The sequence below is a fragment of the Bidens hawaiensis genome, unplaced genomic scaffold (assembly GCF_021521415.1).
Source record: "Bidens hawaiensis isolate Kalapana, Puna unplaced genomic scaffold, B.hawaiensis_p1.1 tig00026587_1, whole genome shotgun sequence".
NCBI classification, from domain to species: Eukaryota; Viridiplantae; Streptophyta; class Magnoliopsida; order Asterales; family Asteraceae; genus Bidens; species Bidens hawaiensis.
The window spans coordinates 5,500-77,588 of NW_027494266.1; the positions used below are offsets into that span (position 1 = coordinate 5,500).

General features: G+C 37.2%; 2 protein-coding genes and 3 pseudogenes across 3 annotated transcripts; 1 reads left to right on the top strand and 4 right to left on the bottom strand.

Annotated features, from left to right (window-relative positions):
- Positions 1-5,119: 5,119 nt before the first annotated feature.
- LOC143573573 (delta-1-pyrroline-5-carboxylate synthase-like) lies at positions 5,120-10,261 on the top strand. The gene is made up of 19 exons (XM_077058415.1): positions 5,120-5,227; positions 5,773-5,844; positions 5,946-6,049; positions 6,135-6,237; positions 6,326-6,487; positions 6,578-6,855; positions 6,947-7,097; positions 7,174-7,338; positions 7,416-7,493; positions 7,568-7,657; positions 7,759-7,845; positions 7,914-8,000; positions 8,084-8,180; positions 8,264-8,367; positions 8,446-8,672; positions 8,770-8,838; positions 8,919-8,985; positions 9,793-9,863; positions 9,962-10,261. The coding sequence occupies exons 1-19, from the start codon at positions 5,168-5,170 to the stop codon at positions 10,041-10,043; spliced, it is 2,154 nt and encodes a 717-aa protein (XP_076914530.1). The 5' UTR covers positions 5,120-5,167; the 3' UTR covers positions 10,044-10,261.
- A 6,281-nt stretch (positions 10,262-16,542) lies between these two features.
- On the bottom strand, positions 16,543-17,875 carry LOC143573559 (leucine-rich repeat extensin-like protein 6 pseudogene; annotated as a pseudogene).
- Positions 17,876-24,683: 6,808 nt separating this feature from the next.
- LOC143573572 (wall-associated receptor kinase-like 20 pseudogene) lies at positions 24,684-27,036 on the bottom strand (annotated as a pseudogene).
- Positions 27,037-27,521: 485 nt separating this feature from the next.
- LOC143573574 (ultraviolet-B receptor UVR8-like) lies at positions 27,522-33,176 on the bottom strand. Its single transcript, XM_077058416.1, has 11 exons — positions 32,585-33,176; positions 31,699-31,772; positions 31,522-31,606; positions 31,285-31,438; positions 31,015-31,232; positions 30,720-30,947; positions 30,604-30,647; positions 28,974-29,156; positions 28,086-28,176; positions 27,943-27,983; positions 27,522-27,868 (listed from the first exon to the last, which is right to left on the bottom strand). Exons 1-11 carry the CDS (start codon positions 32,793-32,795, stop codon positions 27,746-27,748), a joined length of 1,452 nt encoding a protein of 483 aa, XP_076914531.1. The 5' UTR covers positions 32,796-33,176; the 3' UTR covers positions 27,522-27,745.
- A 12,708-nt stretch (positions 33,177-45,884) lies between these two features.
- On the bottom strand, positions 45,885-47,382 carry LOC143573560 (protein phosphatase 2C 37-like; annotated as a pseudogene). The gene is made up of 3 exons (XR_013142450.1): positions 47,077-47,382; positions 46,880-46,985; positions 45,885-46,247 (listed from the first exon to the last, which is right to left on the bottom strand). The product of XR_013142450.1 is annotated as a protein phosphatase 2C 37-like (transcript).
- Between the last annotated feature and the right edge of the window lie 24,707 nt (positions 47,383-72,089).

Below are 72,089 nucleotides of genomic sequence, written 5' to 3' on the forward strand. Positions count from 1 at the left end.
CCAAGTACCAGTAGAAGATCGAAGAGGAAGACTCCCTTTATGATCCAAAGATGAATCACAAACCCACTTGGCTTCTTCTCCAGTTTCACTCATATCTGTCATTGTCACTTCAAAATAAAACAAAGGATGCTAAAGTAGGGTGAGAGTGGTGGTGTTTTATAAGGAAATCAATGAAGGAGAGATGATTCCTGATTTTGATGTGGGGTTAGAAAATTGAAGGGCTTTAGTTAACATTCCTAAAGGGGTTATTTCTTGACACGTACATTATGTATATGTTATACGTCGCGTATTGAGAGGTGTTTTCTTATAATGGTCAGTTTTTTTTTGTCTTTTTATGTTTATTTTATTGTCATTTTCTTTGTTTTTTTTGTTTTTGTATTAATAATTAGTTTTTTACAAAAAGTATTTTTTATATTGCTTTTTTTTATTATTAATATATTTTAAACAATTCATTTTTTAAGTAAAAATGTCATTATCAACAATCGGCTCGATTTCAAAGTTCAACCAAATAATATAAATAAAACGATATTTATACAACCATTACAACAAAAGTTCGTACATTTAAAACAAAATATACAAATTTATCTAAACGGCAGCATCACCAGCGTCGTCGCGATCGCTTCTGGGATCAACATCATAGGTTCGTATAATATATTTTTATTATTATAGTATATTATAATATTATATTGTATTATATTATAATATATTGTATTGTACAATATCATGTTATGTTATGTTATATTATATTATATTATATTTGAACTAATAAAATATTGTGTGCGGACCCGTACAACAGGTTCCTGATGGTTGTGGCCTTCCCGCTGCTATGCCTAACCTCAAAAACAACATTGCCAAACGCGGTCTACCAACGCCGCAACTCGTCACCTGGGGTATCGTGTATGCCTGCAGTGTAAATCGGCTAGCATACTTCCTCCTCCGTGTACAGTGTCACACTCCGACCAAAAGCGGCGGAACATGCTGAGGCGCGACGTGATTTCACGTGAACACATAATGCTATTAAAGTGACAATAATTAAACATTTCATCTCATTAATTCAAACCCCAAATACTACTTGTCCAAAACACGTTGCAATCAAACAAAGATATCAATACAATAAAAGTAAATTGTCCAGTTTAAATATCCTAACGGTCTAACTAGATGATAAAGTCTTCATTCTTCATTCAACCTAACATCAAACTTGTAGTATGCATAAAAATAGATTTGATCAACACGAATGTTGATGAGCAATACACTAGTTTTGTTTTGTTTATATAATGAGGCAAATGTCACAATTCACATGTGTGAACAGAACATCGTAACAACTATTGCATATGTAATGTAAATAACTGAGACTCATTTCTAATATGTAACAACCATATTACAAGGAGGATGTAACTGAGGCCCTATTCTATATAATTGACATAAAGCCGCAATAATTAGGGGATGTATGATCATACTTACTGAGGATGAGGCCAAACCATAAATGAATAAACACTTAAGCATGTAATCAAATGAGGCATATAACAAGTGATCGAGTAATCGTTCGTATAAACACGCATTGTGGAATCATATAGTTCGTGTGATGTCATAATTGTTATCTTTACGAATACAGAAAATCCATAAAATGAAGTATATATATATAGATATTGTGTGGCTGCTCACAAGCATCTTACAGAAGTTTATTTCAACGAAGAATCAAGGAAATGTTACATACGCCTAGAAAATTATTTCTGTGAACTATGGATGTCATGAAAAGACTATATCTTTTAAGGGTATAACCATATAAGTGGATTGTTAAATCTACCTATTTTTGTCAATTTATAATCCTTCTTTTCTAATTTGTTCTACTTATTTTGCATATGGGTTGGTTTTCTTTTTTACACTTGGGCTCAACTATCATTCTCTCCAAATGCTGCTCATTCTCCGTGTCAGAGGATTCTACAGCTCTTAGTTAACATCATGTATCAATCAATTCAAGGCTTGATTTGGTTTAGTACAAGTTGCTCCCCCATAAATTGACTCTACAGCTCTTAGCTAACATCATGTATTAATCAATTCAAGGCTTGATTTGATTTAGCACAAGTTGCTCCCCTATAAATCGATGTCTCTAGTTCAAGCTCAATAAAAACTCGAAGATTCATCTTCCCATATATATCGGTCTAAGTTTTCAATTATGGTTATTATCACGTATTGTTTATGATTTCTCTCTTCTCAGTTCAAGTGTTTGTATTTGTTAAGATTGAGATAGTGTTAGTGTCTAATCTTATTTTAACATTTGAGTTTATCTACATTTTTATTTGAATAAAATTGATACCACATTTGTGACATAGATGCTAGAGGTGAAGGGTCATTCACCACGTTGCAGAAGTGTATATCCACAATGTGTCATCTAACTTGCGAGGTTGTTCTTGACGCGTGAGATGAGAACTCAATGATGTCTTCAAGAGTTTCAAGCGAGCCACTTGATCTCTTTTGTGTCGCTAATATTCAAATGTACTCACGTGAATATTTGCTTACACCAACAATGACCGATTTACAAATCTTATACGCGACACATGAATTAATGCATGGATTTCTGCGAATGCGCAGTGTTATCGGTTGTACACACGTTGCTTGGTGAAATCATTCAATAAGACTGGAGTGTCACTTTAATGAGAGGTGATCACCTACACTCTACGAATGTATATGCTTGAGGGATAGGCTTGCTAGATTTATGGTTTTTAACTTTTTGGCATGTATTTTTTTGTATGTCGTGGGTTCCAGTAACAACATCAACATTTCCAGTCAGTTGTCATTAAACAACAATATATTCAATGGAATCATGTCTGATAGTTCATTTCAAGTAATTTGATCATATTACAGATATGGATATTTTCGCTTCCAAAAAAGAGTCAAGAGAGAAAAAGAAGCGGAATTGTGCAAAATTAGAAGTATCATGAATGCTTGCATCATATTATGCAATATGATCTTTAATCACACTATTGTTGTAATTTACACATGTTGTCTGTTGTTACCTATTCGCTCGTGCCACATCTGAAAGCCTGAAACCACCTCTCTTTCTTTTGAAAATGCCAATCATAATAAGAAGGTGAGAAGGGATGGTACTGATAGGTTTAAGTGAGGATACATTGAGTTAGTTTTTCATCCAATACCAATATCTATAGGGATATAATCCTACTCTACCAAGTACCAACCCACCTCTGTATCCAATTTAAAAGTTAGTCCCCCTTACACCTATTTCGATTTAAATCGCATATAAACTATTGAACTCTTATTGTTATGATATTATCCCATACTTTGTGTTACATCTAAACCTCACATCTTAAATAAATAAGTCTACTTTTCATCAATCAAAAATCCGATGATACGTAGCGGATTGATGGAAGAAAAATACCAAAGAAAAGCATAATGAGCTAAACGAATAAAAAAAATACAAGAAAAATTATAGGATGCTTTTATCTTTTTTAACTTACATGATTTGAACCGTCAAACTTTTTAGGTGACAAACCTTTCTAGAGTTTTTTCCCGAAAGAATATAGATGAAAGAATTATTTACCAACATGAAAAGTATCCTTATATATAAAATAAGGATTTAGTTATTAACTTTTTATAATTAAGTTTAGGTGTGTTTGCTATTAAAGTTAATTAATATAAACGAATAAATGTTGTTATATCAGTAAGTTGAAAGTAATGTCCAAAACATATATTGCATAATTTGTTTAATTAACTTGTTTTTTTTACTAATAACTCACGTTCACCATATATATTTTTTAAACTGAATACTTAACTGTGTTTATTAATATTTTTCTCGACCTTCCGGTATAAATTTCGTTGAAAATAGAGTTATGTTCACAATAGAGTATACTTTTTGTATTTTAAGTTATAGCGAGTGTAGTTATCGTATTGGAACCATGATGAACCAAATTGATACTTTATGAACATCTTTACCGGTATTGATATTACCGTAACCGGCCTTGTATTCGTGTTTTATGGTTTCGATGATTTTAACATGCTTCGATGTCATTTTGAGTGTTTCACGACCTTTATTTTTGGTTTTTTTAGTTGATATATCGAGTGTCACTGTTGTAATAAACCGAACTGATACCGAGACTTTATATTTTTTGTTTCTTTCTTTAGTTGCTAAACCGAGTGATGATATTGTACATGTATTGTAACGAATGGATCGACACCGATGCAATACCCATTGCGTAACGCGGGGAGTCCCCTAGTTATCATTAATATTGGATATATTTGTTTTTATAATTTATTTGATTATTTAATAAATTAAATCAACAATAAAACTGTAAAAAGATATTTACTTCTCGTTTCATTACTAAAGTAATTACTTAAACAAAAAAAAATATTTTAGATTACTGTTTTATATATATTGAATTTATTAGTGTTACACATTTTAATTTATAAAGTTTTCTTGTTTCATATATATATATAGCCTTAAGTAGTATTCTACTACTTCATTATTTAATAATATATAAACTTTATATAAGTTTGATATCAACTAGTAAATAACATTTAATGTTCTTTTATTTAGTATTTAATAAATTCGATTTAATCAAATAAAATTAGGAGAGAGAGATCGACCAACATAATTTCCAACTGCATCAAATTAGTAAATACTTTTCAAAATACACTAAATTAAAAAATAATTTTTCTATCTACACTTATTTGGCTAAAAAACTCAACCTTTCTGTATCCTTATATACCATTAGACTAAAAAGGTCTTTAAACAGATAACAACACACACTATTTGAGTAAATATTTTTTAAACAAAAAAAATATCTTAGTAAAAACCACTGGTTTTCATAAAAATTAGAGAAAAAAACTCACAAAAAGGCTAGTAGTTTCGAATAATAATGATATGATTATATGATATAATAACGGACGTGTCACAAGGTGGTACTAAAACAGCAGCAATCGTGACCATTGTGTCAAATCACACACACCCCTGCCCCTATCTCACATAGTTTAGTTTTAGTCAAAATCTCTCTCTTATTACTAGTTAGCAAAACATGTGTGCCGCTTGATATATATATATATATATATATATATACTCTCTCACACACACACACATAAATAACAATTTGCAGACACTGAAACTGAAACTGAAACCCTACGGTCACGTGTAGCCTCATCTCCCTCTGCTTTCACAATGGCTGCGATTGATCCAACTCGTCGGTTTCTCAAAGATGTCAAGCGTATTGTAATCAAGGTAATTAACTCTTAATTTCACCTTTTCAATTGACACTTGTGTCTGATTAATTCATTTCTCAAATTCATATGATTAATAATTTTAATCCCCGATTTGTCTGATGTGTCAATTTGATATTGCATTTATCGATTTGTGGTTTTTGATAATTGAGTAATTAATCATGCAAGGGTTTTTGTTAATTGAGTAATTCATCTGTATATTAATCGGTGCACTATTCTATCTAAACTTTGGGAATTTATATAGTTTGCTTGTGGGTTTTTATAATTTTGATGATTTATGTTACATAGTGAAATTTAACATAAAATGTTATAATATCATATTATACCAAGTGCTTTTGTAGCTTTTTTGATGATGATGATGATTGAAAAATAATATTACTTTTTATGCAATTCTTAATCTTTTATGGCAGAATCAATGAATTTCTTTTTCTTGTGGTTTCTGGTTGTCCGAATATCTTGATGAATTAGGAAATTATTATTTATGAATAATTTACTTGTTATCCAAATTTGATTGATTTATGAACTGATAAAATCTTTTATTTAAAGGTAGGGACAGCTGTCGTCACCCGGGAGGATGGAAGACTCGCGCTTGGACGACTAGGAGCTCTCTGTGAGCAGGTATATTTTAGCAGAACGCGTTCTAAAAAAAGATTTTTGTAGAATGTTTTGAATTTCTGTTATTATTAAGTTATGTACTTTATGTTATATTCTAAATGCAGCTTCAAACGCTAAATTCTCAAGGATTCGAAGTTATCTTGGTTTCATCAGGTGCTGTTGGTGCTGGTCGACAGCGACTTAGATACCGAAAATTAGTCCACAGCAGGTTTATTCATTATTTACATGATGTAACTTCAACATAAACTATATTATCTGGTTTAAAATATAAATAAATGTTTATTGTCTTGAAGCTTTGCGGATCTTCAAAAACCGCAAGTTGAGCTTGATGGTAAGGCGTGTGCAGCGGTTGGACAAAACGGTCTTATGGCACTTTACGACACATTGTTCAGTCAGGTTCGATTTATTTCTTTATTTTGATTTAATTCACGTCACGACATCTTTAACTTTTGTTTTAATGAGACGCTTAATATTGTGTTTGCAGCTGGATGTGACATCAGCTCAGCTTCTCGTGACTGATAACGACTTCAGAAGTCCAGAGTTTAGACAACAGCTCACCGAAACTGTGGATTCGTTATTGTCTTATAAGGTTATTCCCGTATTTAATGAGAACGATGCGGTTAGTACTCGTCGCGCTCCATATGAGGTATGTTTTCATTAATAAACATTTCCATATAAAAGTTTCATTATAATTAATGTGTACTTATGTTTTATTGTAACGACACGTATATTGTAGGATTCTTCCGGAATCTTCTGGGATAACGACAGTTTGGCGGCTCTCTTAGCATTGGAGTTAAAAGCCGACCTTCTTGTTTTATTAAGTGACGTGGACGGTCTCTACAGTGGCCCTCCCAGTGATCCACAATCAAAGTTGATCAATACATACATTAAGGAAAAACTCGAGAACACAATTACTTTTGGTGATAAGTCAAGGCTTGGACGAGGTGGAATGACAGCTAAAGTCAAAGCTGCGGTTTATGCTTCACAAGCGGGTATTCCAGTAATTATAACCAGGTATGCATATGATATGACATGACATTATTATGATATTATGATCCTATTTTTTTGTTTTCATAACTAAATTTTTTATTAAAATGTTTGGAAGCGGGTTTGCGGGGGATAATATTGTGAAAGTGCTACAAGGCCAGCGTATTGGTACGTTGTTTCATCAGGATGCGCACACGTGGATCTCGAATGGAGAGTTGAATTCGCGTGACATGGCGGTTGATGCTCGAGAAAGTTCTAGAAGGCTTCAGGTATTATTATAAATTGGTTTGTGCGCGTGTTTATGATATGTGTTGATTAGTTATTGACGTGTTTTGATTAATGCAGGCGATGTCTGGTAAAGAAAGAAGTAAGATTTTACTTGATGTAGCGGATGCGTTAGAAGCAAATGTGAAAGTGATTGTGCATGAGAATGAAGCTGACTTGGCAGCTGCTAGAGATGCGGGATATGAAATGTCATTAATTTCTCGGTTGGCTCTCAAGCCCACGAAGGTAAAAGTCATTTTGGCCTTGTATTATCTTCCTTTTTTTAATTTATTTTGCATAACGCGCACAGCATATTTTTATAGGTATCTAATCTTGCAAAAGCCATGCGTGTGCTTGCAAATATGGAGGAACCAATTGGACAAGTATTAAAGAAAACGGAGGTTAGGAATTGACATTTCGTGCTTTCCTTTTTTTATTTCGTTTATTTTGTTCTAATAACTACTGTTTAATACAGCTGGCAGATGGATTGATATTAGATAAGACATCATCTCCTTTAGGCGTCCTTCTTGTTATCTTTGAGTCTCGGCCAGATGCGCTAGTTCAGGTATATATGTATAATAATATCTTAATATTCATTTCACTTGCAAATTGCAACTATATATTTCAATTATATGCAAGTGTTAAATTTTGTTACAATGTGAACAGATAGCGTCACTGGCAATACGATCAGGGAACGGGCTCTTACTGAAAGGCGGAAAAGAAGCAAGACGGTCCAATGCAGTCTTGCATAAGGTCTCCTTTTTTAAATTATTTAATCAATATATTTCCTTTTATTTTGCTAATTTTTTCCGACACTATAGATTATTACATCCGCCATACCAGAAACAGTTGGTGGAGGATTAATTGGACTTGTGACATCTAGAGATGAGATTCCCGAATTGCTTAAGGTAAGTTGTATTATAAATTTATAATAGCACTCCTCTACGTTAAGTATTGGTAATAATAATATGCAATTGTATATCTTCATCAGCTTGATGATGTCATTGATCTCGTGATTCCAAGAGGCAGCAATAAACTCGTCTCGCAAATCAAATCTTCAACAAAAATTCCCGTTCTAGGTCACGCTGGTAAGACGAAAAAATGTTATAAACTTCTTTTTATAGGAATATAAAATATAGTAAGATGTGGTAAATCTTTTGTAACATTATAGATGGAGTTTGTCATGTTTATGTTGACAAATCTGCTGACATGGAAATGGCAAAGAAAATCGTGTCAGATGCAAAAACCGATTATCCCGCCGCGTGTAACGCAATGGTATCTTTCTTTTTGGAAAATTGTACACACTCCTATTAATGATATTTGTTTTTTAGCTATTTTTCTCTTTAAAACCAGGAAACGCTTCTTGTCCATAAGGATCTGTTGGATAATGGTGGTGTTAATGAGCTTCTTATTGAGCTTCAAACTAAAGGTGTTAGCATAAACGGTGGTCCGCGCGCTAGCTCGTTGCTTAAACTTCCAACCGCACCTTCGTTTCATCATGAGTACAGTTCACTGGCGTGCACCATTGAAATTGTGGATGATGTGCATGCTGCAATTGATCATATACACAAGCATGGAAGGTAATATATCTTTTTTATTCAAAACTATTTATTTATATGTTATAGTAATTATTATTCTATTATTGTTGTGATGTGTAATGACTAATTTTACTTGCAGTGCGCACACTGATTGTATTGTAACACAAGATCGGGAAGTTGCAGACGTCTTTCTTCGTCAAGTTGACAGGTTCTTGTTTTCTGGATAATAATATTGACCAAACTTTTAATAATGCATAATTTAATCATCTGCTTGGTTTTATTTTGTAGTGCTGCTGTACTTCACAATGCAAGCACAAGATTTAGTGACGGGTTTCGCTTTGGTCTTGGTGCAGAGGTAAGTAATTACATTTCTTCTGGTATCACACCCTATCAGTCTAGGGGTTAAAATTAGCCAATCTGAGCTCAAGCTTGACTAGGCTCGAGCTCATCTCGATTGACTTACAAGAGCTCTAGTTCTTTCTCTAAAGACTGAGCTTGGTTAGTGAGTAGTTTTCAAAGCTCGAGCTCAGCTCGTTTGCTGTTTACATATTAATTAATTTATAAACATTTTTAATTATTATAAATATATATAATAGTTTTTATACAAACACATATATAATATATTAAATAAAATCATATAAATAATAGGCTTGTATTGGCTCGTGAGCTAGTTTTAGCTCGATACGTGAAGCCAGGGCTTTTTATTAAACAAATTTTTTTAAGCTTGAGCTCGGGCTTGGCTTGTTTATTATTACTATCTAATTTATATACATTTTTATTCCTTTTATATTTATATATTTATATCATAATTTTTATATACAACATAATATATATTATATATTTGTCATAGTTTTATATAATAATAATAATAATTATTATTATTATTATTATCATTCAAACATATATTTAATATATTAAATAAAAATTGTATAAGTAATAGGCTTGTTTAGGCTCGCGAGCCAGCTTGAGCTGGATAAGTGAAGCCTGGGCTCGTTTAGTAAGCATGCTTATTTTTAAGATCGAGCTGGTTTAAGCTCGGCTCAGTTCAAGCTTTTAGTGAGCTAATCTCGAGTAGTCACGAGCGGCTTGGCTCGTTTACACCCCTATTAGTTAATAATACATACATACATACATACATACTAATGTTTGGTTGACTCAACAGGTTGGTATAAGTACTAGCAGGATCCATGCTCGTGGGCCGGTAGGTGTTGAAGGATTGCTTACAACGCGCTGGTATATTATTGTTCATATTTTAACCTTTTGTCTATTTGCTAGAATTAAATACAATAACTGAAGTGATGTAAATATGTAACGTTATATTTTAATTTTAGGATTGCTAGAGGAAGTGGACAAGTGGTGGATAATGATAAAGGCATTGTGTATACTCATCGTGACCTGACTCACGAAGCTTAAGTAATGAGTGGTGGTCTTGTTGTTGCGTTATCGAATGTTGTATTGGTATATTAAATGTGTCCGTGACTTAAACGGACCGGATGGGTGGGTGATTTGTTATGATTGGGGAGGGAAGAAGGTGGTGTTTAGTATCGGTCTAATTGCTTTTTAGCTATTCGTGTTAGAACTTAATTAGAAGCAGTAATACCATATTCTGTCCTGGTACCATTCTTGTTCTTAGTTTTGACTTCTAGGATTCAAACTTGCAAGTAAAATAGTGATCATGTTAGTTAAGAAAAATGTATCTAGTAAATTGTGGGCCAACCAAGTAGGGTCGTTCACGGGTCAAGCCAAGGCGAGCCAACTTAAGCTTGCCTTAAATTTCATTTCGACTCAACTTTGCTCGGCTCAGGTTTTAAACTGGGTTGAAAACTTGAGCTAGAGACCGACTCAGTTTTTAATCAAGCTAACTCAGTTTCACTTGTTTAGACGAAATCGCTTTGTTTGATTTCAGCTTGGCTAGACTGTTACGAAAAGGTCTTGATCCGGGGCGTAGGCAGCTTTAGGGGAACGGGTCCGGCCGAACCCGTACAATTTTTTGTTTTAGTGTTATATATTAGTGTATTTTGACATCTCACCTATAAAAATTTCAACATCGAACCTATAGAAACCCAAATATAAATGATAACAATCTGTCGTCCGTTTTTGTTTTAGTGTTATATATTAGTGTATTTTGACGTCACACCCGTAGAAATTTCAACATCGAACCCGTAGAAAACCCAAATATAAATGATAACAATCGGTCGTTCGTTTTTGTTTTAGTGTTATATATTAGTGTATTTTGACATCACACCTGTAGAAATTTCAACATTGAACCCGTAGAAAACCTAAATCTAAGTGATAAACAATTGGTCGTCTGTCCCTCAAAATTTTCCGAACCCGTAGGAAAAAATTTAAAGCTACGCCACTGGTCTTGATGCAAAGTAAACTAGATAATTAGAAGATGAGTTGGCTTTAAAAGATTAAATGCAATTTATTTGAGCTGTAAAATGTTAAAAGTTTTGACTTAAATAAAGTGAGTAGACGAGTGAGTCAACAAACGAGCTAACGAGTAAACCTTGGTTCGAGCTCAGCTTGGCTCAGGTTGTTTACAAACCAAACCAATTCCGAGCAAGCTTTTTTTGATCGAGCTTCGAAACCCGAGTTATTTGGACAGACCTATGAAAAACTGCGTCTTAAATTATCGGTACGGTTTTTAAAAACTTGAGTAACAAGTTACAGGTCTCTGTCTGTTTTTAAAAGGCGCAGGAGTTTTTAGAAAAGGTCAAACTAACCTAAACCACAAACCAATGGTCACAAAATTGAATGTTTTGCAAGAGACTGCTAAAAAGTCAAAAGTTTATGTAAAGTTGGTGATGGTCCAAACCTGTTGTCTCTAAACTCTTAAAAAATTAATAAAACGTCATGTTTTTAGTTTAGTCATCTTCCACTTTGATTAATCAAACAGGAACAATTGTTTTTGCATGTTCTTTGGAATGTTGTAACAAATACCAATCAATCATACATAACATGTAGCAACATCCAACTTTCATTCTTCAAGTAGTCAATTATCCAAACATATAGATAGAGATGAAATCGTTGTTTGGTAGTCCGCGGAAGGTCAGTGGGCTCGTGTTGAGGACCGGTCAGTGTTTATTTGCTGCTGCTTCACTTGCTGTCATGTCTTCTGCTTCTGGCTTCTCCACTGCTACTTCCTTCTGGTTTATCTCTCTCTTTTTCTGTTATTATTTTGAGTATGATTGTGTTCTTGTTTTGTGTAATTGCTTTTGCTTAAAACATCAAGATATTAATATCAGTTATAGGATTTTGTAATAATAATATGAAGTAATTTTGGTTGGTTTTAGCTTTTTGATTGCAGCAATGGGACTTCAAGTATTGTGAAGTTTTGGGCTAGCTTGTCTTGATATTCATGCTCTAAGGTTAAAGAAAGACCTACATAATCACATCGTCTTAAGCCTCCTTTTGATCGGTGACTGGGTTAGTACTTTGATATAAACTGTTGCTAGAAAATGAATTTCAAAATCTGGAATTTGATATTGATGTAATATGTAAACAGGTGACCGCAATTCTATCAAAATAGGGTGGAGGTAAAATTTATTTACCAAAATAGATTAAATGAAACATATTTACCAAAATAGGGTTTTTATTTATTTTTCATTTATTTTGTTATGGCCCCACAGTCATTACTAACTCCTCCCCTACCAGAGTGGTCGCCGGCCATCACCATCTTTTAATTTGGTTCTAACCACATATGTAAGCAATTGAATTAATTTATGATGAATCTTTCAATTGAATGTAGCTTAAACTCAGTGGAACAAACCAAGGACAAAACACAATTATAATTTCATGTTAGAAGCGAATAAATTTAAATAGTTTGAATAAAATATGAAATTTTAAAATATTACCGGCGCGGCGGTTGATGGTGATGGCCGGCGACCACTATGGTAGGGGAGGAGTTAGCAGTGACGTGGGGCCATAACAAAATAAATGAAAAATAAATAAAAACCCTATTTTGATAAATATGTTTCATTTAACCTATTTTGGTAAATAAATTTTCCCAGCACCCCATTTTGATAAAAAAAAACTCCAGTTTTTGCATAGCGAAAGCCATGTTCCACGTGTGACAGCTTGCAATATTGTCTTTATTTTCCACTATTATAATGCATTTCTCCCAATATTTATAGTTTATTTATATAATAAAAGAGGAATAGCCCCGTCCTTCGAATCGATACAACATAGCCAGGTTTCTGTGCCAAACGCCCAAACTGCCACTTCATGATTTTAAAAGCAGCCAAACCGAGTTCAAGCACGTTTAATTCAAATAATCAAGCTCGACTTGTTTAACTAGAATCAAAGCTCGTGCTTGAGCCAAACTCATTTAAACTTTATTTTTAAAACTTGAGATCCTCCCGTAAAACAACTTTTACGTTTGATTTAGGTCCAACTTGTTTGTTATATATAATTCATTTGTGTTTATAATTAACTTTATATAGATTTATAATTTTATAGAAACGTAATATATATCATTTAAAAAAATTCGTAACTATATATAATATTAATTATTTTGTAATCCATACTTAATATATTAAACAAAAAAGAAATATAAAAATGGTAGGCTCATTTAATCTTCAAGCCTAGTTTTCTGAAGTTCTAATATGAACTCAAGCGTGAACTCGAGCTCATTTAAATTCGTTTTATTCTGAGTTTTTGACGACTCAATGTCGAGTAGTAAGTAGTGTATAATGGACTCAACTCCTCAATATCCTCAATTCACTTCATGATGTCTAGTTTCCACTTACATATTTTATTTAATGTTAGAAATAAATATATTTTATTGTATAATATCATTCTTACAATTTGTTTATTAGAAGTGGTGGAGATGGTTGGAATCGGCCAAGCTTTGAACATTGAATTCAAGTAAAGAAAACATAATGTCAAAACGGGATAAGTGTTGACTTTACTTTCTTTTGACGATGAACCTTATCCAAGTAACCAAATCGGTTAGTTTCTCACTTCTTACATAAAGAGTGATAAAGGAATAAACTCAAATTTGAAATGAAAGCAAACATAAAATGGTCAAGTCAAGATGGGTACAAATCGTATTACCAACATAAAGGAAGATCGTACTAATTTAATTGTATATTTCTGAAACTTGAATATTTGTTTTCTTTACTTTTAAACTTAAATAAACGAATGGATGTTTATTATTACTTATTTTTATCTAATGGTATTGGTATTGTTAGATATTAAGTGGCGCATCGGAAAACCAACACACAATGCACAAACGAATTCAACATGCAGAAACGAGAAAATAAATGACACGCCAATTAACATGGTTCGGTCAATTTGACCTACATGCACGACTGAAACTAGGGTTAATTACTAACTCGGGCAAAGGTTTAGAAATTTAGTCAACAACGAAACAAAAAAATAATAAGCCTACTTTAACTAAAAAAAACCTACCCGAGTGCCCGCTCATCACTCCATCTTGTCGACCCGAAACTTTAATTCTGAAACCAAAGCCTTCATCAATCTTGATAATATCTAGAGTGATCAATATTCATTTCAACTGATTATATAGATAACTAAACAAAAACCGGTTAAATTTGAACCAAGATAATATATTCAGTTTTAAATCGAACCGATTTAGGTAATGGTTTTTCGGTTCTAGAAACTCAATTTGGTTAAAACCGAGGAACATGATTAACGCAAAATCCCAACTGAACACTTGTTTTATTAAAATTCAAGTTTTTGGGTTTTCCCAATCTTTAATTTGGTTTAACTATGTTTAAGCTAAAAAAATATTCAAACCGAGAAAACCAAAACCGGCGAACACCCAGAGCCTATCCGGGTTTTCTTCTCACAGTGTGTTACGTTGGAGAGTTCTGATTTTGTGGTGGCACAACGACTGTCAAGTGGCAGTCGACTATATGGTTTCCCGTGGAAACGCCCAAACCAAACTCTAAAGCCAGCGTGGGCCCGGTTAAGATAACGCAGTCTGGCCAGAGTGGGGCGTAGGAGCTCTCCAAGTTTAAAGAGTGCAGTAGCCTAATTACAATAAAGTCGTTCTAAAAAAAACCGGTGAACACCCTATGTCAAAGTCTAAACGAAGACATTAGAGGTGCACAAAAAACCCGAACCCGGAACCGGACCCGAAATAAATACCCGGAACCGGTTTTTCTAATACCCGGGTTTTTAATACCCAAACCCGAACCCGACCCTACCCGTAGGGTACGGATAGGGTATGCATTTTGACACTAAAACCCGAACCCGAACCGGACCCGATTTGTACCCGGTAATACTCGAAAACCCGATTTGTACCCGGTAATACCTGAACCCGGAACCAAGGTTTTCCAATACCCGAAACTGGGTATTTCAAATACCCGATGTATACCCGAAAAATACCTTAAAAATACCCGAATAATACCCCTAAAAAGTGTAAACTTTTAAAAAATCCAATCTATATAAAAAAAATAACGGAAAAAAACCCCAAAATACCCGTAAATAGAGTTTTTTCAATACCCGATAATAGGGTATTCAAATACCCGGTTTTAGAATACCCGGTTCTATACCCGACCCGAACCCGATGCATAGGGTATGATTTTTTGAGACAATACCCGACCCGAACCCTGCCCGATTATTACCAATACCCGGTCATACCGGTACTCGGTCATACCCGAACCCGGTTCTATACCCGAACCCGGATATTTAGAAAACCCGATTTGTGCACCTCTAGAAGACATGACGGATCCAATGGGCCCTTGTATCTGAATCCAGCAAACGAACAAGTAAAATGGGCCTCCCATTAGCATTTAGCTGCGTTAGTGTTACTGTGTTAGCCCCTTAGACAAAAACAACATTGTTAATTGAATAATTGGATTAGAAATATTTGTTCGGCTCTTACACATTTTTCTAGTCCAGAATCCAGACCACTTCCATAAGGACCATAACCCAATTGAGCCGGCACTTTGCAATTCCAAAATTGTGTTTATCTACTTCGACTTCAATATGAACGTTAAGAAGTTTATTTGTAAACTACTTTTGTATTTTTAAATTAATTATCAGATTTTGTATTTTTAAATAGATGTAGTAGTTAAAACTAGTTTAGTATTGGATAATACTCTTTCTAAGATAATATTTTTTTAGTTGAATAAATAAATTTATATTGAGTACTCAGAAACAGTCCATTACTTGTCAGTTTTCCAATCCATGAATATTTTGTTACACTAGCCTTTTATTTTGAAATTCCAAATGATATCACATTTTATTTTGTTTAGATTGCAAAACCGATCACAATGGTATTAACCGCTAAGATATTTGCATAATTTTTTTTGTCAAACGAAACGAAAAGACAAAGAAAATTACAATAATAATTAATTTTACTATTTTAAATTTGTATTAAATTATTGCCATGCATTATCATCTAACAATCTTTATATACAAAAAAATAAAAATAATAATATTAAAATTATTATTATTATTATTATTATTATTATTATTATTATTCAGTGTAGAAAAAAATAGCTGATTATGATTCATTAAACAAGTTAAGTTAATTGATGTTGATTAATTAACAAAGAGTCAACTAGACTCTAGCTACCAATTTTAAAAGCAATATTTTTTTAATGACATTTTAACCTATTTTCCAACTTTCCTTGTTCAATTAGCGGCCAGCCTATAATATCAATTGAAAGTATGAAACTACAATATTCAGGTGAATATATTAAACCATAAATTGACCAATAAACAACACCACTATTATACCAAAATATTTAATATACACAATAAACTAAAATAATCGCCGTCAATATTACAAAACAGACTTTAAACAAAAGTCTATAACAATTAAGAAAAGTAACACGTTAACATCAACATATCTCACACGAAATTAATTCCAAATTTCTTATTCATCTATACGTATTTAAATCAATATTCAAAAGTCATATGATACACTTTTTATTTAATGTTTCAATGGTGGCGATGTGAAGTAGCCATAAGGTGGAAACCAATGCTCCTTAGGTGGTGGTGGAGGTGGCGGCGGAGGATCACCGCAGCCACGACAGTTCACTGGACGTGTATAAAACGCTTTGCACTCCTTTTCTTCACGTTGTTTCGGTCTATCCGGAATACAATTCTTTTTGTCATCTTTGTCCTTTAATTTCAAACAAATCTTGGGCTCACCCTCAAAGTAATTATACGAGTATGTGAAGTTTTGTAACCGTGGTAACGAGCAAATGCTATCCGGAATATCGCCTGAAAACTTGTTGTGTGCGATATTTAACTGCTCCAAGCTCTTCATTTCTTCTATGCTTTCGGGTAATAACCCGACAAGTGAGTTGAAACTCACATCAAAGACTGTTAGGTTTTTTAATGATCCTATGTCGGATGTTAAACAACCACTTAAACTCACATTTTGTAGAATGATCTCATTTAATGTTTTAGCCATTTTCTTGATGCTTGAAGGTAAACAACCATTGATTTTGTTGTTAGCAAAAACAATAACCGAAACCGGAGAGTTTCCTAGGTTTTTGGGAAAAGTGACTTGGAATAAGTTATTGTTGACGAAAATGGCGTCGAGTTTAAGGTCGTACAGCTTCGAAGGAATGCTTCCATTAAATTGGTTGAAACGAATGTCGAGAAATTTGAGAGAAGGAAGTGAAAGCACGACTGACGGGAAATCACCAGAAAAGCGATTGTTACTTATGTCAAGCTCATAAAGAAGACGCAGTTTCTCAAAAGACTTTGGTACTGTTCCACAGAACTTGTTGGTGTTTATGTGGAACAGTGCCAAGTCAGTGAGTAATCCCATGTCTTCTGGGAGGGATCCCGAGATATTTCCATGGTTGAGATCGATACCAGCGACTGTGGTGACATCTGGATCGTCTAAAGCAGGTGCACAAAACACCCCGGTGTAGTTACAAACATCATAACCGTACCAATTTGAAGTGAAGCCTCGAGGGTCCTCGGTTATTGAATGTTTCCATGCTAGGAGCGCAAAATAGGCGTTTTTGAGTCTTGGGTTTGGGGGAGGCGTTGCTTGATGAGAGAGGGTTGCGAAGAAAGATAGAAGAACAAGAATGGCGAATTTGCGGTGTGAGAGTAGAGTGGTCATTTTAAGATTTTGATTTGGTGTGATTAATGAAGAGGAATGAAAGTATTTAAATGGAGTTTAGGGTTGTGTTGTTGATATAAAACCTAAGGTGGTTGAACATCGATAATGACATTAATACACACAACTACACCCACGAGCCTTATTTTAACAGTCAAAAATGTTCTTAATACATATATAAGACGGTTTATATTATAAGATGTCCGAATTGTAATATTTTTAATTATTTTATAATCATTTGAAATAGTCATTGAAATATGATAAGAATACTTCCTAATTATAAATAGAAGAGTATAAAACTAGTTACAAACGTTTGAACATCTATACAAACTATTTGATGTAGGAAAGCGTCTAGGACTAAGTCATAACAAATATTATAAAGTCTTTTTCTCACTTGTCATTGGTAGAAAATGGAAATTGGAAATATTACTAAATTAACTAGTGGTTAGAAATACCGAGTGGACAGAAATTAAATAATTTGGTCAATATTTAAAAAGAAAAGTCTGCATAATACAGTCGTTTAATGATGCATTTTTATAATCAACAAACATTTTTAAAACATGGAGCTTAATTCATGAAAGATCAATTCATACATTTCTGAAGGAGAATGAAACCTTAACAATCTTAAACTTATCCTTAAAGTGGTTTTAAAATAGAAAAATAAATTACTAATTGTAGATGCATGAATATATATATTGAAGAGGTAGGTCCCAGCAGAGCCCAGTTAGACCCGCAAGACTCACCTTGAAGAGGGACGTCTGCGCAGAAACCAACTGGATCAGCAGGACCAACCATGCTCAGAGACGTGACGTCCTTACGCGCAGTACGCAAGCTGTTCCCGCAGGAAATGCCTCCCAATGGTGAAGGACTTCGCCTGTTCCCGCAGCTTCGGATACAAGCCATCAGGGAAGGCCACCCGCGCAGCAAGGCTACACGCACAAGGCACTTAGCTCTCAATCACTCAGTGTCACCTGAGGGAATGAGCAACGCCGGGGACAATCCCGCACAAGGGCGGGAGGGGGAATACTCCCGCCCAAATAAGCCAGTCCGTACGATACGGGAAGATCTTCTGTACTGTACCTGACGAGGTATGGGCAAAAGATCTGACTAAAGATACGACAGCTTATTGACAACAGTATGGCGAGCAGCATGCTCCCGTACTGTATGTCACTATTAGCCGCTGCCTACTCACCAACTACTGCCATACCACGTGCATAGCCGGCAGTTGGTGGAAAGGGAATAGTACACAGCAGGCCTGGTCACTATCAGCCGCTGCCTACCCACCAACTACCAGCAGAGCACGTGCGTAGGCCACAGTTGGTAGAACATGAATACTATTCAGCAGGCCACACCTCCTTGGAAACCTACCTTCGGCTATAAATACCACAAATGGTATGACCATCTCATCTTATCATATCTTATCATATTATCATCATATTATACCTGATATCTGCTCTAGCAATCTCTTAATATACTTTTATATTTAAAGAGCAATCTAGTCTGATTCTCACGCCGGAGGGTGGTCACAAGGAGGAACCCCCCCTTCTCAGTGACAAGCTCACGGTGTCTGTTTTGCAGGTTATCAGAAGAACCATCTTTGCCGGGTCTAATCCCTCGTGGGAAACATCTATCTAACCCCCAGGTTACCCGTAATCTGTCCGGGGTCCGGTTAGTGTTTCTTCATATATGGTTAATAATTATGATCAGGTTGGTCATGTGAGATGACACGGCCAAATAAAGTGGTTTTAAATAGAAAAAATAAAGTAACAAAAAAGGAGAAGGTTTGCGCGTCCCTTTGGCCGTGTAATAAAGTGGTTTTAAATAGAAAAAAAAAAAGATAAAGTCATGGCTTTTTTTAGGTAAAGATCAGGTTGGTCATGTGAGATGACACGGCCAAAGGGACGCGCAAACCTTCTCCTTTATTGTTACTTTATTTTTTTAGAATGTCGAATGTGTATTAATATCTCATGATATGTTTATATTGGTAAATTATATCGATACATGCTATAAATTGAGATAAAGTGTTTAAAGATTTTTTTGGTTTTTACTAACTGACCGAAAACAAATTACATAAGAAAGATATTAGATACTAACAGCTAAACTAACTATAAAACAACTAACATGAACCATTCAATTCGTATCATATAAGACTTCATTATCAGACTGGTTTAGGACCTTCATTTATTTCATCTGGGCCACTCAATAAGCTTCACCACATATTGGTCTAAAATGATTTCTCGAATATTTGTAAGTAGGTTGAGTCATGAATTCTTGACTTCGGTCCCACTAGACATATGACATCTGATGCATTTATTGTATATTTACATGATGTTGCTCCATATATTAGGTTTGGAGAAAGTCATTATTGTTAACAACATAACACTATATTGGTCACGATTTCGTTTATCACATCGTACTCTTTTGCTTAAAACTGTTTTATTGTCAATTACTCAATTTGTCATAAATCATTATGTTGTTATTAGTTTCTCACATTATCTATTTAACCGTACTTAGCACGACAGGTCCTCCACCATATGCTTCGATTCATTGTTGTCTTATCTTTACTTTTTAAACATGTACAATCAGTTTTTGAATATAAGTTTCAAATCATGTAGTATACCGAAATCCACTAGATTGTTATTTCCTTACTTTGTCGCTTGATCTACTAAACCATTGGGTATTGTGTATTATTATATTATGATACATGGAAATTATCACCCACTATCTCTCGATATGTCAATCGTTACTTTATATTCTCGTTGGTGTTGGTAATTTCGGATCGTGTTCACAAGTTGGTGAATATGAAAGAACATAAGTTGATAAGTTGGTCAAGCTGGTTTAGTCTCCTAATTGGAGTATGGTTATTACAGTAATGTCTTGGTCACCAAGTTAAAGTTAAATTATAAATATAAGGTTTGGTTAAAGGATTTAGAATTTGATCAATAGATAATTATTGTAACGGAATTTTAAGTCAGTTTTCTCTACAATAATAACGTGTTTGATCGATCCTGTGTAATGAAGTGGTATCAGACATTGGTGTAATCGTGGCCCAAGCTCGATGTTCCCAGGATTGATATCAAGACCTAGTCATCGTATGGAAGTCTGTCGCCGTCGTGAAGAGATTTAGGGTTGATCGTGTTTGCCAAGGAGAGATCTACAACATGAGATCTAGGGTCAACAAATCAGAGACGCCAAGAAAGATCTAAGGGCTGCCGACCGATTACTTGAGAAAGCCACGCCAGATCTTGTTTTATTAATTCCGGAAACCGCATAACCAAAGTTGAGCCATATTTGTTGCCCAATTTAGTGACAAGAAGACCGTTGTTTTTATTTTCGGTTAATTGATCAAATTTTGATTTCAAATTAGTGTTCCAGAGACCTGGATCAAGAACCGGAGAAGGTCAATACCTAAAGAACAAGAAAAATCAAGTTACAGTTACGGTATTAAAATTACAGGGGTAATTGTTGGTAATTTCGGACCGTGTTCACAAGTTTGTGAATATGGAAAGAGCTAAGTTGACAAGTTGGTCAAGCTGGTTTAGTTTTCTAGTTGTAATATAATGATTATGGTAATTTCTTGGTCACCAAGTCAAGGTAAGAGGTAAGATTATAAATATAGGACTTTCAAAGAGAAGTGTACAATTTTTAACTACAATAAGATTGGAGAAGAAGATCAAGGTTCATATTATGTTGATTCATCTACTTGGTTAGTTGGTTAGGTTTATTTATATAAGTTCGTGAGATAAATATAAATTATGTGTAAATGATCAACATCTAAGGTAATTGGCATGAATCTAGTGCATGATCTGATATGATTGGCTAGAAATCAGCTATGGTGATTTGTGTCAACTTTTGAATGCTTAGAAAGTTGGATACCCCCGGACGAGAGATTCAACCTAGCTAGATATAAATGTCAAATCAAGCATATTGTGGTGGTTTGTGAAAAGACCTTCGTTTAGCCTTCTAATAGTTTTAGTTTAGATACCTAATGAGAAGTTTATTGTACCTTTGTGGCACTCGTCGCTAATCGTATATGTTGTCATTAGCAATGGAACCGCTAAAGGCATAGATGATCAAGTTAACAAATTCACCATCTTGAACATCTTCTACCCAAAGTTACTATATTTTAACTTATAACAAGTAATTTCAAATAGTTTGGACTTTAAATAGAGCTACTCTTTCTTTTCACTAGGTTGCATATTAACAACACTTTTGTTTGAAATGCTCGGTTGTTCACTCTCGAATTGTACATGTCCTAGTCGGCTAATCCTTAACTCCCTATATAGCATTTAGAAGTTTAAGACTAGATAATACAAATCAAGTTTTTGACGCTTCTAACGGAGAACAATTTTAGTTATAGAAAATCATTCTTATTATCACATTGGCCCTTTTTCAAAAATCTTCATATGTATATGTATTCTTGGGTTTTCGATACGGCCCTTTGTAGAGGCATGTAAGGACAATTGTCGACTATGCGAGTATGACATTGATATACCAAGCTTGAGTCATGCATGACCCTATAACCCAATTCATTTCTGGTTAAGTTCTACTTGCTTTTGGTTTACATGTTAGGTAATGAAAGAAAATTAAATGACAAAAGTCTAAATTGGGTTTTGATTAATTGTGTATGGTAATAAATTTTTATTGTGGATTTAATGAAGATTTAATGTAACTAATATATTGAAGCATCAAGTTGGAGATTAAATAAGTTATTAGGTATTGGGTTGGGATCGAAATAGGTACGAAAGGACTTTCTCACCAAATTAGTTGTTCAATTCTTTCCCCCGATCTTCTCAGAAGCTAGGTATATAATATATATGCATGCATTGACAAAGTACATATTGCAACTTTCAAAAAACATAATATATGTTCACACATTTTTGTTGAAAAAGTAAACACACGTACACTATTATTATTATTATTATTATTATTATTATACCGAGCCAAACCAACCATGGCATGGGTTTGGCTCGTTTTAATCACTACATTTATTTTAAACTTTTTTTTATATTTCTAATTAACCTTAAAATTAAAAATAAATGATTTCAAAAAAATGATTGATTAGTAATAGTTTTCTTGTAACTTTGTGGTTTTTTCACGCACGGGCGTGTTTAAATCCGTTTATCTAAAATGTATGTGTTAAGTAAGTCTAATTTGTGGGTTAAACTTGGCACACGCCTAACATTTTTCACACAAACCCAAACATTATGTCCAAAACATGAACCTGAAACGAAATGAATGTCATAAGTTGACATAAGCACAACGAATTTAACCAGAGTATATATTTGTTTTTGAACGTTAATATTCTAAACCACTATTTAAAAAAGAACAAACTTATATTAAAACACCACGTTTAAACTACAAAGCATAAAGATTATTTAGTTCTCTCTCTTTTACCTGTCATATTTTAACAATAAATACCCAATTCTTTAGTGACCAATGTCAAATTAAATCATACCCCCGATCTAACTAATTATGAAATGACGTAAGGTCGACTTGAACACAACATGTTAATGTTTAGTTAAACGAGTTTGAGTTCCAACCTAGGGTCCTAAACTAACCCAAACCTCAAACCCAACTCGAAACCGTGTATTTGGTGGCCAATGTCAAATTAATTCATACCCCCAATCTAACTAATTATGGAATGACGTAAGCATTTCTAATCTTTTCTAAGTCAACTATCTGCACATGATTTCGACAAAAACCTAGACGTATGCTTTTGATCAAGTCAATAAATGGTGTCAACGCGGCCAATAAAATTGCATAAAACTTTAAAAGAGAAAACAACTTTTGTTTATGAACTACAATACTCCCTGTGGAAGTCTACTTCGGAGGGTGAGTTGGTTTATATTAATCCATCCTCAGTAATTAACTAATTATATTGTTCCTTAATATATGCATTTAGATATTGATAATGTAGCATCACAAATTATATTTACCGCTCATCCACCACGGATATTACTTCCGTGACATAATTATCAAATTAAATTTGTAAACGTTATTAGTTATATTTGGTGACGATCAATATGAAAGCGTTCATCAAATATTGTCACAATAGGCCATTTAGAGACTAGATAGTTGGAATAGTAAGACGTCTATGACCCAATGCGTATGGTTTTAGTAATAACATATCAGTAACTAACACCGTATGGTCTTTGTAGACGGTTATAGCCGTGCTTGTGCTTCTTTGGGGCGACAATTAACGATGACTAACGTAAGTCTTAGTTCGGAAGCCAAACCTAATTATTCAGATGTCACTAAAATGTAAAATCACAAATAAAAAATTTGATGTTTGATCTTCGTTATATGTGACTACAATATTAGTGCTACTTTAACCATAAAATACTAAAAATAGTATAAAAACTTAGTAGATGTTAACAAAATAATAAAATATGAAAAAAAAAATAAAATTATAGAGTTAATAACCATTTTATATTACAGTAAAATTAATTTCATGGTAATTATAATTCGTTGTTTACGTTAATCATATCTTATATCTTTTTCGAATTGATATCATGAGGCTCAGTAATCAGTATGGAAGAAGTTGACCTTCGACGGCAAAGATTGGGTGGGCCACATGGTGGCGAATATTATGGATTTGTAGAGGGCCCATGATCAGAAAGGCGGCCCATAAACTCTAAACTTACTAACACTAATCTTACTTCGAATTAGGTTGACTGGTTTACATGCTACAAACTTACAATATCCTAATTATTAAAGTTGATCAAATATCTAGTAAAGACATATCAAACCGAAAAATAATCAAGATCGATTCTTGGGGTAGGTTACCGAACATCCCTTTTGTAAGACTTAGTTTTTTTATATAATAAGTCAAGTTAAATAGCTTATGTTTTAGAATGATAATACAACTTTTGATTGTGAAACATCACATGTTTTGTATAACATCATAGGTAACATATATACACAATTTTTTTTCGTTTCTAACAACATTGTGTTTTCCAAAATTACATTATTCATTTATTCACTAACATAATTCACAACTTTTAATGCATGATGTAGAGATCATGCTTAGATGATTTAAATCTAGCTTTCTCGAAGTTTATCATTCACGGTGGTTGCTACAATACCCATGATATACTCAATCTCCTCGGATATTTCCTTCATAGAAGGCCGATTCTCTCTTCTTTCCTCCAAGCAACTCATTGCAAGGAACCCGAATGCTTTCATAGCATCAATATCCAACGAAGACGCGTGTTTCTTAAGCATCGGGTCTATAACATCCACCAATCTTTCCTCCTTCACTAGTCGTTTAATGTATGCAACCAAATTTACGTCTTCTGCTGGTCTACCAAAGTCTATAGCCTTTTGACACGTAAGCATTTCCAACAATAATACTCCAAAACTATATACATCACTTTTATCAGTCAGCTGATAGTTCCAATAATAATCAGGATCTAAGTACCCGAAAGTACCTTGTGCACAAGTCGTCACATGGGTTACATCCGCCTCAGCTAGTCTTGATAAACCAAAATCTGAGACCTTCGCTTTCATGTTGTAGTCGAGTAAAATGTTGCTTGACTTCACGTAGCGGTGGTAGATTGGGGGCGATGCAGAGAAATGGAGGTACGCAAGCCCCTCAGCAGTATCACGAGCAATACCTAACCGTTGAGTCCATGTTAAAGGTTGTTTATTTTGGTCATGCAAGTGATCAAAGAGGCTTCCATTTGGAACATACTCGTATACCAAAAATGGTTGTTCGAGTTCCACACAACAAGCTAGAAGGTGTACTAGGTTCTTGTGGTTGACTTGGCATAGGATTCGAACCTCGTTTAGGACTTGATCGATGCTTTTGGTGTTCCCTAACTTCGCACATTTAACCGCCACTATCGCGCCATCCTCCATCACACCTTTATATACTTCTCCAAACCCTCCAACACCAAGAAGACCACTTGATGAGAAGTTATTAGTTGCCCTTTTGATCTCTTTGCTTGTGAAGATTTTCGCTAGTGTTCCAATACCACTTGCCACGATAATCTTGTCTCGCTCACGAGCAAGGCGTGTTCGTTCAGCTTTGATTTTTTGGCGGCGGATAAATATCACCATCCCAGAAATAGTTGTTAAAAATACCGTCCCACCAATGCATACGGTCGATGCAACAAGGACAGTCCGTTTTCTTCTAACCTTATTGAGATCTGCAAAAACATATTCAACAATTAACATTATAACATTCGTCCTCTTATACTAACCAATACTGTCCGTTTTTGCTCACAAGTCACAAGCACGCTTGACTGTGGATTCCTTACTCATCCACAGCCATTGCGTCCAAAACGTGTTGGTAATATCTAATGTTATGTATTATTTAAGAACTAAACATCTTTACTGTCCACAGCCGTCGTAGAATTTACCTATGCTGTATCTATTTACCTACCCTTAACACATTGGCCGGCGGCTGCATTCCAGAGAAATGCAGACTTACAAACACACCTCCGCGAGCCATCAAGAGCCGCCCTGCAAGTAGAGGTCGAGTCACAATGAGCCTGTTTCGTACACGGTGGCTCTGGTGATGGAGCCCACATCAACTCAACACTAGGCTCCGGCCACTTATTAAATGGCCAGGAGCTGTTTAGATTAACAAAGCTTTTGTAAGCCCTGCATCGATCCATGGTTAGACGGAGTGCAAACAGGTTTGTAGAGCTTCCTTTATAATAAGAACAACAACGTGGGGACTTCATACACACGGACATCCGAGGTGAGGCGTTTTCAAAGGCCCGACAAGGACTGGTGAGAGTGCAATCCATTGAAAGTGAAGACATTGTTTCCGTACAGTTGAAGAAGATTATAGTGTTGTTCAAAGATATTGTGAAGGGTAAGTTCGGGTCCAGCTGTATGCCCTGGGCGAGAAGATCAGCTGTGACGCATGTGTTCGGTAAGAAGGGTGATTGCGCAATCACTAGCCGAAGATCTTTAGGGGAGATTGATATGATTGGGTAAGTGTTATTGAGCGTGTCAAATTTCAACACACCCGTGTCACACCTGATCTTATAGGACGGGTGGCCACATGTGGGTGCGATGCTGAGTGGGTACGGGACTGGGGTGGTCCCGCAACTCGGGCAGCGGATAGCAGCCACATGACAACCGGTGTATGCTATCAAGACCGCCATGATCAGTACCGACATTCTTACTGTTAGAATGAGGTGACAAGAAGTAATATTATTGTGAGTATTTGTAGGATTATGAAATGTTGTTAACCAAGTCCTTCATGTGAGCATATATACGTGTCACCTCAAATAATGGACACAGCTCCAAAGGGTTGTTGAGATCCAAAATATGATTTAGGGATGGAAGCCTGTTATGATCTCCAAACAGTTTGGAACTAATCTCCATATGCACAAAATAATATATGAAATAACCGAATGATATAGTGGTGGTAGGATAAGCTAATAACCGAATTAACCAAACCGAACAAACAGCCAACCGCTAGGTTAAGCAATAACCGATTAGCTGAAAATTGTGTGTCGGTTTTGGTTATGGTTTGTGTTATAACCAAATTAACCGAACTGAATCGAACGTCATCAAGAAGGCTTGTTGGTTCATGTGATCTGAGTTTATAATATCAGAACAGTATTAACTAATAAACTGCGAGCTTACCGAATGCATTCGTTAATAGACAATAAACTAGTTTACTACATAAATGAAAACCTTTTGTCATATACAAACAATTAGATAAGACATATTTCATATATGCATATATAACACACATATACTTGATGCTTTGAACTTATTGGTTGCAGTTATACACAGAAGTTATTAATGACACTTCATGTAGTCAGTACTCGGTAACTTAACCGTCACTTGAATGAAGGAACACAGCAAGTCTAAATCCAGTTTTATTGACATATGTACAATAATTTGAGAATCAGTTCCAATAGTACAATAAATAAACCTTGGAAACTTTAAAGAATGATGATGATCTCATGCATACATGTAAGCAGACTATATAGTATATACATATGCATATTCATGCACTCTTGTCCTCAATGATAGAGCAGCGACTAACCTAACAAAACTTTCTAGCTCTGGCTCTCTAAAAGCATCAGGTAAGTGACTCTGCGAGTAGAAGTGTGTGCCACCATCCACACGCAACCACTCTCGGTACACACCCATCTAGTGCGACTTGAGACGGAATGTTACGGTCTATTACATCTCCCAGACCGAGCTGCAATGTTCACAACGTGTCAGAAACTGTTACCAGGATAATAAATCAATAATGAACTCTGTTTAGGTGTGTACCTGACCATACTTGTTCCATCCCCAGCAAAACACCTTACCGTCTTCAGAAAAAAAAGCAAAAAAAAAAAGTAAATTTAAGCCATTTGACATTCCAATCAAGTGTCAACAAAGTTTGTAACAAGCCAGTATCCCACAATACATACCTGTTACAACAGCACTGTGTCGGGCCCCACATGATACAATTCTTGCATTTTCGTTTTCAAGACTCGGAGCATCCAAAAGCCGTGGCAATGTCTGGAAACAAACAACCGATTAACAACTACACATGATGCATACTAGAAGAATTCAAGAGAGAATAGGAAGCAAACAACGGATTAACAACTACACATTACGCACACTAGAAGAATTCAACAGAGGATAAGGGAAATTAATAAACAAGTTGGTGGCAGCCAAATGTTGCGGTGGTGATATTGATGTGGAAATTTACGTAAAGAGAATCGTACGAGGTTGTTGCGGCTCTGTTTTATATATCAACACATAGATTAAAAAACACACTGCGACAGTAATTTAAAAGAAGCACGTCAAATCGCTGATAAAAATGAGCACGTTGTGATGGGAAATCAGAAATTTTATGAAACATTATAGTTTATAAGGTTTAATAAAAAACAAAAACTGAAAGAAAAAACGAAGCCTTGAAGCAGCTTTTTGGCTTGTATGTTTGTGCTTCGAAAACTTGTATGTTATCACGCATAACTATGTTTTGAATGAAATTTACACCAAAACGTAGATAAAAACAAGCACGTCGTAATAGCATAATTGGAATTTATAGAACATAGTTTAAAAGTTATAAGAGAAAAACAAAAATAAATAATGTAAAAATGCTAAACCGAATTTTTGTCGGCCCAGAAAAAGAAATTGGAAAAGTATAGGGTTTAAGTAGTAAGTCTCACTTAAAATTGAGTGTAACTTCATGAGGGTGCTATATGCAACCTTAGCTCTAATGGCTTGTACATAATGATTTGACATTGTGAACACTGAATTCTATATGTTCACCGACCTTCAAAATTAAAATTAATGATATATATAATTACCTCAGCTTGATCAGTGCCAGTACCCAATTGACCAAACTGATTCCCGCCAAAAGCATACACGTCACAATCGCCTGAAATGCAGATTGTATGCCAGAGGCCTGCAGAAACGCCCTCTATGGGGATGCCCAACAACGATGTCACACATGTAGGGCTTAGCTCATCATCGGTGCTTCCTTGCCCACACTACACAATGAGAAATATTCACATCAACATGAAACTAGAAAAACAAATGCAACGAACAGAAATCTAAAGAATATAGATTTAAACAATGTATGTTTTATCGCCTTCAATAAAGAACTTCATCTTGAACATTCAGTGTCCCTTTTCTTCATCATTTCTACCTTACCTACATGTCGATTTTGCAGAGCAAATCAATTAAGTTGAATGTACACCAATTTTGGAACAACTCGACATGGAAAACATCTTGGTTTAAAAAGGTGTGTGTAATGTGTGAGGCACACAAGGAGATCAGAAAGGTGGCTCGTGTGCCTTTGGGGCAAAAGTTGGTCAAAATTTCGGATTGAAGGTAAACAAATTAAACGATAACTTGAACAGAAGAAGCAATCAAACAACAACAAGGAAACGGACAAGTTTTCTTGTTTATGTCCGTTCGTATAGAAAATGAATGTGTTCATGTTCGTCAAGTTTCATTTATTAATGGTATAAGTGAACGGTTCATGAGCATAAACAAACAGAAAAGAATGAATATAAACAAATATAACCAAGCTAACACCAATTAAAATTTAAAAGGTATACGTGTGCATCAATCTGTTGGGCCTAAAAGATTTATAAGACTATGCTAAATTGTAATGAGTAATATTCTAAATTCATAAAACTAGACTAAACTGTATTGGACCTAAAAAAAGTTTAATGAACATATGAACGAGCAAACGAACTTAAACAAACATAACCGAACAAACTTAAAACATACATAACCATATGAATATAAATGAACGAATGAGACATGTGTTCATGTTCGTTTGTATAACTAAATGAGCAAAAAAATTTGCTCATGTTCGTTTGTTTTGTCTATTAGATAAACGGACAAAAAAGAACTTCCAGCCGAACGGCCGACAAACGCTTCACTAAACATTGATGTATAAAAACAACCAAATTGGTCAAAGTCGGTCAAAACTAAGGTCCGTAGGACAATGGCATATAAACACAACCATATTGGTCAAATTAGGGTTTGCAGGACACTGATATGTTCAAAAAACAAAAAGGATGGAAAAAATTTAAAACTTTGCCTGAAAAAAAGGTTAATTAGTTGATATAAAACAAATGAGGGAGACACAGCTTCTGGTTGTAAATAAAACTTAATGGTGTACATATGGCAACGCCTCGCGTACATGATGTGCATACCTCACACTTTTTTAAACCAAGGAGAACATAATGAATAAGCACAAAACAAACTATGAAGATTTGATACCAGATACATACGACACCTGGCAACTCCACCAATTCATTCAAGAAGGTCAAGAAACAAAAGACTTTAATAAGTATATATCATGCACCATAGAAGGGTAAAAGTAAAACATGTGATTCAAAGAACTGTAAGAAGACACCCACAAAACAAAAACAAAAAACCAAGAAACAAGAACAAAATATTTTGAGAACAAGAGAGCTTCACCTGTCCATAAAGTCCCCAACCAAAAGTCATTAACGCCCCTGCATCTGTAGACGGATTATACAATATTAAAATCCAGGTTTAACAAAAAAAAATAACAATATCAGTTAAAAACTTACCTGTAATTACAGCGCTGTGTCGTCCACCACAAGCAATTCCTTTAATATAACTTCCAGGGACTCGATAACCCTCCATCGTACCCCGTGGAAGCGATGTGGATCTATCTTTTCCTGCTGATGGTGTGGCAACACAAGGTATAGGGTGCGGTGACGACACCATACGTATGCGGGATCCCAAACCTAACTGCCCCTCACCTCCATACCCCCATCCCCACACCTGCCCTACATCTAAAATTTGACAAATGTTACAACGCATTCAAAATACTAAATAATTACTAGTGTGGTCTAAAAGTACCTGATAATGCCAATGTATGTCGCCCACCAGCTGCAACTGTAGCTATCCTGACACCTGGATTCAATGCAACCAAACATGGTAAAGCTGACAGAGGTTCATCACCAGATGATGAGCTTTCAACCGCTTGTTTGGTTGATGACACGCGTCTCCTTTTTGTACTTTCATCCCCAATGGCTTTACCGTCTACACCTGTAGATCTTGATCCTTGTTGCCGAGGGCTCACTGTAATATTAAATTTTTGGTTAATGAACAGTTACTATAAACTCATACATCATCAAAATAATATTATTACCTTGTTCTGTTAAAAACGCATTGTGTCTCTCAAATGGATCTTTCTCTTGATTTTGATTCGTGTTTGAGTCACCAACAACTTTCCCGGAAGGGACACACTCTTTCCATCCCCATGTGTATACCTCTCCTGCTACTGCAGACAAAATACAAAGTTTATAAATAATTGAATACAATAATCAGAATTACTGATTCGAATACAGATAGAAGTAGGGGTACCCGTTACACAGACACAATGTGCCCAACCGGCTGCAGCTCTCACTAATGAAACTTCATTCGGAAGAGGGAAAGGTTCTGGTGTTTCCTTAACAAGAGCATGTAAAAAAACTGCAAGTTAGCTTCTTATATATAAAACTTGATACATAGTTTAAAGTAGATGAAGCTGTATTGTAATACCCCATGTTTCCCAGATGTCACATAGCTTTGACCAAGATCGTCTGTTGATCCCCATGTAATCAGCTTCCCTGCGTCTGGTTATAAAAAGTTTACATCAATTATCAACCTTTATATATGTTCATTACAAATAGGGATGAGATTGGTAAAAGTCCCAGTACCAAAAAGAAACATATACCGAATACCATACCCTTTTTACGGTTCGTTACTGGTACCACTGAAAATACCGAAAACATGAAAACACAAATACCGATACCGCAATACCGGTATCGAGTATGTTCGGTCGGTACCAGCACAACGGGGTGCAAACAAGTCGAGCCACCCATGAGCTACTCGAAACCAAATCGATAAAAAGCTTGAAACGAGCCAACAATTTTCGAGCCCGAACCTCAAATAAAGCTCATTTAGTTAACGAGCCCAAGCTTGAGCCTAGTATGAGAAGCTCATTTAGGCTCGTTGAGACTAAACGAGCCTTGTGTATATTTATGCTATGCTTTACTTCTTATGGACTTCTATGTATTAATTTCACACTGTACAGCCGAGCTCGAGCCAAACCGAATTTTGGCTCATTTAAGGTACCATACGAGCTCGGGTCGAGCTTCCGCTTAACTTAACTAGTTAAGGTTTATCTCAAAATAAAAAAATATAATAATTTAAAACATATACAAATTAATTGATAAATAATAAACGAGCCGAGCATGAGGAAGCAACTCCCGAGTCAAGCTCAAGCTCCGTAAATCAAAACAGAGACCAGAGATCCAGATTTACCACATTTTGACTTCTAATTGCAAATGCGATTAAAATCAAACACAAAATTTTCAACTTCCACTTACAAACCCTAACAGTTAAAAGTAAAAATTCATAAAAAAATAGTAAAAATATGAACAACCTGAGATAGCCATCGCAAATCCGCAGCCGCCGCCGCACACATCCGTCCAAAACCTCCCGGAATCAGCCGACTGCGGCAGCCTAACTTCCACCGGCGACAATATCGGCGAGCGTTGCGGCAACGCGCCGGGCAAATACCCCCACATATACACCGATTTCTCAGTCTTCATCTCCAACTTCATATCCACGTCACCATCCCCGTCAGCATTCATTTCTAGTTTCTCAAAACCCTAGCTCAACTTGACCAGATGAAACAAGACCTAAATTGACTGAGTTTGTGGTAACAATGTGTGTGACTGAAGATTATTGTAATTATTATTATTATTATTTTGTGTAATAATAATAATAATAAAGTGTTTGTTGTTCTAAATTAAAGCATTGGAATAAGAAGAGAGGCGTATCAATTTCGAGAGGAAGGGTGTGCCACGTTGACGTTCACGTTGGTGTCTGTCCACGTGGCGGCATGTGAGCCGAAGGATGCGGTGAGTTCTTCTCAGCCACGAATTTGCAGGAAGTTTCTGGAAGGTCGGTTTTGAAGCTCATGATGAGTGTAGTTTCTTGGTTGGCCCATCTATATTGTGACACGTGTATTTTTAAATATTAATTCAACTTTGGGAAATTAGAGTTTAGTAGTCTTGGAATCAGAATAGTTTTCTGAGTCAGTGAGATAGAGACACGTGTCCACTGAAGCTCCAACTGTTTTTTATTTTATTTGTTTGGATTCTTTTGGCGAGCATGCGGTTCACTGCAAAGAGTTGCCTGGGTTTAAGTACATGCATGATTTGGTGAGGGATGTTCTATGCGATGTTCTTAAACGAGCCAGAATTTCGGCTAAAAAGAAAGCCCCCGTAAACTTTCTTACGGATCCTCAAGAAGGAAGATCTACATTACGACCGGCCGATATACTTGTTTTTGGGTGGGTAGGGGGAAAACACGCTTGTGTCGACCTCACAGGAGTGTCCCCTCTTGTTGAGATTAGGGACACTGGATTTGTAGCAGGCCAGGTGTAACACCCCGAAACCGCAGCGGAAACGTAAACGGGATGCAACAGACACATCTGATATCAACCACATTGTTTATAAAGAAAACTGAATACATTAATATACTTCAAATTACATTAACTCGTATTTCATTACCGTCTAGGTGATACACACATCATACCATACGATACGTAATTCTATGTAATATAATGTATCCTAACATCCCACACGCAAATCTTACACACATCAAGCACTTAGCACGTAAGCAATCACTTCATCTTAGTTGTACCTGAAAAGCATGTGAGAAAACGGGTCAACTACGAATAGTTGGTGAGTTTCACAATTCGAGTAAACCATGATAAATCATTATCAAAATATAATATTATCGATATAATTATGCTGAGCCCACAAGTGAAACCTCTGTTAACCCAGTACTGTACCCGTTCCGGATGCAATGTTAACCCAGAAACACTTCTAGGGACATCTGGGGACACTGTTAACCCAGTACTGTACCCATTCCGGGGGCAAAGTTAACCCAGAAACACTTCTAGGGACGTCTGGGGACACTGTTAACCCAGTACTGTACCCATTCCGTACGATTCCCATACAATCAAACATTCATAAATACACGCAAATCCATGCGTTCAATATGTACTTAAACATTTCAATAGTAACATGCTTTCCGCCCCGGAAAAATATTTAAAAACAATTCAGAAAAAGGGGCTCGTGAAACTCACCTTAGCACATGCAAGCAGGTAACAACAATCATTATCAGTTAACACGTCCAATCTGTAATATGATCCCTACGATCGTTACTATATACTCATTATTAATATAACTTTAACCAAGTTAACCGGTACATCTGGGGACACTGTTAACCCAGCACTGTACCCGTTATGGGGGCAATGTTAACCCAGAAACACTTCTCCGGACTCAGATTGTGATATCGTTTAGAGTTCAGTAGTCAATTTACTATTAGTTTGTTTTCCCCGTTTTGCGTGCCTAGCACGGTTATCCGTTTTTACATTTCAAAATGAGTTTGGTCTCACACGACCCGAAAATAGTTGTTGACTGATAATTTAATTAAAGTTGTGAAATTAGAGCTCGGTTTAGACGCCCCGATTGGCCGCGGGACCCGTTTCCGTCTTTAGCGTACCGGAAACCGTTAAATCGGAATAAATTACCTAAATCATCCGAATTATTTTCGGATGATTTATTTTTACTTGTTTAACTCAATTATATGAAAATAGTTCATTTTTAGGGTTTTTATACACCAGTCAGCTTGCTTAAGCGAACTTTACCGGTTTACGCGTTTTAAACTTTAAAAGTTCACTTTTATTCCAAATAAATATCCGTTCATCCTCGGATTTTGAGATTTTTCACAAATAACATTTTGACAGTGGGAAATTTATAAAAATATTTCCAGAATTAATTTTTATATTTAAAATTTATTTATCTATTTTTAAACACCATTTAAACACTAAATATGTCGTAAATACCAAACGACCTTAGAAAAATCCCAAATTTTTCCTGGATGTCCCCTACCATCCACATAGTCCCCTGTAATTTTTCCAGAACCAAAATCTTCTTTTACACGCCATTTTCACTAAAACCGAGCTAGAAAACCCTAGAACTCATTTAACCGAAAAGCCTACTTAGACTTCTCCAACTGACCTAAAATTTTGTGTGTGACTTATACATGTTATCAAAAGCTTATCTACAATTTTCCAGAATTTTTCATGATATTTAACTATTTTTCACCATTTTTTGCCAAAACCAAGCATTAAATTCACCAAATATTCATCCTTTGTCCAAAAATTACCAAAATTTCACAGAACTCATATTTTCATGTATTTAACACCTCTGTAAAATTTCATAACCTAACTCTAAACCATCAACAATCTGTCCAAAAACTCCAAAACCGAACATAAACCGAATATACCTTTCGATCTCCGCCACTACAAGCTACAAACTCGTTTTTCCGCCTTATCTACCACTAAATACAGAACCTACAACCAACATACCACAATACCAAGCAAGTTACACTCACGATCAAGCCTCTTACACTATAGTTTCGGTTATTGCTTTAAAAACAAAGATTTAACCGTAAAAATCCGTTTTTGGTCCGTTTAACTCCTTTCTTGGACCAAGATCCCTTGTATAACCCGTATACATCACTTGATCATGTAAGAATCGGTTTTCATCTTTGAAACCTCATTTTCTTGCAAATAAACTCAAGAAACGAAGATGAAAACGTAAATAACTCGATCCTTACCGTGTTTTTCTTGCTACACTCTCGGGTTTTTGGATCATAACGTTGAAGAAGGGATGAAGAATCTTGATATATTTGTAAAAAAAATAACAATGAATGGGGGTAAACCCCTTGGGGTCCGATCGGAACAACTAAAGGGGTGGGGTGGGACCCACTTCTTCAATCTTAGCCACATATTCAGATTTCCGTAATCTGGATAATGTTTTGGATAATCTGGTTCAGTTCGTTTTTTGGTTAGGTGTTTAATTCGGCTTAAAACGAGGCTAAAACGGTTGTTTTTCGGCTTAAAAATGAAATTTATATAAAACCGTTTTAAAAACTTCAAAAACTTAAACCATGACATTTATTAACTTAAAACATCATATTATTAATTATTGCGCATCTTTTTCGGCTTGATCGATCGTCTCTTGCTCGGTTTGGTATTAAAGGTTTCGTTTAACGTACCGACGTACCATTAAATCGAAATTCTTTTTCAGTGCCGTACTTTACTTATCCCGAAGCATTAATGCTTCGTAACATCACTAAATATTATAGATATCGTCTATAATTGAACCCTCGATTCGTTCGGGTTTCAATAACTATCGATCGATTAATCGCATAATCAATACGATGAATTATATATTCACGTACAATCAATACAGTGAACCATGTATTCTCGTATAATTACTATGGTAATTCATGTACCCGACATTAAATATAACGTAACTATTGTCTACCGGTTAGGGTATCCCTGGTTTCGTCGGAATCGTTACACCAGGCAGCATTGAAGGCGGCATCGGGCAAGGTTGCTAAACACGAGAGAGCTTGTTTGAAGAATCAACACGTGTTTATCCACTTCGCCTTTGACACTTTTGGTTTCTTAGCTCCGGATGCCGTGGACCTTTTGAATAGGGTTCAGAAAGTTGTGTATAATAACGTATCAGCCCATAAGAATCAAAACTTTGTTTTTAGTCGGATTGGGTTTGCTATCCAAAAGGGGGTTGCGGCGCAGCTTATTGCCCGCTTACCTGCCACGTCATTGTAAATCATTTGGATGTTTCTATGAAATATAAAAGGAGCCAATCTTAAACCAAAAAAAAAATTAATAACTGGAAAACTTAATAAACTCACCAACAAAGTGTTAGATTTGTAGAGGTTTAACTGTTTAACTCTCGGTTTTAAACCCGGTTAGTTGAATATCTTGAAAACATGTTTTATTGTGTTTAGTGGACGTACATTGAAGTCACAGTGTCAATGTGGTATGAACTTTGATTAGTTATTAATACAAAATTTAAACTACATAATTTTTTTTACTATAACACTTAACCAATATAATAGGGCGTGTTGTGTATTTGAAAAGCTTGTGATATTATGGTATTCAACAACAGAGAAACAACCATCAACACGATCCTTGATGGTATAGAGATGGCAAGTGTTTTACAGGGTTTTTGGCTATTGCTAAAAGTTAAAACATCCTCGTTTATATATACGAAAGTTGCCTTAAAAATAAAATTTTTGAAGACATGAGAAGGTTCTAGAGTGACTTTAATATTTTTAATAGCTCGTCTATGGTTTGTTGTTCAACAAAGGTTAAACCACGATTTGTATCCATTTATATTCATATTATACTTGTAATTCCTCATTGTGAGTGTGGAGAGGATATCAATAATAAATGCTTTGTTATAGCTTGTGGACATAAACTAGACCGAACTACGTGAATCATTGTATCTTGTGTTCATTTAAGATTTACAGCTTCATTATGTGTGTGTTTTACATAAATGATATCCTAACACAAACGACATTGTCCTGTTAAACAATAAGATCATATAAAAACAAAACAAGCGGTCTTTAATAAGTTTATGACATAAGTTTATTAAAATATAAGATCTAACAGAGACTCAAAAACATAGTTACTACTATTTCACCCTCTTAAATCTTTGAGATAAATTGTCTTTTTTACATTATTGCTACCTTTATGTTCATGGAACATCAACCTCCAACATTATCTAACAAAAAATAATTGCACCTGCACATGACTCACCTTTTCATGTCATGACACATCAAACTCATATCGACCTATCATAGTTAATTAGTTACATTGGTAAGGTATCATCCCTTGTACAAAAGTGTGCAAAAGTGTTCCAACCACATTACCACAACCCAAAAGGCCCACGAAGATTATTGGATTTGGTCAGATAAGAACTGGGTCATACATGTTTCAATGGGCCTACGTTGGACACAACTTGACACGAAATATCCATTTCTATTGCCTACGGCCCACCAACTAAAACTGAATTACTGAAACGTGACTAACTTGTCTTGCAAATTGCAATCTCATTTGAACTTTGGAAGTATGGAACCATGTTAAACTATTTAAACCACTTGTTTTTAGGTGGTTTTTGTGACCAAACACGTCCGTACAATCATTTGATGCTTTGCAGTTATTGTATTCCCAAAACAAATGTTTTACTTGTTAACTAGCATCCAAAACAAATATTCTTCTTCTTAAGATCCTCGAATATACTGAATTTGATACTTATTGTGGTGAAGTTTCTTGACCACAAGTTTTTTAACTAATAATACACCCTAAATATTACAAGTGTTTTTAGTTAATATTTGTGATGAACTTGATTCTAAGGATAAGACTTCTTTCACAAGTGAACATAAAATAATTTATTGAGAGAGAAAAATAAGTAGATTAAAAGACTTGTTCAATGTTCAATAGCAAAATATTTAACCACCTAGGTATGTATGAGAAGTCTTGGTTCAAGTCACACACTTACAAATACGTCAAATATTAAAAGATATTCATCGTTAAAGAAAAGTTAAAATTATTTTATTAAATGTTTTAAAAACATGGGATCCTTAAGATTCATATGCCATCTCAAGAATATGCTTATCCTATCTTTCCCAATTGAGTATAGACACTTTCAGGTTATCGGTGGTGGCATGACATGAACCAACCAATTTCACCACATCATAATTTTATTTTTATTTTATTAAATGCAAGGCTTGCATCATATATATGCAATAATGAGTTCCGGTGAACTTTCAAAATCCGATACACACAATTACAATACTTCACATATTTAATTTTTAAACATGGAAATATGATACTAGTCCGTCTCGTGGGTAAGCTAAATGAGGTCATGGCTTTAGGCCTCTAGCTTTATAAGGCCATCATTCTAAGTAAGAGTTATGTATTATGAGATTGCGAAAGTAGAGTTCTTTTAGAATTAGTAACTCATTGATGGGTCACAAGCTAGGAGGATTGCTTGCTATCCATTATCACCACATATCATTCATGTTCTATAATTATTGTATATTCTCTAGCGCTATACACATTTTAGTTAGATTTAGTCCTCTGAGGACGTTGAGCCAGCCCTGATGATACTAATGCTTATTTATCACACGTAAGCAGTTAGGATCAGTAATGCAAAAACACACAATTAAACGCCCGAAGAGTAAACGGCCATGAAACTCAAGGACTTACGTGGTTCAATATAAAGTGACCTACACGAGGTGCATCCAATAATTTATTATTACCTCTCAACACTCTTGACGAGAAATTACAAGTATAAGGATTACAATACATAGTGATACATTAGGGTTTCTAGCTTAGAGAACACGAAGACATAAACGACAAACCCCAATAACGAGATACATGGTCAGCCCAAAGACTACCCATGTCTCCAGTTTTCATTTAACCCAAAACACAGTTTCCAGTAACCGGGCCCAAACCGAGCCTAAGCCTCCACAAACTCAACATAAACTGTCGTAAGTTGTTAATTATTGTATCTTAAATAAGCATTCATATGGAAAACCCAAGACCATGAATGTTGAAAACAAAATTTGGCCAAAGGTTACAACTCTTCCACGTCGTTGATCATGAACTTACCAATCTTGTGGCTATGACAAGAGTTGTGGACTAACAAGTGGTACCCATGACCTAGAATCAGGTGGTTTGATTCGCAATAGTGATGGACCCAATATATAGTACGGTACCCGGTCTTATAGTACATGTGCAAAGCTAGCCTAGTGTTCGCAGGTTGTGGTACCTACAACATGGTTCTTGATAAGGTGTGACGGGTCCAGTTTGGTATTTGTGAACGTGTTGTAAAGAAAGTGACGATGATTCCAATCATTCATAGGTTGCATATTAGTTTTGGTGTCGTTATCCTAACCACATGATCATGTCTTCAATTTGTTTGGTTTAGTTTCGTTGTATATTACAAAACACAATAAAAGAATAAGATAGATATTATATACTTGGAAACTTGTTCAATTACCAACCACGAGTAAGATTCCATCATTTCACTTTCCTACAAGTCTATTCATTTGGGTCTCATTGATTGACTTATTTATTCACCTTGTTAATTTGGATAGCTTCTTAAATCTTTGTGTATTTACAAGTAAACTAAAGTATTTCAAGAGTACGAAATCTTAATTAATCAGAAAAGACTCAGACACACCAAAGTTTCCCTTTTACATGTACGTAATTATGTTGAAATGTTGCAACGATTTCGTAAAAGAGGTATGACAGTTGTTGGTTAATTAGTTATACATTTACGTACATCATTGAAACTACTCAGTTGTAATTAATTGGTGAAAATTTATTATCACTGCTCACAGTTCTATTACTCACATTTATCGTTGCTACAATTTACTACTAGTCAGCAGTAGCTTACCACTAAAGTTGCCTATCAGTGCCGAGCCAAGTTGCCATTGTTTATCTCAGTTTCATAATAAATAGCAGCTTACTACTAATAATTAGTTTCCAATTATGGCCATTTTCATACAACCTAGCTTTTATCAGTCTTGCAAATCCGATGAACCATCCAAATGATATTATATATATATATATATATATATTAAAAACCAAGATGTCTTCCTCTCACATTATTACTATTCATCAAATGTGCCTCAAATGTACCTACCTTTTTTACATATAATACAAGTCTCTACATGCACTAAGATTTTCTAACTTAAAGTCAGGCCCGGCCCAAGGGGAGGGCACGGCCCCAGGCCCACTCCCCTTGAGGGCCCATAAGTTTTTAAATTATATGTATGAATTGTTGGCCCATTTTATTAAAAGCCCACCTGATTAAAAATAATAATACCAATTAATATTAACAAGATCAAAATAGCGTAGAAATTAGAACATTTAGGGTTTGAACGGCGTAGCTACTGGCGAGGGTTTGTTTCTTCCTTCGACCATCAGACTTCGGACAAGCGGCTTTGAGATCTTCTGTTTTTCCGGCGGGCGGCGACCACCATATACCGTACTTCCGACCAACGAGGCGACTTTGAGATCTTCAGTTTGTTCGACCATCGTTGTACTACTCTTCCAGGAAGGCAAACAGCTAAGGAGGTTATTTAATAACATGTTAATTTATTTAGTTTTTTAATTAACTACTTATTATTCAATTTTCATTTTCGTTAATTTTAATATATGTTTACTTTTATTAGTTGATAGTTAATTAGTTATGATAATATTTTTTTTAGATATTATGTATTCTAAGTCTAAACACTTGTCCAGTAGTCAAAAACATAAAAAGAGAAAAATAGAAGAAACGTTAAGAAATACACAAATCGCAAAGAATGCATACGTTTTTCAAAAGCAACCTCAAAGATTTAATATTAAAGAAAAAGATGTATATGTTTATGAAGATCACGAATTACAAAGAGTTAGTCGAGGGTTTTTTGCTTCCAAAATGCTAAACGAGCATTACGATTCGTTTAAGTATTTTAGTTAGATCAATTTGCTATTTTTTTTATTATTATTTAAAAAGAACTTTTGTTTTAATTATTATTATTATTGTTGTTGTTGTTATATGAGAGTTTTTGAGTATGTATTTTAGGGCCTTTTGATTTTCATGTCCCGGGCCCTAATTTCTTTTAGTATTTTCAGAGACGACCCTGCTTAAAGTTCATTTAAGTTTGTCACACAAGTTTAATAAATATATTTTTTTGGCCTCTACTTTAATTAATCAAATTTAGTTCACTAAACTTTTGTCATGTAAGTTTAATAGATATGATTTTTTACCCCTCTATTTTAATTACAAACATTGGTTTATTAGACTTTTGTCACAAAAGTTGCATATATATACTTTTTGATCTCCCAGCAACCTTTACCCTTTCAACTTAAATCTTTACTTATTGGTCCATCAACTTTGGTATTGAAACTTTTGCCACAATACTTTTAGTATAACCAATCGAACTGATTCCAATCTACTTTGTGATGCGTACCGCCGCAACACACTGTTGTTTTTGAACATGTACTGCAGTTAACCTGTTCCGCCGCAACGCGGGGACAAAAATACTTGTTTCTATATAAGACAAAATAATTTATGTGGCCTAACTAGAGGCGTTGCCTTCTTGAAATCCTCATGGTCTAGGGGCATCACCCTTAGAACCCTAAAAGCCCCTAGATGCTCAACGTTAGACTAGTTTTAAAAGAGCATGTGCTTCACATTTTCTAATTCGTAACAATATTTATTATGATTTCTCTTCCCGTCTTAAGTAATTCAACTTTGCTTAAAACTGAATTTGTCGAGCTAATTATGTGCGAGTTACAATCTACGAACTAGTTAGTGTTGAACACACGGACAACCCTAACTATGCCTAGCAGCATGTCTTGTTACTCTTGCAACAATTCTTTTACCTTGGATCACAAGAGTCCTCTGAGTGTATCATAGGGTTGTCCTTCGGGTTGTGTAATAGGTTTTAGGTTTCTCGGGTCGGTTAGATCGGGTTTCTCGATATAGATTCCTAATTGAATGTCGACTCTAAGTGGTTCGGTTTAATCCGTAATCGAGTCATTGTATTCATGTTGATTTGGGTCGGTGTAATAGGCAATCGAGTTGATAATTGGGCTACAAAATGAGCCGCTAAAATCTTTCGACATTTTTTTTCCTTTTTATAATTTTGGGCTACTAAATGGGTTGAGCAACTTAGAGCATATGGGCTCAAAATGTTTATAGCTTTTAAAATAGGACTGCTAAATTAATACAGAATAAACTAATATACACTTCCACAATCATTGAGGAGCTTTTAAGAAACATCAATTCTAGATAGAATAATCGAATGTCGAATGTAGAGATAATTATCAGAATGAATGATCTATTTGTTTAATGTCGAGGTAATAATTGAAGCAAAGGGTCGTTTCAGTTTGCTTTTATTTTATAGATACGCATAAAAAGGAAAGAAGATAAAATGAAAAATGATGTTAATAACATATGAAACAAAAATATAATAGAAAGCAAACTTATGTTCTTCCAATGTATATATTTCAAGAAATTATAAATATAGAATCTGTAGTAAAGGGTAAATCATATCACAAACATGAAAATTAGATTGTAAAATAGTTTTAAATCTCCAAGCAAGTATAAAATTTCAAATTATAAAATAGTTTTGTAATTTCTTTAACAACAACAATTTTATTTAGTTACTATATTTTCATTTGAGAAAAATATCACCAAGAAATAACAAAAAAATAATAATAATGTTACATAAATTTACACCACGGGACTCGTAGATTAGCAATATTAAAATGTGCAATAAATGTGTGTGTTTTTAATATTGTTTTTATTAATCCTCACTATCAACTTTTGGTTGTTGTTGTCTCTAATAACAAATTGGTTGCTGAAGGTCCCATTATTTAACGTATTTGTTCCCTACAGTACACGACTAACAGGATCCTAACATTGTTATTTACAGGTTGCCGGATTAACACTTTTTGTCGGAAAAGTCACATTATTTCCCAGAAAACAGATATCTTCATTACCAAGCATTGTCTTCAAAGAATATATGTTTTTTTAAAACAAATGTTATTTCTTCGTTTTTTAAACCAGACTTCATGAATACACTGAAGACAACCATTTTCTTTTATACTGGACTTAGAGAATATATTGAAGTTAAACCATTTTTTTTTATTATACCGTCATAGACAACAAACATGATTGAATGGATATCACTGTCTTTGACATGCAAAAGGTAGTTCATTTCCATCAAGAACAATATTTGTCTTGGAATATGATTTTGTGGTAAGATCAGGAAGGAATTTTTATTCGATATGTTTTTAATCACATAACACTATATAGAATAATGTAGAGTATTGTATTTTTTTAATCACCAATAAAACTTTATAAATATAAACGAATACAGTTGAAAGTCTGTAAGTCACCGAGTGAACCAAATTGTCTTTCTTCTTGAAACCAAAATAGAACTTATCCACCTCAAGAAGATCTCTAACACCAAACGTAAAAATTGACGGAAGCTCGCACCATTTACTGATAAATTTGCAACCACATGAAACAAATAAGTGTTTTGCAGATTTCCCATCAATTATACACTCATAGTTACCATTGGTTTAATATGTTACATTGGTCTAATGGGACTTGAACTTTCACCTTCAAGAATGACTTTATCTTATCACACCACACCTTCATATCATTAGGCTAGTAGACTTTTGAAAACCAAAGAAACAATTGGGTAAAATCATACTCCTCCAAATATCTAGAGCTGATAATTGTATTCCAATGTATAACATATATACACTAACTAAAAAATAAAACAACCCGTTAATAACCAACAAAGCTATATCTAGCAATTACAACATAGGTTGAAACATGTAAAATGAATACTTTCAACAACAAGGAGTTGATATGGAGGACGAAATATGCAAAGAAGTGAATAGCGTAGAGTGAGACTTGAGAGGATTGAAAACCAGCACACAGAGAGTGATGGCCGTGGGATTGGACCCAATGGTGACGTGGCTTAACATTATGCTGGCTTGTGTCTCCCAGACTTGACTAAGACTTCACCGTTATCCATTGATCCTATGTACTTCCACCTCAGCCGTCTTCATGGACCACTACTACTTGGTTAGTTGGTCACTTGATTCAGGAATGACCACTTCTTAAAAAAATATGTTATTTGACCAGAGATGTGTATCAATTTAAATTAATTCATTTAATTACTTGATTTCGTGTGTTACTTTAATATTGGTAAGATTATGTGTTATTTATAATGTTTTCAAGTTTCATTTAAGAAGAAAAAAAAAAGAGTGTGTGAGAAATTAAAAGAGAAAAGAAAAGAAAAGGGAAAATATGTCATTTTGTTTCATGTTTAGGAGTTTAATGAAAAGAAAAAAATTACACTAATTTAGAAATTGATAAGCAATTAATATTATACATAAATATTTTCTTTTATAATCTCTTCAATTTGAAGGGATAGATATAGACTTAAATTTTCTTATCCCTCGTTTCCTCTCCTATTCTCTTCTTAAGAAAATCTTAGAAACATGTTTTCTTCTTTTTCTTTCATTTCGTTTCCTTCCCTTCCCTCTGTTAGATGACACTCACGAACATAGATGACAGGCAGCCACCATCATTCACATTGTGCCACCCTTCTTGGTTTTATAAACCCCCGCCCCCCTCTTGTTCGAGCCTTAACCAGCTATCGCCCCTCTTGATGCGATGTCTTGTGCCTCTTCACCACCCTTGCCCTTAGGCGATGAGGTGGCCTTGACGCGTGGATTAAACTTCCACAACAACTAGACTAACCAGAAGAAATATATTTTGTTGTTTTTATCATTTATGTCTAAAAGTTATTGCTTAATTAATTACTATCGTACAATTGATTCATACGAATTAAAATATGTTAATGAATGAGTGAAAAACATATATACTGTAGTAAAGACACCGATGTAGTATTTACTACTATAGCATATGTATTCAGATTTGGGTCTCTTATCTTCGACGCAGCCACATTTTTTAAAAGAGTTCAGCAAGTCGCACACAGTAACTCAATGACACCAAAGAACGATAACTTTGGTTTTAAAATGATCGGTTTTGGCATTCAAAGAAAATTAGTGGCGCAACTTGTTACCATCTTACATGCGTCTCTATTTTACTTATATCATTTTATTATAATAATAAAAATTTAATTATTGTACATTCGTACTACTATTGTTTCTAAACCTACTAGGCAACTATACATTTAGACGATCATTAAAAAATAATACAATCAACGGTGCTCAAATAAACATGATTAGACTTCTAAAAACAAAAATAACCATATCATGAATCTTAATAATGGTTATAAATCCCTCCTAAGATCAACCACCAAGACGCTCACGTTATCCGTGCTGTGTCTAGCCAAGGCTAATTTCGTCAACAGCATCGCGGCATCCGAACACGCCTTATCGGAGCTCTCACCACTTGCCACATTAAGTGGACTACCATCGGACCGTGGTGGCGATGGAACCTCCTCCGACCTCAGGCACATACGTGCCACACGGCATGCGACATCATTTGATACAACATCCCATAGTCCGCCACTCGCGATTATAAGGCACTCGTCGTCTTCCGTCCGTTCCGTTACGGTTACTTCCGGTTCCGGTATCACATACGGCTTCAAATAATTGTCTCCTGAAAATTAGCAAGAATAAATTAACAATTAATTGCTGAATCTGATGTTGTTCGGTCAAATTGACATACCTCCACAACTTCAACTAGAGTTTATTTTTTTTATTAATTAAATTAATTTTAAGGTACAAAGATTACAATTACGTAATCTGGTATGAATATGTGTTGTTCGGTCAAATTGACATAACAACACGACTGCAACTAGAGTTTATTTTTATTAATTAAATTAAACTAAGGTACAAAAATTACAATTACATAACAGGGTATGAATTTGTGTTGTTCGGTCAATTAACATAACACCACGACTGCAACTAGAATTTATTTTTATTGAATTAACTTAAGGTACAAATATTACAATTACATAACAGGAGCTGATATTGTTTGGTCAAATTGACATAACACCACGACCGCAACTAGAGTTTATTTTTATTGAATTAACTTAAGGTACAAATATTACAATTACATAACAGGATCTGATATTGTTTGGTCAAATTGACATAACACCACGACCGCAACTAGAGTTTATTTTTATTAAATTAACTTAAGGTACAAATATTACAATTACATAATAGGCTAATTATAGATAAAAATCGTGAAATTAATATAAATCACGATTTAGAGTTATAAGAACATACCGATTGCTCGAGACATGGCTAGAACGCCGAGAACCCTAGCACCATCCCAATATATAACACGACCACCAGCTTCTTCGATTCGTTTAAGTTCATCAGGTCGATCAGGCTAAACACAAAAAATAATTGTCAATAAACAGTCTAAAATAATTCAAATGGAAATCAGATATTGGTTACACGATTTTACGCTATATTTGTACCTTATGATCAGTTGAAAGAGGAATAGCAACACCGTTCCTACAAAGCACAGCTCGCGAATCACCACAGTTTGAAACAACAATCTTATCCGGAGCCACAACCGCAGTGGATCCGACCGCATCACACTGTGGAGTTTTAAGCTCACATCTACAATTCGAGCCGGAAGAACTGTTGCTCTATTCGGTTATATCATTATCCATTCGACTGAAGCTCTTCACCATCGTCTCCTTCCATTCGATTGACTTCTCGCACTACTCGACTTCCTCCTTCACTCTCTCGTGCATCCGGTCTTTACACTTCATTGCAACCTAAACAATCAAAAGAAATTATTATACAGTGTTGTAAAACTCGCTAGACACAAGTCAGGTACGGAAAGGAAAATCAATTAATTAATATCTAACTTTTCAAATATACATATAGCAGCGTCTAGTCAGAATACACAGAACAAGACAATAACATACATGTCAGCATCCATGGCCATCATACACGCCATAAAAGTGCAGATCGTCCGAACCCGAACCACTCGCTCTACAAAACGACGGTTTTACCGCAACCGCGTCTTCTAAATCTCGTCTCCTCCCACACACAACCGTCAACCCGAATCTCGAATTATCCGATTTTACGCGCCTTTTCGACGCGATATTAATATCAACACAACTACTTTCCATGGTTTTTCGCTTACGAGGGATAGAAACCATCATGCTTGATGAAGCAAATAATTGGAGCTGTTGTATCTCCATCCTTCGCCTAGCCTGTACACCGCCACTAGGTTCACTAGTCGACGGTGCATTAATATTAATATTAATATTAATATTAACATTATTAGTAATACTATTTGTATCAGCAACCACACCGCAACACATACCCGCCATAATAATAATATCGATTATTATCAGAGGTTGAAATATATAATAACTTTTGTGGGAAGGAGAGATCATATAATACCTGCTACAGAAGTGGTGGGGACGGGCAGCTGCCCGTCAACATCACGGGAAGGCTCAAAGGACATGATGTGGAAATATGAACTTCAAGATGAAATCCTGGCCGTTGATGTTGAAATAAAATCTTTATGCTGGTGATATCCTGAGGGTACACGTGTGGAGTTATTATGAGATGGGTACGTGGCCCAATGAGAAGCCACCACGGTTTGTTAGGTGAAGTAAGCGGACTTTTTTGACACGGGTGTGGTCCTAAATTGTGGATTCCGTTCCGACCCGATATTATACCATTTCTGTAAATAGATATGATTTATTTAAATGGATGTAGAAAGATAATTGAAAAAAATCGAACACCTTCTCTAAAGGGTGTTTGGAATTCCTTATTTTTATCAACTTATAAATTATAAATTTTTTAAAAAGTTAATAACATGTATAAGGTATTTGAGAAATCATAAGTTTATTTAGATTTTAACTTATGGTGAAGGCAAAATAAATGAGTTTTAAAAAATTAGAAATCTCTAACTTATTAACTTAATGGATTTAATTTACCTATTACACTTCTCTAACCCTCAAAACTCATTACACTCCTTTTAAAAAAAGTGTCTATTTTGGTCATTTTGTTTTCCCATAACACATAAGCTAATCTAAACATTTTTTTAAAAACTTCTTTCCAAAAATTCATAAGTTTATAAGTCTTTTTAACAAAAAGTCCTTTTGCACTTAATAAGCAATCCCAAACACACTCTAAAAACTCACACACCCTAAATATGATTGTATATGAGTTATACGTTTGTACGAAATCCCACGTGATAAAAGTATAACAAAAATATATTGAGTGTGCAGGTGTACGTAGTTTGACTTCCCATACGAACGTATGGGAAAAAAACAAAAACATAATTGATTGATACTGTAGATTATGATCCCAAGTTATAAAAGGCAATGTTTATTCACAAACCATTTTTTATATTTATATACCCTTTTAACACACATTTATCTTTTATGTACACCCTATAAAGGGTATACTAATAACACATCCCAATATTATCGTAATCTAGATGGCAACTAATTTCTCTTACGTAAGAGTCTAATCACATAGAGCTGTACTTTTTAATATGACAAAACATACAACTGTTACCTATGCAGACTCAAAGGATGACTATATGTCACGTTCATCTAATACGTTACTAAATCCGAATCCAGACTAATAATCCATGTTAATTTATCTTTGTGTTTAATACTATTACACGTTAAATATTTATAGTTCTATATTAACATCTAACATTGTTCGTATTGAAAGTCATTGATAGAACTATAACTTCTTAATCATATGATTATCAACAGATTTTATTCTCTACCGATTATAATCATGGGTCAAACTTATTTTTTTTAAATTAAACTTTTATATATAAAATACCAATAAATTTTGATGACTAGGCTAGAGGTCAGCGGACCGTCTTGATTCCTCACCTAGTTGCCCCGTTGAAACTTGAAAGTCAAAAAAAGATAATATGATTTCAGAACCACAATAAAATATTTAAAGTAAGATAAAAGATTAAAGAACTATTACATTACAATATATTTATTAAAATTCATTAAAAATACCATAACTGTGTGCTACAAAAATGGTTTCTGAAAACTAGTTTAAAATTTAGTGGACACCCAGATATAAAATAACTATGTCCCAGAAAAGTACTTTAAATTTTATTATTTTGTTTTGAATAAGATTTGTGGAAGAAAACACAAAAGAGGCATCAAGTACTCAAGTAGTGTATGAGAGTTGAACAAGTTGGAAGAGGGGACACGTGTGGGACCAGTGGATTGACGACCTCTGGGAATATCAGAAGCCTTTATTTGCTAATCGACACGTGGGTTATTTTCTGACGTGGATCATACTTCATCTCCATCCGTACACGTTTCTACTTCTTTAGACTGAGGGGTGTGGGGCTTCAACGGGGGCGCTAGAGCCCCTCCGCTCGCGCCCCCAGGCGCTAACACCACACCACCATGGCGCTAGCGGGGGCGCTAACGGGGCGCTAGCTGGAAAAACAAGGCAGGCGTGAGCCGGTTAGCGGAAGAAGAGAGAGAGAAAGGTATCTTGGTTTTATCAAGAAGAGCCGTTGGGCTCTTAAAAATTAAAAAAATATATATTTTCTTAAACTTTTAATATATACCTTTATAAAATATACTCCATTTCACAATTATACACCTTTCCTCCTAAAATCCTCTCAAAATTAACACAAAAAAAATGCCGTGGTACTCGTGTGATTCCGACTCCTCCAAAGTATGTTTTTTTTAAACTTTTAATATATACCTTTAGTATGTTTTTTTTGTAATTTGAATTTTAGATATTAATGTGTTTTTTTATTAATGTGTATTTTTTTAATATTTTATGTGTTTTTTTAATAATATGTTATTTGAATATATTTATAAAAAAAAAAAAAAAATTTCGCTGGAGCTCCTGCTGGAGCCCCTCCACACCAGGGGCCAGGGGCTCCAACACCCCTTTATCCAGTTTCTCTCTCTGCCACACGTCATAATATTATTGGTTATTGGCTCCGCTGAAGCCCCCACACCCCTTAATCTTATGCTTTTCTTTCTAGCTACCACTTATTTATTATTTGAGGGTCCAATTCTGTCTCTCGTACACACAATGTGTGCACACATACATGATACATCTCCCCCATTATATTTTTTAATCATGACGGACAAGTTAAAACTTGTTATTTATTATTTTATTTTCTGAAATAGTCCGATCTTTAATATTTTATTGTAGACATAATTACAAATTTTGTCCTTTAAAAAAAGCCAAATTACGGTTCGTGTCCTTTTCTAAGTTTCCTTGCAGGCGGTGTACTTTAAACTTTTTTTTTCTACACGTTATGTCTTTTACGCTAACTGGGTTAGAAAAACTCAGTTAAATAACAACATGTGCATAGCATGTGAGGGCATATTGGTCTTTTCGTCTATATCCTTTTATTTATAACACCTTCCTCTCCTTTGTGCACCACCACACCTCCCTTCATCTCTATTACACCAAGATCTGAACTTACAAGGGCAATTCACATTATTTCCAAATCGAAGTCCCAATTCCAAATCAAACCTGCAAATCGTGACTTATAAGGGTCGAATTGAAGATCTGAACTCGTTTTTCTTTGTACTCACCGGAAACCTGCAACTCGTTTTTCCGGCAAGTAGATCTTAAAAGGCTTGCGGTGGTTGCAGGTGACAGTTTACGGTGGTAGCATGTGTCGATGGTGGTTGAAGGCTTGCGGAATAAAATGTTTATATAAGTTAGTGACCCGCCATTTGTCTTAGCTGGCTTTTAGAAAAAGTAATTATAATAAACATGTACTTATTAAGCTAATCAAAATGATTTCAGTTCAGTTTAGTTCACTTCACTTCACTTCACTTCACTTCACGTCACAACAAACCCAATGTTCAAACACACACTCTTCCTTCGCCACTTCACAACCCACCAATCAACTCACCTCCGTTACATATCCGACTTGACCCGCCCCGAAATAGTCGACACCATCTGCCGTCTGCTCGTTCTCCGTCGTTATGACGCTATAACCACTCTCTCATTCGACTATTCAGACCAACTTGTAAACCAAGTATTAACAAAATTAAAATTAAACCCACATGCGTGCTTACATTTCTTTAATTTAGCCTCAAAGCAGAACAAATTTAGACCACATATGAAATCGTATTGTAAGTTAGTTCATATACTGTCTAGGGCACGTATGTTCGATGAAACTCGAGTGCAATTAAGGGTTTTGATTGGATTTTTGGAGGAAGATGAGCGTTTGGGGATGTGGGTTTGGGCTGAATTAGTTAGGGTTTATCGGGAATTCGGGTTTTCGCCGACTGTGTTTGATATTGTCTTGAAATTGTATGCGGAAAATGGGTTGGTGAAGAATGCACTCCAGGTGTTCGATGAAATGTCCAAGTTAGGATCTACTTGCCGGAAAAACGAGTTGCAACCACCGCAAGCCTTTTAAGATCTACTTGCCGGAAAAATGAGTTGCAGGTTTCCGGTGAGTACAAAGAAAAACGAGTTCAGATCTTCAATTCGACCCTTGTAAGTCACGATTTGCAGGTTTGATTTGGAATTGGGACTTCGATTTGAGTTCAGATCTTGGTGTAATAGAGATGAAGGGAGGTGTGGTGGTGATGGTGGTGGTGCACGAAGGAGGGGAAGGTGTTATAAATAAAAGGATATAGACGAAAAGACCAATATGCCCTCACATGCTGTGCACATGTTGTCATTTAACTGAGTTTTTCTAACCCAGTTAGCGTAAAGGACATAACGTGTAGAAAAAAAAAGTTTAAAGTACACCGCCTGCAAGGAAACTTAGAAAAGGACACGAACCGTAATTTGGCTTTTTCTAAAGAACAAAATTTGTAATTCTGTCTTTATTGTATTTCTTCAAGTGTCAATTATATAATGTAGGAGTTAAATACATTCAACTATATAGAAAGATCTAACATTGTAGTATAATATCACAAAGATTGAAAGTACTTCTTGGAAATCTGAATTTACATAATAATCTATTCTAGAGATCAATGGTTTATGAGAATTTGGATAAGTTGGGTTTTCCACTCTCAACTCACGGGCTAAAACGGGCTTGACTTTTTTTTTTCGAGCCAAATAAATTAAGCCAACACTTCAAACATCGTAAAATGATGTGTAGGGACGGATCAAAATCATATGTCCGGTGTTAAGGGAGAAAATGTTTGTCTGACATCAAGATAATCTGATATCAAAGCTTGAAGTGTATGTTAGGAAGCTTCATTTTTTAACGACAAGAAGACGATTGGAATTGGACACGGGAGAGATTTGGAAGGTTATCGGTGAATTCGATGGAAGTTACCATGTCCGAAACTATATTAATGCTCGGTTAGCCTTAGGTTGAGTTAAACTATAGACGGTGGATGTTTTGTGTGGATACTCGTTCAGAATATGATCTCGATGACGGTTAATTTTCTATTAACAGATGTTAATGCTGTTAATGTTCATCATGGTATTTGCCAATCTTGCTCTTCAGAGTTGGAATAAATGGATCATGTTTTTCATTAGGTGCCCCATGCAGTGGAAGTTTGATATGCGATATCGAGCTGGTCATGTTGGGAAGGGAAGAAAAATATACATTGGAGGCTATAAGGGTGTGCTATGTGGGCGTCCGGTCGGGGCACATTTTTTCGGGGGCACAATTAAATTTAAAAACCTTAAAAACCCAATGTTTTATGACGCAGTAGTGATATTTAGCTTAATGGTCCGCGATGCCCAGAAATACTCAATTGGCAAGATTTTTTACTTATATCAGTGATTAATCATCGGTTGACGATAACGGTCAGTTACGGTCCCGAATTAGCATTTAAATAGAGAATTTAGGGGTTTCATTTGCGAACACTAACTTTCAGTTTTTTCTCGAAATATATGCGACCTGAACTCCTATTCAAGTCTGGTGTCTCGATAAGTGTAAAGGTTTTTTCCGCGCATTAGAAGTCGTAAGTTTGTTTTAGAGTTAGTTTTAAACTTGTCAAAGATAAGGATCTTAGACAAGGTATTGTCAAACCTTGATATAAATATTTTAAACTATATAAATATAGTTTTTTCAAAGGTTTTGGCAAAAGAACATATCTTTCTCGTAAACAAGATAGGGTTGTCTAGACAGATAGACTAATACTCTAACTATTATGTTGGTTAATTTGAAATTAATAAAACAAAGAATACTATGACACACATATTCGTGATGAAGAAACGTCAATTTTATCAAATATAATCTCATAACGGCCTCTATGAAATATATAGTGAAAATAAATATTTTACAAAATTTCGATGACAAGATTTTAAACCCTCACCCAATGTTTTAAACAAGGTTTGAAACTTCAAAGCTAGATAATGTAAGGTCTAAATAGTAAGGCCAAATAATGTATAGACCGAGGCTAGATCCCATCTACAATGATCTAGGCCATTTATACAAACCTATGTTATAGGTTAAACACTTGCCAAGAGAGGCTGTCATTTCAAGAATATTGTAAATAAGGTGAATACGTTTAACTCTTTTTTATAAATGTTATAAACATTTTTATTTTAAAATATTTAATCAACTTGATTGCATATATAACAATTTCCGGTTTGTTAATATTTATATAAAGTAAGTATACTTTAGTATAGGTATACTTAAAACTATATTCAATCAATGGATGTATTATTCATTTTAAAGAGTATAAAAGTTTTATAACAGATTTAAATAATTCTTAATTTATTTTATGTTAATAAAACACTAAGACTATACTTAAATTTAGTAGTCTAGTTGTGTACAAATAAGTTGATTAAGCATAGGTGATAGGTCTAATTAGTCTCTAGAGTTTTACTAACCAAATTCCAAGCTTTACAATTAACACATAAGTCTCTAGACTTCATTCACGAAACTTCAAAGTTGTATTTTGAGGTTCCCAACATATCATACCAAATTCAAGTATCCTATTAACCTACGTGACAAGTCTATCGTACATAAAAGCTCACTTCAACATATATCAGCGAATTTAAATAAAATCCTTTGGGCCAAATGGGACAAATTAGCTCACATTAAAACCTTTGGGCCAAGATTATCCATTGGTATCCAAATATGTGACCGTAGGAACACTTTACTGAGCCATAAACCACACAAAACAAAACATGTGACTATTAGGAGTAATATGGTAGTTTCTTATAAGGACACTTAGATTGCACGTTATGATTTTGTTTGAATTACAAAAGCTAGCTCATTTGGAATTTGTTATTTAATTGTATTTCATTGTGATGTGTCGGATTGACATATTGAATTGATGAACCATAATACAACTCTTACTTCATTCATTTCATAATCATCAACATAACTCAGAAACACTTGAAATCATGTTACCTCAATTAACACAATCCATGCAACCCATTAATCTAATTGTGTCAAACGGGTTGTAAATAAGTTGATCAGTTTTAACATGTTGATAGATTGTAAGCAAGTTGTAAACAATCTTAACAAATCATAAATGTACATGTTGATGGGTTGTAATTAATGCGTTACACATAAGATTGGCAATTTGATGTTATAAAAGACTTTCTATTCTAATTAAACATGTTATGTAAGCCAAAATAAACACAACCATTATCTTTAATCCTTTAGAGATAAACTTTATCCTTAATTAATGCAGTCTGATTAATATAAAAATATCATTATACAAATGCTCGATATCAATCTTTCCATAACCGGATCGAACAACGAACCGGACGGGTAACAGATTCACCGGTCCAACTGTCCGAACAAATACCGTCTAAAAATGGTGGCTAGGCCTGAAAATATTTTTTTTTTCAAAATAAAATAATATTTTTTATAATGAAACCGGTTCAACCAGTTCTGTTTTCTGGTCCAGCAGGTTCTCTGGGATCCGAGCGAACTACATAGAACCGGATTAGTCAATAGACCAAATCCCAGTCCGGCCGGTCCGGTCCGATCTCAATAACATTGCTTGACATGCATACTATCTCTTTATGAGACACTACACTCACCAACATGATATTATTGATTTAATGTTAAAATATTAACAAAATGCATTAATAAGCATGTAATAACATGAAGAGTCTATTATATGTGTTGAAAATACAACTTAATAACCATTTTTTTCATTTAAAGATTTTAAAAACCCCTAATTTTCTTGTTAATACTTTCTATGAAATTTCTTATTTTCAATAAATTTATTGTACGAAAAATCTATTTTGTTAGATATTTATGAAGCCCTAACCATCTTACCTATGAAGACATATAAAGAAGTGAAGGTAGCCCACAGATCCCTAAAAACCCATGTAGAAAAGATTGGTTTTCAGACCCAGGAATGGAACAAATTTGATGGGTCACCTTACATTATTAAACTCTCACCATAAATAGACATTCTCTGCAATACCCATTAAGAAATAACATCAATTTATTATTACTATTTATATATTTGGCTGAACTGAACTGATCAACAAACTAAAATGATCATGTCACACTCTGCAACAACCTTCGGTGATAACATAACCTACCCAATTTAGTGTTTTTGGGGACATTATTACATTAAAGCTGGTTAATAGGTCTGGCTTGATATTAAAATAAAAAAGATTTAGCTAAATTAATTTGATCAAGCTATTTTTATTCCTCATCCAAACTAAGTATCAAATTAATACTCTAGAGAACCCATAATGGGTGTGTTTTGAGCCCACGGACAGTGGACAAGCACTCAAGGACGAGCAAGTCACTGGCGCCTACATTGTCCGGATTTGTTTATAATCATTTTCGGGTTCATGTTTGTGAGGGCAGCGGGGCCGAGAGTTCACAGATGAACAAGTGTATCGCATTTTAATTTTTGTTTTTTTTCTATCGTTTTCCATTTTAATTTTATTCGTTTTTCCTTTAAGTTTTTGATAGAAATGTTCCTAATGAGAGCTGATATGGCACGTCCTAAGTGAAGAACGCTTCATACATTGGATAATAATGGATATGGTCTTAGGCTATGTGAAATGGTTACATTAAAATGTGTGTGTGGGGTGGGTGGGGGGTGGGGGGAATGGCATCACATCACTGTCATGTAGATATATAGGAGTGGCTTCACTAACCATATGTAACCAAACCTAATGCTTTCACATGACAATTATTAAATAATAAAAAAAGGTTAGAAACACGAGTGCTATTTGTGTGAATTCGATTGGTCCTTGTAATTAAACGCAAATACACTCAACCTTATAGTGGGGGGCTTCACCGAAGAAGGGGTATTGCTCACTCACGTAATGGCGTATACAGTATTTTGGGGCGTGAAACCATTACACATGACACCCTTAAGTGATCAAGTTTATTTGGATAGAAGACTGCTTATTTTTGTAATAAGCATATATTAATCAATCATATATTTGGAAGTATATATGATTAATTAGATGTGGAAGCTTGGATACTAGAGGTCCATGGTATGTAACCGGCCAATCCAGTCGCTTCAATTCTTTTACATTGTATTCTTGAGTTTTTTTTTCATGAGATAAGAAAGAAAATGATAAGATTTTAGTTTGAATCTTTATTCTTGAGTTTTTTTTATAAAAGAAATGATAGGAAATGATAGGAAAACTTGGCTATTTTAAGTCCCAAAGTTTTCTTGCCAATTTGGCATGATTTGGAAGGAAAGGAAAGGATAAATATTTAAAATTACCACTTTACCCTTCAATTTACATCTAATAATTGTTTTAAAAAGGCTATATTTGTAAACTACACATTTTTTTCTTCTCATTTCCTTTCATTTAAACTAAAGAATGTAATTAACCATTTCTTTTCTTCCCCTTTCTTTCATTTTTCATTAAACTTGAAAATGCATCATGTACTTTCTTTTCTTCTCTCATCCTATCCAATCTTATACTTTCATTTTTTTTAATTAAAAACTCAAGAACACAGTGTTAACGGTGTACAAGAGTATATCTTCTCCCTTTCCCTGAGATAACATGTGTCTTCTTGTTGGTGTTTATATCATCCTAAAAGGAATCTTAACATCAAAACCTATACTATAATGGCATATATATCACTCAATAAAACACACTTATATAACATTACTGTTTTGGTCATAATATCAAATTTCACATAAACTTTTTATTGTATGAAACTTACTTTACAAATTATTATCTTTTGATTTATCATACTGTAAACTTTAATCTTCAAATTTTCTTTGGTTTTTATATAATATTAACTACACCAATTCCACTTAATTGTTTTTATCTAAGTACATTAATTAATATTCTAAATTTGTTATATATATATATATATTATTTAGTTTACGCCTGTATATATTGTACATGTCACATAGAAATGTATTAAGTTAACCTTATGCAGAACTAATAAAACAAAAACCACGGACAAATTACTAAGTATAATAAATTCATACATGAATTAACAAGAAATTCGACTACGTTTCTTTGGCAGATTCTATCTTAACCTGGATCTAGGACCATATCTCTGGCTTGTATATTTTAGACCTCAATGGCAAGTCATCAATTGAAGACATTTATATATGGAAAACAAGTAAGCACGTACAAATCCCGAATGTGAGGTATAGATTTTAACATACTTTCATCTAACCATATACACCTAGCTAGTTATCATGTATACATGCAATATAGTCTCTATATATCTGAAGAAACACTAATTGACCCCGGGCAGATTACGGATAATCTGGGGGTTAAATAGATGTTTCCCACGAGGATGAGGTCCAGCAAAGAAAGTTGTTCTTCAGGTGACCTGCAAAACAGACACCGTAAGCTCGTCACTGAGAAGGGGGGGTTCCTCCTTGTGACCACCCTCCGGTGTGAGAATCAGACTAGATTGCTCTGAATATAAGTGTATATTAAGAGATTGCTAGAGAAGATAAGATAATGAGATATCAGATAATGTCCTTACCATTCCAAGGTGTTGGAGTATTTATAGCCGAAGGTAGGTTTCCAAGAAGGTACAGCCGGCTGAATAGTATTCCTGTTCTACCAACAGTGGGCTACGCACAAGCCATGCTGGTTGGTGGATAGGCTGCGACCGATAGTGACAAGGCCGGCTGTATACTGTTCCTTTACTGCCGGCTATGCACTGTTCCACCAACTGTAGGCTACGCACGTCCCACAGTGAGGGTTGGTGAGTAGGCAGCGGCTAATAGTGACAAACAGTACTAGAGGGTGCTCCTCCTCGTACTGTTGTCGGTGAGCTGTCACCCTGTGATTGGTTCATGGGCTGTTTTGGTCAGATCGTCTATTTTGCCCATACCTTGGCAGGTATAGTACAAAAGATCTTCCAGAAGCATACGGACTGGCTCATTTGGGCGGGAGTATTCCCGCCTTGCTCATTCCTTCAGGTGACATTACTGAAGTATCAAGAGTTAGTGCCTTGTGCGTGTAGCCTTGCTATTAGTGCGGGTAGCCTTCCCTGATGGCTTGTATCCGCAGCTGCGGGAACAAGCGGGGTACTTCACCATTGGGAGGCTTTCCCTGTGGGAACAGCTGGCGTACTGCGCGTAAGGTCTTCATCTCTGGGCATGGTGGGTCCTGCGGAAGCAGTTGGTCCTTGCGCAGACGTCCCTCTTCAAGGTGAGTCTTGCGGGTCCAACTGGGCTCTGCTGGGACCTACCTCTTCAAGTCCCCCCAGTCCAATGTTCTTCTCATGAATTATTAATAAGTGAGGTGAACTTTTGGACTTTAGCAGGGGGTTTTGAAAAGGGTTTTTAGTTTTAAGGTTTTCCGTGGGGATTCTTCCCGCGGTTTTCCTAATGCCACGCAGAAATTCCCGACTTTTCTGCTTGATCTTTGGGTGTGATGCGGGTAGGTATGTAACCTCCTCGCAAGTCATGAGCGTTGAGTTCCACTTGTGTAGATTCTCCATGAGGTTTTGGTAGTTTTGAACATAGTGATCAATTATGTTTAAACAACCAATTCCATCTTGGAGGTTCAAACAGTCTAGTTCTCGACGTTCCCGCTATGCGGGGATGTTATTCCCGTTTCCGCAAGCACTGCCCAGAAGATCCTTCTTGGTTTCAATTCCCTGCGGAGTGCTAGGTATGTGAAGGGTTTTGCCTTGACACTGTACCCGTACTCGTCTTATAGTTACTTTACTTCCAAGGTATTCCTGGCTTCAATTCCCTGCGGGTGCTAAGTATGTGAAGGGTTTTGCCTTGACACTGTACTCGCCCCCGTCTTATGGTTACTTGGTTGCCGAGGTATTCTTGGCTTCAATTCCTCGTAGGTGCCAAGTATGTGAAGGGTTTTGCCTTAACATTGTACTCGCACCTGTCTTATAGTTTCTTGGTTGCCAAGGTAAGGGGTATTTTCCCGCTTACTTTTGAATCTTTTTGAAATTCGAAAAGTTGGTGAAAGGGTAAGAACAGTCCAAACTATTGAAACGTCGTCCGACGGTTTCTTCTGACAGTGTCAGGACGTGCAGGAAGTTATGGCGACGTGACAGTATATGGTCATTCCAGGCGCTTTTTCAGGCGCGTGGGCGCGATTTTTCGGGCGCGTGGCCGCGAAATTAATGGCACGCGTCCTTTCAACAGCTGTTGCCAGCTTGCTCTTTGCCACGTGTCATAGTTTCATTGCACCTGCGATTTCTCTCTCTTCCGCATTAAATTCATCGCATTAATTGCGATGAGTATATAAAGGGGGAGAGAGTCCTTTGTAATCCACACTTTCACTTCTCTCTTCATCTTCTAAACGATTTCCGGCGAATACTCACTATTCCGTCGAGCATTCTTCTGAAATCGTTTCTGTACATCCGAAACATGTCTTCTTTTGCCGAGGAGTCTGACGTGTTCGTCGAGAATCCGTCGTCCACTTCCGATAAGGATGACAAGAGTACTGCTGGCGAGTGCCAGTGTGCTCTTCCGGCCGACCTATATCGGTACGTCGTCCGGAAGTTCATGCTCGAGCCGTTCGAGCCTGAGTTTCCGGAGCCACACCAGACGGTGTACGATGCCCCCAAGGGCAAGATAGGGGTGTACGCTGCATTCTTCGTTTATGGGAATCTCAGGTTCCCATTGACGAAGTTTGTATACCGTGTCTTGGAGAGGCACGGCGTGCATCTGACGGAGGTACACCCGATGGCGATCGCCAAGATCCGCCACTTTGAGTGGGTGTGCCTCATTCTGGGCGTGGAGCCCCACGTAGATCGGTTGATGACCTTCTACTCCTGGAGGTGCATCCAGGGGTGGTACACCTTGGTCAATCGGATCAAGGGGTTGAAGATCTGCGCTACTGAGCGCAGTCTTCGGTCGTGGAAGCGTGAGTTTTTTTATATCTCCGCTCGCGTCGTCCCCCTTGCGATGACCTTTAAGAATGGGAGAGCACTTCCCGCCCTTCACGCCCTCAACTACCAGGAGGCGGAGTGGTTCGCCAAGATCTCCTGGGTCCAGACTCCGGTATACCTCTTTGCGGAGTCTGGGATGGTGATGCTTGGGATGAGCTGGGTGTGGAAGGAGGCGTCGCAGGTTCCCATCGTCCTCGAATACGGTTTGAACTCTGTCCCTTACGGTATGCTCTGTCTTCTTTGTTGATATAGGTTTTTCTTCTAACTGTTTATTTTTTTATTTCAGAGGGGAATGACTTGCAGTCGCTCCTGCATCCGCGGGAGGCTGATGGTCCCGCTCGGATGGGTACTCGTGCTCTAGATGAGAATGAGTTGCCCATCCTTGAACAGACGGCGGATCGGTTCGTGGAGGTCTACCCGCCAGGCCACGAGATCCTGAGCGCCAGGCGGCCAGGTAAGGAGTTATTCAACCCTCGACCTCTCAATGCTGAAACCTCTGCTGGAATTCCTCTAATCGTGTCTTCTGATGAGGAATCCGCAGATGGTCCTCCTTTGGTGCGGAAAAAGAAGGCTGCCGGCGGGAAGGGGAAGGCGAAGGTTGCCTCCACTGCCGATCCGGTGAATCGGTCTGATTCAGAGACCGAAAGCGAGGAGGTGGCGGGGAACCCTGGTGGTGATAAGACCACTGCTCCGGACGCTGCGACGACTGTCACCTCCGGGCAGCCCAGGATGACGACGGTGAGCGGCGTAAAGAGGCCGGCTCCATCGGGTTCGTCCCCGCCTGTTCGCACTTTTAGGCTTAAGAAATCCCGTAAGTACAAACTTCCTTTACTTTTAACTTCATAGCTTTCCATCATTATACTTATATATCTTCTTTGTGCAGGCGTGGATGCTACCACATTCCAGGGTGGAGCGGGGAGGAGCACCTCCGGACCCATGACGGTAGGTTTGGTCAACCTACCTGAGGCGATAACCCAGGCGTCTGCGCCTGCTTCAGTTGGTTCAGTTGCTCACCCGGATGAGCCAACTGTTCCAACTGTGACGACATCTCCGCCGGCTATCAGTGCCATATTTACTGAATCTTTCACTGAGCCGGCGGTGACTATTTCTGCGGGCTCCTCCGCAGCGGCGACCACGGTTGTGAGTTCACCTACGGTGAGTTCACCTCCGTTGGTTTCTACCGCGGCGGCCTCCACCATGCCTCCTCCGTCATCGGCAACGACGGCCGATCCTTCAGGTATGCTTGGGGCTTCTCGCCAACCTCTGCCTCCTTCCCATCTGCCTGACCTCTTGGATGGATTTCCCTTGGGTTCAGGTGATGGGTTTGGCGGCTATCGGCCTGTTGTCGACCCTACAAGTGCGTAGGGTTCTTTTGGCCTTTTTTTTTCTTTTTTTTTTTATCATCTTTTCCTAACTGCTTTTTGTTTTTTGCAGTGTCGGATTCCAATGAAGTGTATGTTCCACGATGGAACATCCGCCGAGGAACAACCCTTCGCACGCCTGTGGAGTGCGTGGAGTGGGCTCGTCACGCAACTCCCAGTGGTGCGTTGGGGGAAGCAATGGCTAGCTACCAGGAGGGTAGGCTAACCAATGAGCTTCGGATTCTCCTGGCCCGGATGCAGCCGCGCGTCGAGCTGCTTTGTCGTGAATACGACAAGTTAAAAGCAGCTCGTATCCAAGAAGTAGCTCAGGCGCGGGCTGTCCGGGAGGAGAATAGGAGGCTCTCCGCCGTTGCTGCGGAGAAGGAGAAGGCCTTCAAGGCCCTTGAAGTTGAAGTTCAGGCCCGTCTCGAGGCCCGTTCCAAGGCTGCCCAAGCTGTTAACGAACAGCTTCGGCTGGCCAAGGAAACTGCACGGAACGCAACTGAGAGGGCCACCAAGGCTGAAGCTGTTGCTGAGCCTCTACGCATTGAGAACGAGGAGCTTAAAGCCAAGCTAGAGAGGCTCCAGCAGGCTCATGATGCCTTGGCTATGGAAGACGCCAAGAAGCTCCAAGAGATCTTGGACCAGAGGGGCGTGCTTGACCACACTGAGCGGAAGCTAAAGGGCGTTGAAGAGGCTGCTGCAAAGGAAGTGTTGCTTGCCAACCTTAATAAAAGTGAAGCCGAACGCGCCCGTAACCAAGCTCAAGCCGCCCTCCAGGAGGCTCTGGTTGCCAAGGAATGGCTTCTTCGAGAAGCGTTGTCTCAGGTATGCGTAATTTCATAATATCTTTACGCTTTTCTTTGTAAATAGAAAAGGTTTTGATACTTGTATTTTTTCTTGCAGGTTGTGCATCGAGTCTTCACGGACACATCATACGACGATGCCATGAGCGCAGCCCTTAACGCTTCTCATGAGGATGGGGAAAAAGGCCGGCTTCCTGCTTGGTCTAGGGTTCGTTGAGAAAGGCATCCCGCCTTCCAACTTCCCTTTATTTGATGTGGATACTGAAGCTTTATATGACCAAGCAGTGAACCAGTATGCCGCCTTCCCGCATCCGGTGGTGGAGAAGGTGAACGAAGTTGCTGCTGCTGATGATGGGCTAGCTATCCTTAAAGCTTTCCTTGAACCGCCACGCTCTACTGATGGTGCGGGTCCAAGTGGAAGTGGTCCTAAAGCTTGATCCTGAAGATCCCTTTCCACCATTAGAGTAGATTTTTATTTTTGTATAGCTTCTTTTGTATGCGGGTATGTACCCAGCAATCTGTAATACTTGAATTTCGATGGAATAAAGATTATTTGCTAATTCCTTACCTTGTTTATTTTACGCATATTTTGATTTAACTTAACAATTTCTTTAGTACTTAGATAAGTTAACTTTTTAACGTGGCAGATTATAAGTTTAAGTTTCGCTTCCTCTTTCGTGATTGTGCGGGTATGACCGTCACTTTCACTTAGTAGGATGGCTAAACTTTACTTATATCTGTCCTGCGTGGAAGTTTTCCTCATCTTTTCCTTAGAAATTTTCTAAGTATTTTGAATAAGTTAGCCTTTGTACGCGCGGTTGTTAATAGGTTAATGTTCAGTTTCCTCTATCATGATTGTGCGGGTAGGACCGTCACTTTCATTTAGTGGGATGACCAAACTTTACCTATAACTGACCTGCGTGAAGGTTTTCCTTATCTTTTCTTTTGAAATTTTTACCGTTTTATGTGTTTATACGGGTTTTGCCGCCTTCCACACGTAACGACTTACTTCTTCCCATATTTATGCGGTGAATACCGGCATATCAGTGTGGGAAGTTCATAAGTATAAAGGTAAGGCTATCAACACAATGTGAAAGGAGAATCGTTTCCATTAGAAGTGGCTCTAGGCCTTTTCTTTACAAGTTTGGAATTGATCTACATGTAACATTTGCGTAATTGAGCTCCATTCCATGTTCTTGGGATGGGAGTGCCATCGAGCCTTTCGAGCCGGTATGCGCCCTTTCTCAGAACTTCTTTGATAATGTATGGCCCTTCCCAGACCGGGGCCAGTTTTCCTGGGCGTTGTTGGTTCGAAGCCTCGTTGTTACGCAGTATGTAGTCTCCTACATTGAAGTTGCAGAGTTTTACCCGCGTGTTGTAGTACTTTTGCATTTGCCGCTTGTAGTTCTCTTCACGCGCTGCGGCTAAGTCTCTGCGTTCCTTGGTTAGCATAAGGTCTAACCGTCTTTCCGCATCATTGTCTACTGGCTGAATCAAGACCCTTGGTGAGGGTAAACCAATTTCGACCGGGACCATGGCTTCAGTGCCATAAGTGAGGCTGAACGGGGTTTCTCCCGTACTGGCCTTTTTCAGCGTTCTGTTTGCCCAAAGGACGTTCGGAAGCTCGTCCACCCAGCCGGATCTGTGTTCCAAGAGTCTTTTCTTTATGCCTTCGACGATGCTCTTATTTGCTCTTTCTACCTCACCATTACCCTACGGGTGCGCCACTGAGGTAAAGGTGTGAGTGATTTGAAGTTCTTCCAGCCACTTTTGTAGCTTCTTGTCAGCAAAGTTGGTGCCGTTATCGCTCACCAAATTCTGTGGAAGTCCAAAACGACAAATAATAAATTCCCAAATAAATTTTTTGATATGTTTCGCGGTTGTTTGGGCTAAGGGTTTTGCTTCTATCCACTTGGTGAAGTAGTCGATGGCTACCACTAGGAACTGAACGTTTCCTGCTGCTGTAGGAAATGGGCCTGTCACATCGATGGCCCACTTCTGAAATGGCCATGAAGAGGTGACTGGAACAAGTTCATTCTTCGGGCGATGCGTGTTGGGTGCGTAGAGCTGGCAAGACCTACACTTTCTGATGTATGCCAACGCATCCGTATGCATCCCCGGCCAAAAGTATCCCGCGTTGTTTAGCTTAGCTACAGCAGCGCGTGGACCTGTGTGTACTCCACAGATGCCTTCGTGTACTTCCCTTAGGAGGTAGTCAGCATCTTGGTTGTCCACACATCTTAAGAGTGGGCTAAGAAAGTTACGTCTGTAAAGGATATCATCGATGAGTTGATAATTCAGTGCTTTACAGCGTAGTTTTCTTGCCTCTGTTTTTGACTCTGGTAGTATACCCGCCGCAAGGTAATTTATTATTGGTGTCATCCACGTTTCTGTGCCGGTTTGGATGACACAAATTTCCTTGTGCGGGACTGAATGTGCCCCGAGGAGTTCAATGCGGATGTCCTTTCCCAAGTGGGTGAAGGCTAATGATGCAAGCTTGCTTAACGCATTCGCAGATTTGTTTTCGCTACGCTTGACGTGTATGACTTTGCAATCGTTAAAATCGCGCATAAGGGTTTTTGCTTGTGCGAGGTACAGGGCCATTGTGTCGTTCACGGCCGTATACGTCCCGTTTATTTGGTTGGCTACTAACATGGAATCCACGTGGGCTTCCAAGTATTTCACTCCCATCTTACGCGCAATTCTCAGCCCGGCCAAGAATGCTTCATACTCGGCTTCGTTATTCGTACTTGGAAAATCCAGTCTAATAGCGTAAGTGTATTCTTGGCCTGCTGGGTTGGTTAGTTTCAACCCTGCGCCTGAACCCTCGTTACTGGCTGCTCCATCAGTGTAGAGTCGCCAGACATCATTGATGTCCTGTGCTGGAGAGGGTTGAGCCTCTTCCTGGCACTCGTTTTCTCGCGATGCAGGCACTTCCGCAATAAAGTCGGCCAAAACCTGGCCTTTTATGGCTGGTCTTGGCTTATACTTTATCGCGTATTCCTCCAACTCAATTGCCCATTTGGCTAGGCGTCCCGATAACTCGGGTTTGCGTAGAACGTTTGCAAGTTTGAAGTTGGTGAGAATGGTGATTGGGTGACCCTGGAAATATCATCTTAACCTGCGTGAAGCGTGTACAAGTGCTAAGACTAATTTTTCGATGGTAGAGTACCGGGTTTCTACGTCTGTTAGGATACGGCTGACATAATAGATTGGCATCTGGATGCCTTTCCGTTCAACTAGCAGGACCGCCCCGGTTGCTCTATCTGTTGCGGAAAGGTATATGATTAACTCCTCCCCCGCTTCTGGTGCTGTGAGCGTTGGGAGTTCGATCAAGCGTGACCGAATCTCCTGAAAAGCTGCTTCCGCTTCTGGTGTCCAGCGGAAGTGCGTTTTCTTTAAACAGTTTCTCAATGTTGACACAAAAGGAAACGACTTATCCGCGTGGTTTGCCAAAAAGCGATTAAGTGCGACTAGTCGTCCATTCAGTGTCTGAGCCTGTTTGATGGTAGTAGGTGATTCCATTTTGATAATGGCTTCGACCTTTTCAGGGTTCGCTCTGATGCCATCTTTAGTGACGATGACCCCCAAGAACTTCCCTTCTTCCATCCCAAAGGAACACTTGCTCGGGTTGAGCTTCATGTTTATCTTCCTGAGCGTGTTGAAAGTTTCTTCGATGTCTTTCAACATCGCTTCTGCGTCAGGGCTTTTGATGACCAAGTCATCCATGTAGACTTCCAAGTTCCTGATCATTTGGTAACAAAATGTGCCATCGGGCGTCCGAAAAGCGGTTTTGTCCTGATCATCAACGGCCATGTGGATTTGATGGTACCCCTTATACGCATCCAGGAAGCATTTAAGGCGAAACGGTGCTAACGAATCCACCTTAAGATCAATTTCGGGTAATGGATAACAATCTTTGGGGCATGCTTTGTTTAAGTCCTTGAAATCTATGCACATGCGCCATTGTTTGTTATTCTTCGGTACCATAACGGGATTTGCAACCCATGTTTGATATCTGCTAACGCGTACGATGCCTGCGTCAAGGAGTTCATTGACTTGGGTTCTACACGCGTTAGTTTGTTCTGGCCCCATTACTCTGCGCTTTTGTACGACTGGCGTAACAGCTGGGTCGCACTTGAGCTTATGCTCTGCCTTACTTCGGGGTACGCCAGTCATGTCAGCTGGTGTCTACGCGAAGATGTCAGCGTTTTTCTGTAGTAAGCGTTTGAGTAAGGTGCGCGTGGGATCAACGACTGTTGGGCCAATGGTAACGGCCTGGTCAGGGTATTTTCCATTGAAGGCCCATCTTTCCGGTTCGGTGATGGTTGGTTTAGCCATCTTTGGTTTGGGTTTAGATGAGACAGATGCGATGCATACATCGGGAATGCCGGTGATCATCGCTACAACCCTCAGCTGTTGGCCATCCCATCATGCCGTGGACTGAAGATACCACAGCGTTGAATCTTGCCATCCCGTCTCTCCCGAAGAGAATGTCGTATGTGTGGTGTGGCTTCCTCATCACGACAAAGTCCACCTCTTCTGTGCGGGAGTGTTTCCCGTCCGTAAGAGTGACGGGGAAAGATAGGATACCTAGGGGGGTGTTTGTGCTGCCGTTGAACCCTTCCATCGAGGCGTAGACCGTTTCCAGGCGTTCCTTGTCTTCGTCATCTAGCTTGTCGAAGAACTGCCTGTACATCACCGTTGACGAGGCGTCGTTGTCAGCAAGAGTGCGGGAAGTGATGTAGTGCCCCAGCTGGCTTTTGATGACGATAGGGCCTTCTTTGCTGGGTCCTCCTAGCACTCGCGGGAAGCGCACCTCAGCTTCCTTCCACGCGCATGGTTCTGTCGTTCTCCTTTTTCTTCCTCTGATGTTGCCATGAACCATGTTGATGCTGATGTCAACGGGCTTTCGTCCGTTGCCTCTGTACCGGTTATCATTCCTTCCTCCCTTCTTGATTGATGCCACAAGGTGTGCAAGTCTTCCATCCTTGACGAATGTTTCAACAATATCCTTCAAGGATGTACACTCCTCCGTACTATGACCCTTTGTCCCGTGGAAGTCACAGGATTTGCTTTGATCCGCCTTAGGTCGCTGCCGGATCATTGGAGCTTTTTGCCATGGTAGTTTTTCGGTGGCAAATATCTCCGTGACGCTTTTGGTGAGTGGCGTCCACCGGTGTTTTCGGCTTGAAGGGTGTGTGTTATCCCTTCCGCCAACAAGAGGGCGAGAGCTGGATGAGGTGTCAAAGTTTACCCTTGACTGCCAAATACCTAGCTTCCTCTTTTTGTTCTGCCGGGCGATCCGAACATTGTTTTCTCTGGTCCTCTGCGTGTAGAGGTGTGTACTCTGGGGAAGATCCCTACCCAGTTGCTTCTCTGTCTCGGCAAAGCGCTTGGCCGCCGTCATGATGGCATCCCATGTGGATGGCATGCCGTCCTTACCCGTCAACGTGCGGATAAGCTCTGGGTATTCGGCGCCCTGGATGAAAGCGGCGCGAACAAGATCTTCACTTATGTTGCCCAGACTCAGCTTTTTGGAGTTGAAGCGAGTGATGAAGTCTAGTAAAGATTCATCCTCCTCTCTAACGCAGTTGAGGATCGTCCACTGTTCTTCAGTATATTTCCTCTGTTGGCTGAAGTGTTGGCTGAACTTGTTCTGAAAGTCCGCCCAATCATAGATGTGGTGGACCGGTAAACGATCGAACCATGCCCTGGCCGCTCCAACCAGTGTCATCTGGAACATATAACACCACGTGGGTTCCGTCCAGTTGCTGACGGTTGCCCCCGCAATGAATCTGTTCAAGTGATCGTCTGGGTCGGATAGACCATCATAAGTGCCGATGTTGGACATTTGTTTGGCACTTCTCGGGGCGATTGCTTCCGCAATGTCCCTTGCAAACTTGGACTTTCCTGCATTTGCAGCAGTTGGTCTAAAGGTTTTGGAGAAGTCACGTGGGTTTCTCCCCGCGTTCGTTGGTTTAAAGGTTTCTCCAAAATTCCTTGTCGGTTGGAAGTCCGTTTCCTTACGCTTCCCTTTCGCCTTATGGCGAGGGTTTGCGTCGGTATCGGATTCTTCCCGCTCATCGTCCGAGTACTCGCACTCACTGTTCATGTTGAGATGTTGGCGAGTACTGCCGAATTCGTCAGCCTGTTGAAGTGAACGCAAGCGTTCATCCAACTCAGCTTGGAACTCTTTCTGACGTGCTTCGGCCCACGCCTTAACTTGATCAGTGAACCCCAGTGAAATATTGTTTACTGCACTTGTCCCGGCTTGAGTAACCGGGGTAGTGTTCGTAAAATTTGTATAACCGCCGGTGTTCCCCCCAGTTGCTGGGGTTGTGGTTACCGGGGTTTCTTGGTCACTTACTGGCCTTGGGACCGGAGTAACGTTAACCATTTCTTCAGAAATTTTGAAAAAACTAAGAATTAGTTCTAGCTTTTATGCACGGATGGCGCCAATGAAGAAACACTAATTGACCCCGGGCAGATTACGGATAATCTGGGGGTTAAATAGATGTTTCCCACGAGGATGAGGTCCAGCAAAGAAAGTTGTTCTTCAGGTGACCTGCAAAACAGACACCGTAAGCTCGTCACTGAGAAGGGGGGGTTCCTCCTTGTGACCACCCTCCGGTGTGAGAATCAGACTAGATTGCTCTGAATATAAGTGTATATTAAGAGATTGCTAGAGAAGATAAGATAATGAGATATCAGATAATGTCCTTACCATTCCAAGGTGTTGGAGTATTTATAGCCGAAGGTAGGTTTCCAAGAAGGTACAGCCGGCTGAATAGTATTCCTGTTCTACCAACAGTGGGCTACGCACAAGCCATGCTGGTTGGTGGATAGGCTGCGACCGATAGTGACAAGGCCGGCTGTATACTGTTCCTTTACTGCCGGCTATGCACTGTTCCACCAACTGTAGGCTACGCACTTCCCACAGTGAGGGTTGGTGAGTAGGCAGCGGCTAATAGTGACAAACAGTACTAGAGGGTGCTCCTCCTCGTACTGTTGTCGGTGAGCTGTCACCCTGTGATTGGTTCATGGGCTGTTTTGGTCAGATCGTCTATTTTGCCCATACCTTGGCAGGTATAGTACAAAAGATCTTCCAGAAGCATACGGACTGGCTCATTTGGGCGGGAGTATTCCCGCCTTGCTCATTCCTTCAGGTGACATTACTGAAGTATCAAGAGTTAGTGCCTTGTGCGTGTAGCCTTGCTATTAGTGCGGGTAGCCTTCCCTGATGGCTTGTATCCGCAGCTGCGGGAACAAGCGGGGTACTTCACCATTGGGAGGCTTTCCCTGCGGGAACAGCTGGCGTACTGCGCGTAAGGTCTTCATCTCTGGGCATGGTGGGTCCTGCGGAAGCAGTTGGTCCTTGCGCAGACGTCCCTCTTCAAGGTGAGTCTTGCGGGTCCAACTGGGCTCTGCTGGGACCTACCTCTTCAATATCTACACTTAAAAGTTAGAATGGTAACTAATTAAACTTTACACAACCGTTCAAAAAATAAATAAATAAACTTTAAGCATGAACATTGAACAAGTTCTCTAATATATCTACAGTTAAAATATGCAGAAATTAGGTAGATCTTAAAATATTTCAATCACTTTTTAGTGTGGCTTTTTCCTAACTAATCCTCTTCAAGAACTTTTAGACATTAATCTGTAAGAATGACTTATTATCATTTATATATATATATATATATATATATATATATTATATGTAAACAAAGAGCTTTTATTATCTCCATATATATTAAAAAGTACTCGTATAATGACTTATTATTTCTACACATTTATAGATGTCACCAATATATCATTTTTATGTTTTAATTTGGATTATATCTATATAAATGAAATGTGTTGTAACTTTGTGATATGAAGTGCAAGATACTTACACCTCACAATTGTCAAGCCGCCCATGAACTCTTGAACAACATGCAAATTGTTTGGTAGTCGATCGTCCCACTCGAGCGCGTTGTATTCGTTTTATTATCCGTATGTATTCTGATAATTAAAATATCTAAAGGTCATATAAAAAGTTTACTAATCAAATGCTAACTACTCTATATTGTGTCCTTGATCACATGAGACAAAGACATTAACTAATATTAAAGCAAATGGGGCCATAAACGTAACCATTTTTCTCACATAATACAACCAAAAGACAAGAAACTAGAAACTAGAATCTAAATACGATAAACACAACTACTTCATTAATCAACTTGTTTCCAATATTCTCAAAAGATCAAATTGTTAACATGAGAAATCATCAAAAGCACGACATTAGAGACTGTCAAATTTCTATAACTACGCTTCAATCATACTTATTTGTTTAGTAGTGAATCAGCATGCATGAAAGGTAGCTAGCCTCAACTCAAGATCTAACCCACCAATGATTGGTGGTGCAACATGATGCCTCTTTTGTCTCTTACCACCACCACCATCATCGCTGCCTGTACCAGTATTCGAACACGAATCCAAATCAAACCCTAAAACTAAACTTGTTTCAACAACCCCTACAATCCCATCATCATAAACACAACTCTTCATGTCAGAACTACTATAAAGACTTTCTTGACCTAATGCCGGTGTCGAAGAAACCCTAGAAGGATTGGTTACACTTTGCTTGAACTTGGCCTTTTCTCTCCTATGAACATTCATGTGACCACCAAGTGCTTGAGCTGACCTAAACTCTCTTCTACAAAAGCTACACGAATACGACCTCGGTGGCCAAACGAAACTGCCTAGCGGTCCTCGAGCGTCTTCGGCGAACGCTTGTTCTTCCCACGATTGGCTCGAAAACTTGTTCATGAGGATATTGTTATTCCTCTTCATTGACATCAAGTATTGTGAATATTGCTCCATTTTCAAACTGGTCAATGGATGGTACATATTAATATAGAGGAGTGATAGTTATTGATATAGTTGTGACTTATGACTAGCTAGGTGGATGGGATTATAAATGCATGAAAGGTACAAGAGAATCTAAAAATAAGAACATAAGGGTTATACGAAAAGGCCAGATACGATGGTTTTTTAATAGATTAAAGTGGTTACCCTAATTTGGCTGT

Bases quoted from the DNA above. Each gene is read 5' to 3' on its own strand.
- LOC143573573 (XM_077058415.1), top strand. From the start codon at position 5,168: ATGGCTGCGATTGATCCAACTCGTCGGTTTCTCAAAGATGTCAAGCGT. The intron at 5,228-5,772 runs GTAATTAACTCT...TTTTATTTAAAG, and splicing joins TCAAGCGTATTGTAATCAAG to GTAGGGACAGCTGTCGTCAC. The intron at 6,050-6,134 runs GTTTATTCATTA...ATTGTCTTGAAG, and splicing joins CGAAAATTAGTCCACAGCAG to CTTTGCGGATCTTCAAAAAC.
- LOC143573574 (XM_077058416.1), bottom strand. From the start codon at position 32,795: ATGAATGCTGACGGGGATGGTGACGTGGATATGAAGTTGGAGATGAAG. The intron at 31,233-31,284 runs GTATGAGTTTAT...TATTACAGTGAG, and splicing joins AATAATATTATTTTGATGAT to CCCTCGGCAACAAGGATCAA. The intron at 27,984-28,085 runs GTATGTATTGTG...TTTTTTCTGAAG, and splicing joins ACACAGTGCTGTTGTAACAG to ACGGTAAGGTGTTTTGCTGG.